The sequence below is a fragment of the Lycorma delicatula genome, chromosome 3 (assembly GCF_047948215.1).
Source record: "Lycorma delicatula isolate Av1 chromosome 3, ASM4794821v1, whole genome shotgun sequence".
Classification (NCBI taxonomy): Eukaryota; Metazoa; Arthropoda; class Insecta; order Hemiptera; family Fulgoridae; genus Lycorma; species Lycorma delicatula.
In genome coordinates this window covers 8,316,116-8,388,204 of record NC_134457.1, presented here as the reverse complement: position 1 = coordinate 8,388,204, position 72,089 = coordinate 8,316,116, and positions in this window count along the sequence as shown.

Genomic DNA, 72,089 nt, shown 5'->3' with positions numbered 1-72,089 from the left:
TATTTCAATCCGAATAAAATCAACCTTTATTGAGATTTGATTCTGAGATCTCTCGAATTCAAATCAGCTGATTTAATAAGACGAGTTTACCACTAGACCAAACCTCTGGTTTAAAAAAAAATAATATAATTAATTTTCATTAATATTTACAAATATAATTAATTTAATTAAAGCAAACCAACAAAGGTATAAAGTATTTTTATACCTTCAAAATTTAAAGAATTGATAGTTTTTATTTCTCACGGACTGTTCATTAAAAGCTAAAAATTTATTTTTTTAAATCTTTGTTTAACCTTCGTTAGTCTCTAGAGAAAGTTTATCGATATAAACCATTTCCTTCAATAAACATTTTCTCATCGAATAATAACAATGATAAAAAAATAAAAATAATTAACACAAAAAGTGTAGAGTTGTTATTAACTAATAAAACAAAATTCTCCAGTATTTTTTGTATAGGTAAATTAAATGTAACAAGTAATTTTAAACTAAATTTTTCTTTTAATGAAATTAAAATACACAAACTGAAAACACCTTTGAAAGTGGACAAATAAAGTCAATTTATTATCATTAATGGTTGCAGGACGTGCCTACGGCACGCATCATCCGCAATTATACCCTTCGGGCATAATTACGGATGGCGTGCCCAATTGCCGAATTGCTCGTGAACGGCGTTTCGGAATGGGGTGATTAGGTGTCAAAAATTGATTACCTCTTGCGTAAAAATATTTTTTTTGAATGCTGAAAATTGATATAACGAAAGATAAATTACAAGTTTATCTCTAGAAATTGATACATACGAATCGGGATTCTCCGCTAGTGGTCGGTATATTCCGGTGCCTACATTTTAGTTATTATTTTATGAGAAAACCATACACAAATAAATAAAAAATTAATAAAAAACATTTTTAAAACACCAACTTAAATTAAACGCAGTAAAATGTAAAAAAATATTTTGAGGACGGTATCTCACAATGGGTTTCAGAACAAGCTTTGATGGTGATATGTAAGATTATGTGGAAGTCATAGCTTCAAATTAAAATTTTGATGTTTCCCTATTTATTTCATATGCGTGATGAATGGCCTAAAAATTTGGTCCTGAAAATATTGACAAAAACATCAGATCTTTCATTTCAAGCTATGACTTTCCCATATTCTTTCACATCACCATCAAAGGTTGTTATCAAATCCATTCTGAGATACTATCATAAAATTATTTTTTACCTTTTATTGCATTTAATTTAATAGTGCTGTTTTAAAAATTTTTGACATATTTTTTATTTTCTACGTTTTAGTTCATTAAATATAACAGTGGTTTTTAAAAAGTTATTTTTTCATATTCAACTTTTTAATTTTCATACGTTTATATTTTACAGCTGCACTGGCGCACAGGTTTCAGCGTATTTAGCGAAAGAACGGATCGGTAAGTTTTACGGTGGTGAGTACAATCAAAACATATGGCTAAAAATTTAATTTCCGGATAACCAAATTCCGGTCGATCAAGAGTGTACCCGATGCGTTAATCAGTTAACGATCGAACTGCTGATACATATGCCGTTTGAATCGTGAAAATCGTACCAGCGGTTGCCGAGATATTACAGTGGAAACCCATCGCATCCCTTCCCAAGTTTCTGAACGGCGCCCCAGGAACACATGAAAATATTATCATCGGATGGGCGGATGTGGTATCGTCGTGGGGGGTCAAACATTTTTTTCAGAGCGAGCGATGATTTTTCAAAGATTTGCGATTCCGGTTCCGGTTAAAAGTACTAAATTTCTCCTAAACTTCGATATATATTTCGCATATATATCGATATATAGTAATATAACAAGTATACATTTGACTACCACGAGACATGCAATAACGAATCGGGATTTTCCGCTAGTGATCGGTGAATTCCGGTGCTAAGCTATGGGGGCGCACACATAGACACACATACAGATGGCGTTTAGTAGGGTAGGACTGTTACTGTCAAAAATATTTTGGAAGATTTTCCATGAAGATTTATATAATTCCATAAAAATTCAAAATCATACTACTTTATTACTAGAAAATCAATGACCACTAATTTAAAGATACCGTAGCTAGTAATAGAAGAGAGAACACCTTTGATAGAATCTTTACATCTATGAATTAATGAAATTTAAGCTACTTCCCTCTGATGAATATTTCGTAACTTCTGGTATTCCCCAAGGATTAAATTTATAGCCTCTTCTTTTTATTTTATTAGAACAACTGTAGTAGAATTAGTTCAAAATATTCTAATAAGATTTGGTTACATGGCGTTATTATTAATGGCTGACGAAAATAACTTGCCGCTTAACGTACAAAAGAACGTTTTTCTTCAAAAATATCATTCTTAAAAAAGATAATTTAGAAAAGAAAGTTAGAATATGATTTAATACTATGCATTGGCAGAGTATATAGAAGTAATCTGACCGAGTTCTTAAATACACAGTATTTAAGAACACTAACATCTGGAAAATTTCCATCCGGATTTTTTGGGTTTCTTAGGTATAAAAACATCAATATTCGATGAAAACCGCATATGCCCAAACTGGAGTGATTACAATACTTTCCCTTCTAGAACTAAAAAAATTGCTATAGCGCTATGTAAACGGGAAAATAAAATGTGGAACCAAATTGAATATTTTATTCAGATCGAAAAATTCAAAATGGAATATTTTTGTTATCTACGGAATTAAAAATATTTTAATAAGCTAATCGGAAATTATTAATTTGCATATCCCAATGGTTATTAAAATATTAATATTAGAAAACATATAACTTTAAGTATTTGTTTTTAAAGAAAAATTAAAAATGCATTTATTTTGCACGGTGTAAACTAGATAAACCGGTGGTTATAAACCAGATGTTAGAAACAGAAATTTTTCGTACGGAAGCTTTTAGTGGAACGTTTTATTCATGTCAGTTCCAAAGATTGAGTGTAGGACATTATAATTTTTGAACCCGTAAAAGATAGAGATATAATTTTTTTTTTTACCTCTACCACATCAGAAAATCAAAACGGTCGTTAAAAAAAAATCATAAAAAATTTTCAAATGTTTTAAAAGTTTGCAGAAAAACTAATAGAAGTTAACAGTAACATTGTTTGGTAGTACGTTACCATTGTGATTGCAATTTATAAAAAATCATAGCTGGAGGAAAATTATGATTCATCTTATGCTTACGAAACTGAAAAACTTGTTGTTCAGTAATTTTTGAACAAATATTTTCCATGAGAATTAAATTACTATTGTTTATTACCATTTCAAATTTCTTATTATTTTCGTATTTGCTTACAAATATAAAATATATAACTAAATTTTACTGTGATCACAAGTAAACATAAACAAATGTAATTATTAAAGAAAATCGTATTTAATTTTTTTTTTTTTTTTTTTTATGAAACAGCGGTTATCAACAAGCTATGATCATTCTTTCAGTTAAAATTGATAGCATATAAAAATATGTCCGGGATTCGAACTCGGACCTCCGCAAAAAATGCTACGACACTGTTGTACCTATTCAGCAACAAAGAACGGCAAATTTCGGTAGTTAATTTATTTTAAAAAAATTAAAGAACGTAATATAATCATAAAAAAATGTTACCTTACTCATTTAATTAGATCTCAATTTATAAGTGGATAAATTATTAATAAATACTTATACAGAAGGTTATTTTGTTTAGATGGTAAATAAATGCAAGGAATGAGATGTAATTAAACTGTTATCAGTGAAATATGAATCAACATTTTATGGTAAAGGTTGGTTTTTTTTGTTCTTGTTTACACGTACGTTCGAACAGGTGAATTGGATACACACACACACACACACACACACACACACTATTGAGATTAAAAATTACGTATAAGGAAAAGAATTAAATTATTTCGTTAAGTTATTTAAATTCCTCCTGAGGATAATTTTTTTTGTTGAAAATTTATGGCAATTAAGTAAATTATATTTACAAATTTTATTGTAAGCTGATTTCATTGAAACCATTGAGTATTTTAATATTATTAAACATAAAACGTAATCTGTTACACAGAAGTAATAAAAAAATGGGACACGGACAAGGTTTTACCTTAATACCTACTCGTATCTGTTTGATGTTCGTTTCGTTTCAATATCAATGAAACACGTAAAGCGATGCCTTGGCACAATTCATATATGTATGGCCTAAGGATGTCTCATAATTTTATTAAAGCGTGGAGAAATCTTGCACTCGGTATTTTTAGGGCGTTGTATAGTTATTCTCTTTTATCTGTATTAATTAAATTTATTTTAGTATTTACACTAGCTGCAGGGCGTGCCTACGGCATGCCTCCGCAGTTAGGGCCTCCGGGCGGGCGTCGTCTCGGAATGGGATTATTAGGTTTCCAAAATTGATTACCTCTTGTGTAAAAATTGATATAACGAAAGGTAAATTAGAAATTGATACTAACAAATCGGATTTTCCGCTAGTGATCAGAACATTCGTGCCTACTTTTTGGTTGTAATTAATTATTTTATGAAGAAAAACAATGACATAAATAAATAAAAAAAATATGTAAAAAAATGTAAAACATTAATCTTAAATTAAACGCACTAAAATGTAAAAAATAATTTTAGGACGGTATCTCAATGGATTAGACAACAAGTTTTGATGGTGATATGTAAAAATATGTGAAAGTCATAACTTCCAATTAATAATTTGATATTTTTGCCAATTTTTTCTTATGCGTGCTTGCACCCCACTCTTTCAGCCATTCATCACTCATAAGAAAAAATTGGCAAATACATCAAATTTTCAATTTGAAGCATTGTTTTTCACATAATCTTACATATCACCATCAAAGCTTGTTGTCAAATCCATTTTGAGATATCCTCTTAAAATTACTTTTTACTGTTTAGTGCTTTTAATTTAAGAGTGGTGTTTTAAAAGTTTTTTTTTTTATATATTTTTTTATTTTCTACTTTTTAGTCTTCATAAATTTATACTTTACAGCTCCGCTAGCACACAGGTTTCAGCGTATTTAGCGAAAAGATCGGATCGGTACCTTTTACGGTGGATGAGTGCATTCAAAATATAGGGCTAAACGACTTAATTTTCGGATAACCAAAATCAGATCGATCAAGAGTGTACCCAATGCGTTAAACAATTAGCGCTCAAACTGCTGATACATACGCCGTTTGAATCGCGAAATTCAGACGCGCGGTTACCGAGATATTATGGTGGCATAACATCGCATCCCCTCCCCCAATTTCTGAACGGCGCCCCTGGGGCACTTGAAAATATTATCATCCGACGGGTATCACTGGGAGCTGATAGGATATCGTTGAGGGGGTCGAAAAAATGTTCAGGGCGCTAAGACAGACCGTTTTCGAGGTATTTACGATTTTCTTCCGAAAATTTGGATCAGGTCAAAAAGCACTAAATTTTCCCAAAACTTCTGTATATACACGGTATATCGATGTATAATAATTCAAAAAGTATACACCTAACCGCTAAGAAATATGTACTAATGAATCGGGATTTTCCGCTAGTGATCGATACATTCCGTTGCTAAGCTCAGGGGGACGCGCGCGCACACACACACACACACACACACACACACACACATACAAATGCCGTTTAATAGGGTAGGATATATAATGTATACTAAGCATATATGAACAAAAAGATTAAATAGAAAACATAAATAAGAAATACATGCGTAAATGTTAGTTTAATAATTATTTCTTTAATTAATATTTTCATTAATTGTCGTAACAAATAAATTTTATTTGTCCTAGTTAATAATCAAGCTAATTCGCAATATTTTATTTTCTTTTTCAATCAAAATTTGTTCTAGTTCTATTTTAATGGGAATTTTATTTTTTCTTTGTTAATTTTTATTTCCTTTAATATTATTTAGTTATATTTTTACTTTCTCCTTAAAATTAAATAAATATTAAAAAATAAATTATTGTAATCGTGGGAATTTTCAAAATTTATTTCATTATTATTTGTCTTAATTTTTATTGAGGCCTACTTGTTTTAGAGACCTTGAAGCTATTTTTATTTTTTTGATTGTATATGTAAACTGTCACTGTATATCTATTAGAATATAGTTGGAAGTTTGATCTTGTGTAATTACGAAATAATAGAAAACACATTAAAAACTTAACGTGATTTCATAAATCTAATATTGAAACGATGCGTATTATCTGACGCATATAGTTAAGTTGATTTTATTTATTTACTGTTATAATTATTCAGATCTATAGTTATGCAGGATATCTAATTTGAAAACAATACAATAAAGAACGTATAATATATTGCAAAACAAGATTTTATTTTTTTCACTGTTGACATCTAACCGATTGAAAATCCCGTTTACGCTACATCCATTCCTGATTCCTGTTTTTCCTGATTTGCGATGAATTTTAAGATGCTTCTCTGGTTAGAAGCATAGGGCTCTATGTAAAACAAGTCTACATAGATAAACATGATTTAGAAGGCAAAATGTCTATCGTTATACTCACAAGGCTGGGTACAATTGAAGGGATCGGTATACAACTGGAGTTGCTCTTCACGATAAGTTTCAACCTCCTCTCGGTTATACGTAGATAAAGCTTATTATTTCTGTAAGAGTACCGTTAACTAAACTTTAAAAATACATTAAATTTAATGAAATACATTAACCGATCAACAAAATACCATGTGTTTCAAAACGAATATCAGGATTTTAAAGTTATGTACTATTTAATAAATTTTATTTGTATTAATAAATTATATATGAAATGAAAGAATAACTCAAAGAGTTTTTTCTACAATTATTCAATGTGACCATTATTTTCACGCTGCACAGGTTCAGCCGAAAAAAGAGTTCATCACATATTTTAATCAGTAAGTCTGGAATAATTAATGCGACAGATATTTCAATCCTGTATCCCAAGTCGAGTAGGTCAGCCGGTAACAATGGTACATACACGTGATTCTTTATAGACCCCGAAAGAAAAAAATCCTACGAGATCAGGCGAACGTGGAGGTCACGGCAAACAAGCCCTATCATCTGGTACGCGATGACCAATTCAGCGGTCGGGGGAAAATTTCATTCAACCGATCACACACAGGGTTTTGCCAGCGAGGAGACGTACCGTCTTGTTGCCAAATAAAGTTCGGTTCGTATTGCAGTTAAAGAAAGAGCTGTAGTTGTAGTATATCTAGATAGTTCATTCCAGACACACAAAAAAAAAAACCGCCGTAAACTTGCCGTCAGGATACGGCGCAAAACACATTCAGTTTTGGGGAGTCTCGTTTACGTTACATTATTTCGTAAGGATTTTCTGATCCTAGATGCATACATTATGAGTGTTTATTTTTTCATTAATATGAAATGTTAATTCGTCACTGGAATACGACAAGATAAAGAAAGTCTATGTCACGGTGCATCATTTCATTTGCAAAGCTTGCACGCAAACCATGATCTATAGACTTTAGAACTTGCGCCCAGATAAAACTGTTTAAGTTATTCTTTGATTTCACGTATAATTAATTAATCTACGAGAAACATGAGAAATATTACATAGCTTTAAAACTTAGATATTCATTTTGAAACACACGGCACTCAATTAAACTGTACATTTAAATTAAAAAAATGTAAGTATATAAATATTACAAAATTTTTATAAACTTGCTTTATACTTTTTGTCATAGTTTAATCAAATTATTATCATACAATGCATGACTTTAATTAGTAGGTTAATTTGGATTTTCAAATCCCCGCATAGCCATTTTGCAGATTTGCAATTTTTTACACCCGCATCCTTAATTTCCACCCTTAATTTACGCCCGTACGGGTGGATGTTTAAAAAAGTAATGGCGGAATATTGTATTGTCCCCCGATCTTAGTAACTGTACAACAACATCTCATCAATAGGCAATGTCAGGAAGTATGTTAAATTAAGGATGCAAGATTTGAGGATAAACATGAAAGAAAAAATTGAAGAAAAACATTGTTAGTTAAAATAAGGCAAGCAAAAAAATGGTGGTATCTACTTAATTAATTGATTTCTTTTATTTAAAGGGACTTACAGAGAAATGATTCTATGTCAGAATTAACTATCACGAGTCTAATGCAGAGATGTAACTTAAATAATTTATTATAACGAAATGCGCAATTATGACAATTATTACTATACCAAAATAAACATTTTTCGTTATTTTTTTCAGAATAATGTCAAAAAAAAAAAATTTATGTCCACAAGTAATTAAAAAATTTTTATTAATTTTTTATGTTTATGTTGGTAATAAAGTACATAATAATATAATCCAAATCCAGGTAATAGCACTATCTCAGGAATAATAGACCTTATTTAGAAAGACCAATTACCGAAATATTAATAATAATATTAAATATGGGTAATTTTCTTTATGTTAGTTTACAAAATTATTATTTTTATGAAGATACTGATTTATTACTACCAGATAAGTTTTTTTATGATATCTAAAAATAAGGGCTTTTAAAATTTTATTAACACAGTTTTATAACAATACCAAAAGCAAAAGCCCTATAACAGCTCACTAGGGATAATAATGAATTTTTATATCACGTAAAAAAAATGTCTCACGCTTGATCGGGATTCGAACCCAGAATGCACGATAGGCAGAGATGTTCACCTCCATTACGGATTAAAGAATGTAAACTTACGGTTGTGAATCGTTTATAAGAATATTTTTATAAACGTGTTTTGTTTAATAACAATTATTCTTGTATTCATATGTAAATGCTCATACTACCTATATTTTATCGCCACGATGCGGAGAATTACAAACCGTATCCGAGATAGTGGGGACGGAGGCGCACAGACTGTTTGGGAGAGCGGCCGTGTCCGAACACGGCCATCTCCGGGACATCTGCCGAGAGGACCCTACTCCACAGGGTCTAAGAAAACAGCCTCATGCCGTATTAGAGGAACCACCGCGAAGAGGCGGTACGGGAGTCGAAAAATGACAAACCAGGCTTAGGAGCCTCTATATCGCATAACCTATAAATGGAAACCGCACTAAAAATTTCGGCTGCGAAAGTGACCGTTTTCACAATTAAATTTTGTCAAAACTATAAAAACCTATACAACACTCCACACAGTCCTAAGAAGAGGCCACAAACGGTATTTATATATATATATAAAAGAAAAGTTTTTTTCTTATATATTTGTATATATAATTTTTTTTTTTTTTTTAGTGGACTTCAGCGGATGGACTGAAGGGGAATCACGCTGGGAGTACGAAGCCCAAAGATTAGTCTCCCACAGTCAGACCCAGTAAATAAATTTCATGCTGTTTCATACGGATAGGAACGCAAATCACCAAATCCGTCCATAAATAAAACTTAAAATTTATAACCGCCACTAAATAACCCATGAAACCCGACCCCGATAATAGGAAGATGCAGCAGCAAGGAACATTGTCCAGGCTCTGCGATTTTAGGGAAAAATATTGAAACTCCCGTCATTCTTGGGTTTCGTTCCGTTATATTTTACTTTTATTAAAGCTCAATTAAAGGTGTTGTTGCTTCACGTAAAACTGAAATAAAAATAGTAAGTAACAAGAAAAAAAAACAATTAAGACCGTTGTTAAAAATAAATATAGCAAATTGATTAAATATATAGCCTAAAACGAAAAAAATTTGAAAAATATTAATCACAATTCGTAGTTTGGAAGAAATGTATGCGCTAGGTTCATCATATACTTTTATTCTTCTAAAAAATTAAATTTATATGGTAAGAGTAATTTATAAGTTAATGAATGGTACACAATAGTATATTAAATACTTTTTCACAAAGAAGCAACTATGTAAGATCCAAAATTGCAATTTATTGAGCTAAATTTAAACATAATCAAGGATTTAAAACTTTATTATGTACTTCATCAGCTTTTAATCCTTCTCTACTAAACCACGCAACAGAACTATTTTCTTGTTATTCAACGTGTAATGATTTCATTATCATGTGTAATAAATGATTAAATCATTTAACAAATTTTCACATCAACTTTTTTAAAATGAAATTAAAAAATATTCTTTTACGGAAACAATAATACTCTGCCGATAATTTTTTAGGTAATACATATTAATTAAAAAATTGAATATTTTGTATGTCTTTCTACGGATATTTAATAATTTTTTCAATTAATTTCAATGAACGCCTTTGAATGGTTTATTTATTTTGCAGTCATTCGTTATATTTATGCATTTGGCTTAATATTATATCATGATTTTATATTAATTTCCTGTATAGAGAGGTATAGCTCTAGAAGGGAAAATATTGTAGTAATCGATCCAGTTTGGGAATACGCGGTTTTCACCGAGTCTTGACATCTAACGAACCCAAAAAACCGGATAGAAATTTTCCGGATGTTAAGGTTCGTATGCAAGAACTATCGCATGAAAATAAACAAGAACAAAACAAAAGCAATGAAATGTAGTAGAAATAACAAAGATGGACCACTGAATGTGAAAATAGGAGGAGAAAAGATTATGGAGGTAGAAGAATTTTGTTATTTGTGAAGTAGAATTACTAAAGATGGACGAAGCAGGAGCGATATAAAATGCCGAATAGCACAAGCTAAACGAGCCTTCAGTAGGAAATATAATTTGTTTACATAAAAAATTAATTTACATGTCAGGAAAAGATTTTTGAAAGTATATGTTTGGAGTGTCGCATTATATGGAAGTGAAACTTGGACGTTCGGAATACCTGAGAAGAAAAGATTAGAAGCTTTTGAAATGTGGTGCTATAGGAGAATGTTAAAAATCAGATGGCTGAATAAAGTGACAAATGAAGAGGTATTGCGGCAAACAGATGAAGGAGGAAGCATTTGGAAAAATATAGTTAAAAGAAGAAACAGACTTATAGGCCACATACTAAGGCATCCTGGAATAGTCGGGTTAATATTGGAAGGACAGGTAGAAGGAAAAAATTGTGTAGGCAAGCCACGTTTGGAATATGTAAAACAAATTGTTAGGGATGTAGGATGTAGAGGGTATACTGAAATGAAACGACTAGCACTAGATAAGGAATCTTGGAGAGCTGCATCAAACCAATCAAATGACTGAAGACAAAAAAGAAAAAAATGTTTGTATGTACTTTGTGTGTGTGTGCGTGCGTTTGTTTGTGTTCGGTGTTAGCCTTTAAATCACCTTATATCTCCAAAACTACTGGACCGATTATGACCAAACTTGGTCATATGAGACTGTAGATCAAGGTTACCCTCAGCATCTAGAGATATCACCTACTTAAATTCATATTTTTCTTAGGGACATTTGGTAACGATTAAAAAATAACAATATTTGCAAAAAAATGTTTTGCAAAGTCGCATACCTACCTCAAAAAAATGCTGTTATACTCGTCTATTATGTTGTGACGTCAAGGTGAGCGGTAGAATCAAATAAATGAATAATATTTAAAGTGTAAATAAGTAATTCGGTCTAACTGGGTCTTGAATTCGATCTCCCGGCCAATTAGGTATCTGGTGCGTTAAGCCTTGCGTCTAAACCTGTCTGCCGACCGTACAAGCGAAATTTATTCTTTGTAAGTTGTGAACGCGTGCGTGCTTTCGAAAAAAAAAATTATATTTAAATAAAATAATAGATATTTTTAATTAAGTTGTGCGTGTATCCGTGCATCAGAAACAATCCACAGTTGTATGTACGTGACTAAAGTCGCGTTCCGAGAAAGTCCTGCAACAATGTTGTCTGCTTTTACGAGTATAAATACACACACGCGCACTCACACACATACACACATATATATATATATATATATATATATATATATATATATATATATATATATATATATATTTATCTACTCATTCCTGACGTGATCTATACAGTACTAGTATATATTATTATGTACTGATTAGAATAAAAGATTTATTAATTTATTCGAAGCATGTAAATATGTAAGCCTACATATTTTCATAATTAAAGCTAAAAGAATTTCTGTTGCCCTAAAGCAAATATTTTCTATGTTATTTATTAATGAGACTCTTTCTAATGCTAATATTTTTCCAATATATTCAACTGTACTCTGATACGAATATCTTTGCTGACTTGAGCAAATTAAAAAGAAAAAAATCTGGTTTTCCGGTAACTTATAACTATTTATTACGATAAGTTAAGAACTTCCTGTTTAAGCTGATACTACTTTTAATGCTTCTGTCTCATTTATTTTAGTTAAATTTATATTACATACATATTAATTAAACTTATTTCTTATGTATTCTTCTATCCGTAGATTTCTTAAATTAATGATCCTGTTATTAAAATATCGTTTAATAAAAAAATGTATTCTATACAATTGTTTCTGTCTTGTTTTAAATTTCTATATAAACATCTGAATTAATAGTAATATCTTATGTATATCTGTACTTCTACCTGATTGCTTACTTTAGATATAAATAGCTCTCGATGAAATTCCTTGTTTTCATTCATTCATAATATTTTGCTATTAGAACACGTCCTGTTACGGCTACTGTTCTCCACCTTGTTCTATCCTTTGCTAACCACTTTTTTCAGCAAATTTTCCCTTTTCCATAATCCCATCCATAATTTGAAATCTCTTCCTTCCTTTTCCTTTCATTCAAATCACCAAACCTTCTATCGCAACCGCTAATAAATATCTTCTTCTCATACAATCTCCTAGCCTATTCCTTTTCCTACATTCAATCACGTTTAGAATTTTCCTGTTCTTTTCGATTCTTTTTAATACTTCATTTGTTACATGGTTTTGCCATCTGACATTTATCATTCTTTACCACAACCACATCTCAAAAGTCTCAACTCATTTTCCCTCTGACTTTCTCATCGTCCACGTTTCAGCTCCATAGAGCATCACACTCAAAGGAAAAACATTTCATTAATTTCTTCTTTATCGCTAAGATTAACTTTCCATACAGCAGTCTTCCCTTCTTAATAAATGCCTGCTTACTTCTTAATATTCTTGCTATAATTTCTACTATGCAAGTCAGGCCATCAGTTATATAGCTCGCAAGTACTGAAATTTCTTCAGTACTTTGATTTCACCCTTACTATTGATTGAATCGATTTAAAATAAGGTTATATCTGAGCCGATTATTTTGAAGCTTAATAATTCTGCTTCATAATGAAGGTGAAACATCTTGCATGAGCTTATTTTTATTCCCAAATAACCATTTTTTAATGCTGAAATCTAATTTTACAACTGAAAAATAAAATAATTAAAAATTAAACAAATATATTTCTTTCTGATATGTCTGTTTAACATAAAACCATTTTACTTTTTCACGAGAATAAAATTTGTACGAAATAAGTAATCATTGTTCTCGGCCAATTTGGGCGTTTATCGATCCACAATTTTCCAGTTAACAGGAATGTACACTAATAGCCATTTCAGTTAGTAATAATTATTTACAAAAATATAACAAAAAATAAATTTTTTTATGAGTTTACGTGCTTAACTGGTATGGTTAATAGCCGAAATGAAAATTTGAAGCGTATGAAAAATGCAATGTCTAAGTAAGATTCGAACCCCGTGCCTCCGGGTGAAAGTCCGAGACGCTACCATTCGGCCATTTTTGAAATAAGAAATAAGAGAATGTTCAGAGTGATTGAAATAAACCTTTTTATTACAGATCGAAGAGAGGAATTATTTGAAAAAACTTGATTTAAACTAACTACTATTACAGAAGGAAAAAAGCTGACAACACATAGTAGGAATTTCCCGTCGAGGGTTGTTTCTGGTGCACAGCTTATACACACTCAACTTAATTTATCATTTTATTTAGATATAATAGTTTTTTGTTTATTTAATTCATTGATTCTAACAAAGCGCGCGCGCATACCGTATTTAATTCGCGTGGGTGCGGCGGTACTAACGGCGACTGTTGGTACTAACTAAACCAATGTAATTTCACAACTTACATGCAAACAAATATCGGCAGACTGGTGTAGCCGTGAGGCTTAACACAACAGGTACCGAGCAATCGAGTTCGACACCCAGCCAGACCGAGTTACTATTTTACACTTAAAATATTATTAATTTATTTAATTCTACTGCTTACTTGTGACGTCACAACATATCATATGAATACAAAAGCACTTTTTTGGGTGGAGGTTTCATTTTGCAAAAATCCTTTTTTGTAAATATTGTTATTTTTTAATTGTTAACAAATGCGCCTAAGAAAAATTTGACCTTAATTAGGTGAAATCTCGAGGTACTGAGGGTGACCTTGCTCTACAGCATCGCCTCCTTGACTTTTTAGTTAAAAATTTAATGGCATCAATGCCTCGTACATAGAAGTAATCTGACCGAGTTTGGTCAAAATCGATCTATCGGTTCTGGAGATATAAGGAGATTTTGAGGCCAACGCCGATATAAGAAATTTAACACCCGGAAAAATTCCATCCGGTTTTTTGGTTTCCTTAGGTGTTAATACGTCAAGATCTGGTAAAATGCCCAAATTGTTCCGAATACAATACTTTCTCTTCTAGAGCTATAACTTTGCTATAGCACTATATAGACGGAAAAGTAAAAGTAACATCACATTATCAATCAATCACATTATAACAGACTTTTTGAGCTACGTTATATATATTTGTATAACAAATTTTGTAGGCAAATTATTTTCTTATGACAATTACTATATACCATTCAAAGACGATCGATATATTAATCGAATTTTTATTTACACATAATAATGGTTATTTCTCAAAATTAAATATAATTTTATTCATCTTATCAAATCGTATCATTTTTTTAAATTTAAAGAAAAAATCTGGTAATCTGGTAATCTGGTACGGCTTCCTTGTACTCCTATTAAATTACATATTTACATTTTTAACAGTACGTAAAATTTTATTTCACTAATAAGTTTTGATTTTTTTTTAAATTGTTTCTTTTATTTTTATTACTGAATTATTATTTATTGTAAAGTATTTTTTTTTTTTTTTTTTTTTTTTTTTACAATAAACCAATATATTTAAAATAAAAAAAAAAAAGTTAAAACATAAAAATGTATATGAAGTCGGATTCGAACCGAGATGTACCTTCCCCTTCCAATATCCAAATATTTAATTAATTAAAATTTTATTTGGCTATAACTCTGGAACCAATAAAATTAAGTACCACTTATAATACATCGTTGAAAAGTTCTCAACGAGGGCTTATTACTATTTTTTTTTAAAAGTCCAAAATCTACAGGTTTTATTTGGATTTTGGGCTTTTTTGGGACACTTTTTGTTCATTGCAATTAAAAGGGAAGGTGTACAATTAGATTTTACAACAGTCCTAAATCCAAAATTTCAACATCCTACGGTTAATAGATTTGTTATGTGAGCTACATACGTACGTACAGACGTCTCGCCGAATTGGTAAAAATGGATATTTCCGTTGAAATCGGGAAAACAACATTTTTCGCGATACTTCCTTTACTTCGTACAGGGAAGTAATAAACTAACCATTTCAGATTGAAATAGACCGAAAATTTTTCATCAATGGAATCCAGCCGGATAAAAAAACAAACAAATTTGTTGTGGAAAGTGAGAAAAAGTTTATTATTAAACAATTAATAAAATTTAGTTTTTACGAATTTCACAAGAATGAAAGTAAAGTTTTGTTAAAATATTAAAAAGAAAATCGATTTCATCATTATCTTAAGTTTTTTGAAGGAAAACTATTTTTAAATGTAATACTATAGGAGTGACTATAAAATAAAATGAAAAAATATGTTATTGTAAAGCGAGTTAGTAACCTTCAAAATCATTGGTAAAAATACGATGCTATGGAGAATACAGATATTTTTACTTTATTCAACACATAATCGTAACGTAAACGTAAAATTATAACCAAGTAAAACGTATTTAATATTCAACTTATAAACGCAGCGATCCCATAAATATTTTTAAGAAAAAATTAATAAATTCAGTTACTAAATAAAGAAAATTCAACATTCTGTTCTTAAGGTAAGGTCTCATTCGAGGCTATTATCAAAAGAAACCGGCCGAGTCATTAGCCGAAGAGTGACAAGTAATGCATTAAGAAAAAAATAGCTATCTAATCGACAGAAAATGGGCAAAAGAAACGGTCAGCATAGTGCGTTTGCTTGCATATCTAACAAGTAATTAAAATATTGATCAGACGCGGATGAGAAATAACGGTTCGATGAACTCTATATTATTTCAAGATAGAAAATGTTTTTTGGTCGTTTATAAAAAGCAGTTTATTCAACCTCTGCCCTACCCTTCTCAGCTTTGACTTTGTAAATATCTGTAAAAAAATGTGCAGACCGGAGCTGATTATTTCCTGCAGTAGAAACTGGAATTCTGTATTATACCCAAAGAAAATAATTGGCTATCAATTAAGTCAGAACGGGACGACTTGCGCTGCAAAAGCGGAATACTTTCATTTATCATTTTTTGTTTAATTCCTGTCAAGAATCTCGCTGTCGTCGACGACATCGTCATCATCGTCTTCGTTTAAGCAGTCAACAGCGGCTCACTGAAGTATAGCTTCATAATTATTTTAATAGTTACTTTAAACTATATCGTGACCTACATAAGCAATTATGTTCAATTATACGACGTTCTGACATCGCTTCTTTTGTTATATCGTTCTAAAAAGAATAAAGATCTCTTAAAACAAAGAATAATAAATATATACGGAATAAAAATACAAAAAAAAAAATTCCTATACAATTGTTATCTACATTTTATGAAAATAATAAATTCAGCAAAAATGAAAAAAGAGTATTTCAAAATGGAAGTGATCCCGGTTTTTTTTTCAAAATATAAAAAAAAAATTACGTAATATTCCGATCACATATATTTTTAATTTTAAAAGATATGTTGAAAGCAATTTTATCTCTATTGATGAAGATTTTTGTAAAATTTCAAGAATTTCTGTGTAATAATTTTTCATTTGAAATTACTTCATGCTAGTTTTCAATTCAAGTAAATAAACATTGTTTTGAAAAATGCGATTTTAAATATACTTAAACGAAAAAATCTTTTGGTATAAAATATAATAAGTTTTAATGACATGATCTGTTTAATGTATTAACATTTATTGATCAGAGTAAAAGATCGATTTATTTATGAAATCCTGTTAACGTTAAGTCTCTTAAGACCCAAAATTCATAACGGTATCACCAAATGCGTTAAGTAGGTTATAACTCTAAGCCGAATTAATTTTCTTACGGTTTACCGAATATACCATGGTTTTAGTTTTCTAAAATTTTTCTTTCATTGATAAAACAACTCGTTTTAGTTTTGTTGTAAAAATGATGTTAACGAACCCTAACGATATCGCATTGATGTTAACAGGACTAGAGTTAAATTAATTATACATATGGGTGAGCGAGAATTCCCTATTGAAAATTGTTTATAACTTTTTTTAATATTTAACCAATTTTCATGGAACAAAAAGCATTTTTTCCTTTATAATGGTAGAATTTATTACATGATATCTCATTTAAGTCATTGCAGGTATCAGTACCGTATCATGGCGCAACGTCTAACCTTGCATGAGCGGGCTTAGCTGGAATCTCGGTACGAAGTATGGCGGTCAGTCGTATAAGTACAAAGATGATGGGGAAGCGTGAAAGGACCTAGTTCCTCGGAAGATGCAAAAACTATAAGGAATTGCCAGTCAAAGCTAATGGACTTGGATTCTGTATCAGATGGTAGGAGACGCGGTCGCCCCTCGACATCCAGGACGGAAGAAAATGTGCAAGCGGTTCAGGAAATGTTCACAAAGTCATCGGAAAACACAAAGACAAGCATCTCGCGAAAGCGGTTTAACCCGACACACAATCCGAACTGTTCTGAAGAAAGAGTTGAATTTTCGTCCGTGGAAACCACATTACTACCACAAATTATCGCCCGAAGGCTGTGATCATCGGTTGGAATATGGGGAGGTGATGCTTGCTTGTTATGAAGACCGGTCCGTTATTTTCGGTAATATCCTGCAGTCAGATGAAACCGTGTTTCATATTGGCGGGAGGGTTTGTTAACCGGCACAATTGTTATTAATGGACAACAGAGGATCTGAGTGAGATTATTGAAAAAAGGCAACATCGCCCAAAGTCACAGAGTATGGTGCGGCATGATATCCACGAAAGTTGTGTGTCCATATCTCAATTGAAACATAATTAATGCAGAACGGTACCTCGATATACTTGAAGATTATGTTCACGATATTATATCCACATGGGACAATTACAATGACCTATTTCTTTTATGCAAGATGGGGCCCCACCTCACTTCGCAAGTCATGTTCGTGCGTGGCTCGACACCCATTTTCCAGGACGCTGGAACGTCGTGGCTCCTTTGAATGGGCAGCAAGGAGTTCAGACCTAATGCCTGCGACTTCTTCCTCTGTGGGTGGGCGAAAGAGGAAGTTTATCGCACAAAACCAAAAACTCTTCATGAATTGGAGGAGCGAATTAGTCAGGTTCTTGGAATGTACCGCTGGATTATCTGCAGGCTGTCGCAAACATCTTTATCCGTTTACGAAAACTGGCGGATAATGGTGGTCCTTATGAGGAATTTTCGCAATTCATAACAATCCTACCATATTAAGGAACAAAATATTTTTAGTTTCATGAAAATTAGTTAAGTATTAAAAAAGTTATAAACAATTTTCAATAGGGAGTTAAATCCCGCCCACTCTGTACGATATACTGAAAGTTGTAAGATCGTTACGATCTCACGATTCTTAAGATCGTAAAGATCGTAAGAACATAATTTGTTAGAAAAAGCTACTGATTTGAAGGGGACAAATGGTGGCGCCGATATTCGATAAAATTACCAAAAAGTCTACAAGTAACTATTTTATAAGTAATACTTTATTTACAATATTTGTTTTTTGTTTTGGGTTTTTTTTCTGTATGATTATTTACAGGTATATTGTTTTACATATTCCACGTTTGGAATATGTAAAACAAATATTTAGGGATGTAGGATGTAGTGGGTATACTGAAATGAAACGACTAGCACTAGATAGGGAATCTTGGAGAGCTGCATCAAACCAGTCAAATGACAAAAGACAAAAAATTAAAAATTACAGGTAATTTTAAGTCTACATAAGATCATATTTTCTATCCTATTGATTTGTAAGAACGCATAATTCTTCAACAATTGAGATTAAATAATATCTCTACTTAATATCGCTTAAAAAATTCAATTTTATTATAAATTTTCATTCATTATTAATGACCGATTAAGAATGAATTCAATTAAAAGCTAATTGTCAAGAAATTACAACCTCTTAAGGTTTCTTGATATTCACTCGCTCGATCTTATAGACTAGTTAGTTTGTTATTTCTTATTTCATTTGTAATTCATTTTCCAGTACCCCCCTCCAACTACTATAATATTAACGACACATTGTGTTAGGCGTAGCGAGTCGAGGCATTCTGATTGGCAGCACAACCTCCAGCCTTAATGACGTTTCCTTAATTGAAAGCAATCCCTCTCCTCAATGCATCCAGCCATGTCCTATGTTACAATAGAAAGGGATAGAAGATTAAGAATATGAGAGATGGCTGAAGGGGAGAAATAAAGAAAACATTATTCGTACTTTATTATACTATCTTCGTCATTGTCATTGTTACATGTTATGAATTCAAATTAGAATAAATTACACAACACGCGCGCATTTATAGACTGCACTTATACCTCCATGAATATATTAAGAATTCATTTTAAAAAAAAAACAAAAAAAACACCATATTCTTCATTACGTAACTTTATTTGAGTACCTTTATTTAAACGAACAAAACAGCACAATGTCAATAAAATAAAAATTACCATAAATTAAGATGCCCAATATCGATATGCATACCAAAATTCTATATTTTTATCATCATATAAAGTTGAATTAAAAAATAGTTCTTCTTTACTCTATAATATTAAGATTTACAATTACAAACATGCAAACATGTAAAAAAAAATTAAGTAATTTTTAATTTTGGTAATCTACTTGAAAAATTAATAAGTGCATAGATGTACTGCCCATTTATAATCTATTAAACACAGCTATATATGGAGATATAATATTTAGATATTTTTTTTAGTCCATTCTGAATGAGTTAGTCTATTTGAAACCAGTTTGATTAGCTTGTAAAAAGGACCTTTAAAATTCAAATTTTAACACATCTGTTCGTATTATTCAAGTTGTACCACCTGACGACAACTTTCCTAATATCTAAATTTATTTGTAAAAGTATATATATATATAGTGTCCCTCGAAGAAAGTTTCTCCAACTTTCAGGACATGTTCAACTGGTCAAAATAATGAAAATATTCATATAAACACAGGTCTAGAAACGCTTTGCTTTCGAGTTATTGCTAGCGAAAGATTTCAGTACTTCTAATAAAAAGAAGCCCTATTCTAATTTTTGGGATCCAAATTAACAAGTAAAGATTGTGCTTTCTTATGCAATTTGAGCTGGGAAATAAGAAAAAATACCGACCAGAACTTGTAGCTCAAGTATTTTGTAAGATATCTGACGTAAAACACAAAATTCGGTGTTGAAAACCAAGTTTTTTTTTGTTTTTTTTTTTAAGTTCTGTAAGTTAGATCCACCGGGTTGATCTAGTTGTAAACGCGTCTTCCTAAATCAACTGATTTGGAAGTCGAGCGTTCCAGCGTTCAAGTTCTAATAAAGTCAGTTATTTTTACACGGATTTGAATACTAGATCGTGGATACCGGTGTTCTTTGGTGGTTGGGTTTCAATTAACCATACATCTCAAGAATGATCGAAATAAGACTGTGCAAGACTACACTTCATTTACAATCATACATATCATCCTCTGAAGTATTATCTGAACGGTAATTACCGGAGGCTAAACAGGAAAAAGGAAAGAGGTCTGAAAAACAATAGTTTTGTTAAATGACTATTAAATGATGAAGATTTAGTATCAAAACTAACGTAAATAAAAAATAAATAAAAACTTTTAAAAATATCTACGCTAAACAAATAGAAAGATATTATCAATGGCAAAATATGTATTGTTATACGTTACTGAAGATATTTCAAGCGCATGGATTATTGATTTATCAAATTATGAAGTAATTCCCATCACAGCTATTTCTGCTTAAAACAGTGCAGTAGTAAAGATTATTTAATATCTTCTACAGATTCTATTTCAAAGAGTTTACAGTTTTTTCCTCGAAAAAAGTTTACGGTTTTCATTTAATGACAAAACAAATATATTCTTAAAACTATGATTGCCTATAAATTCTAATCCTGAACAATAGAAATGTCTTATTGTGTCTAATATATTTGAAGTGTCAGAGTGATGACAGCTCTAAGAGTATTTACCATTAATAACGTAAGAGATATTTGATTGATGGAAAGAATTTGCATGTGCACTCTCCGCATACATAAAACATCCAATCACAGCAAGCACATCTATTCTTTGTTAATACGTATCCGTACTGCTCATCTGTATTATTTTACTGTTCTGTTTATTCAGTAATCAATCACAAAACTACAATCTTAGCAATTTATAATCTTTTAATAATAATGTGTGTATAATGTATGAAATTGTAAGAAGCTGAAAAAAGTCGAATTCAACAACATACAATTTTAAAGAATTTTACGAAGAGATAATTATAAGAATATTATTTTAAAACAAAATTGAAAGCAAAATATAAGTTTAATTATTATGCTTTAGATCATTGATTCTTAAACTTTTACGCCTACCACCCTCAATGACAATAAAAAATTTTCTAGTACCTCCTAAATTTTAAAACTTACCATCTGTTAAAAATAATAATTGCAATTGTTTCATACATATATCAATATTTATTTGTATCAATACGTTACCTAGATCGGGAGTTATGCAGTATTAAAGACAAAAGTGGCATTTTCTCTTTAAAGTGGAATATTTCGGTTCAGAAAAATCGTAGAAAGACATACAAAAAGAAATAAATTAAAGCTAAACTCTTGATTTTAAACGATTTTAATGCAGTTTACTGAAAACAATGCACTCGATCAAACAGGAAGAAAAACTTTCAAATTTTTAAAACTTTTCTTTTCCCTGATTTTTTTTTTATTTTGATAATTTTTGAAATCTGAAATATACTCTCAAAACGTAGAGTATTCAAGTTTTTATTTTTTTTTTATTCGTCTTTCTAAGCCTCTTGGTTGCAAAGTTAATGTACTTTGAATACAATAATTTTTTATCATAAAACATAGGTGTCCCTTTAATTTTTTTTACTAGTGTAACAAATATTTAATTTTAGTTTAAAATATTAGAAAAACATAATTTTTACCTTTTTTTTCTAATCAGTCATCTTTTTCTAGACCTCCTGAACGCACCCAATCTTTTGTGTGCCTTCTACCACCCTCCTGAAGGTCTCTAGCGCCCAAAAGGTGGCGTTATCGCCCTTTTTGAGAACGAATGGTTTAGATCTTTGAAAATATGGTACGGTCTTATTTCATTATACTGAAATAATGGATGTATTATATTTTAGAACGGGTCTTAATAAAAAAAAGATAGTGTAATTAAATTCAATTTCTGAAAATTTTATTGTCCATATTTTTATAATCCAATCAACATGTTCCTATTGCTAAATTTGAATGAAGGAATTAAATAAATTTTGTATTATATTTGACAAATTATATTAAGAAAATAATAAAATGTGCAATATAATTCTGTACGAATTGTATTTCAATTAAATAAATAAAAATAATTTCAATGTTCTAGGACATACGATGGTTTTGGAGATTCCTATACATAACAAACAGTTCATGCCAGGCTAACAAATATATGAAACTAATAACATTAAAACACTCCCGGACAAATAAAAATAAATTGTGAAGTTTTCAGCGAAATCGTTTGAGCAGTTTTTAAGTTATTGGGGCACACACAAAACAAAGATTGTCTTTTATTTATACAGATTCAGTAATTATTATATTGCTTCGTATTGCTCTATTCTTGATGCAGCAGCATCGCTATAAAGAAAAAAATATAGTGGTTGGCCATAAGTTTTCGTATAGGAGCTTTTGCAAACGTCAAATTTTTAAAATCCATCAACTCAAAAACGCAAAAAAAGTTATAGAAATTTTTGGAAGATACGTATGTGTTAGACAGTATTTTCATTAACATATCTAGAGACGGATTCAACATATATTCCTTAAAAATTGATGAAAACATTTCTGTACGTATTACATTAACGGCAATAAATTCTAAACAAAATAAAAAAAGGGGAGAGGCATTTTTCTCAAAAAGAGGGGAAAAATCATAACCTTTAAATCCGAAAATTCTTTATTTTGTCACTTAACTACTCAGAAACTACAGCACAGATTTCGATGAATCTTTATCTAATTTCTTTATTTTTTTGTAGATAAACATTTAGGCTACAAAAAAACCGATATCACAGGTTAATTTTTCGAAAGATGAAAAATTAGGCGTTTTGAAAAAGAGTAAATTTCTTCATTTAGCTAGCATTACTGACTGCATCGATTTCAATGGATCTTTTTTATATTCTTTCTTTGTTTACAAATAAGTTAATAAGCTATAAAAAAAAACCACGAGCCGAACTTCAAGCAACGTTCAGAGCTGTCGAAATTAAAGAAAAACCAAATGAGCGTCGAAGGGCTTAAGTTAAACGTTAAAATCTCGTATTTACTTAGGAAGATAGCCACTAATATATTATAAAATCTTTAAAAAACAGCAGAAATAACCAGAAAGGATTATGATGAAACTGCCGCCGCGTAGAAAAGTTTCAAAAAAATGACCGATTACAATAATCCGCTATAAATAGAACAATTATAATCTACAATAATACAATATAATGTATGATTGCAAATGAAATTATATCAATAATCTAGCCTTAATTGGGTTTTAGGGCTTTAGGTTACAAATAAACAATAAGTTTTAGCTGCCATAACCCTTCCAAAAGTTGAAAAACTATTTAAACACTTTTAATTTCATGTTATTTTATTAAAAAAGTAATTAATAGAAAAAGAAAAGTGTCGTTATTATTTTCATAAAATTAGTAAAAAAACGTAATCGCTACGGATTTTATTTTGTATGTACAACTTTAAAGCTGTGTCATTAAAAAAGTCCCGAACAAATATTTTGCCAACATATTAAGAAAATGAACTTTGCAGATATCAAATTTTAAACCTATATATGGTAATATAGGTTAATTTTAAACCGTAGGTCTACATATATATATATGGAGAAACAGTGAGATACAGAGAGAGAGGGAAGGAGAATGAGAGAGTATTAATAAACTACGGTAACCCTTTTATAGCTCTTTAATAGTTAAACAGAGAGAAATGAAATTTAGTAAATGCATCTACCTAGAAATGATTTATTTTTCTGAATGAAATCAACACAATCCAGAATACCAGGATATCTATATGAAAGAAACCTAAAAATTAAAATAAGAATTGAGGATTGTGTCATTATTTTAAAGAACATTTTTAAAAATAAATATTTTTTTAATAAAGTTGTTGTTTTTACCAGTTAAAAAAAATTTTTGATATACTTTGGTCTACGACAATCCTAAACGGCGGTGTTTTTTACTTCCTTGTTCAAAGTAAAGGAATATTGTGATCACGAAAAATTTCGGTTTTCAGATTTCAACGGAAATATCTATTTTGATCATCTCTGAACCCATTTTGATTAGTTTCGACGTGACGTCTGTACATATGTACGTATCTCGCATAACTCAAAAATGATTAGCCATCGAATGTTGAAATTTTGTATTTAGGACTGCTGTAATATCTAGTTTTGAACCTCTCTTTTTGATTCGAATCGACTACACCAAAAGCGTCCAAAAAAGTCCAAAATTCAAAAACATTTGGATTTTGCATTTTTTATTAACTGCAGTAATAAGCCTTCTGAGAGCTTTTCAACGATACATCATAAATGGTACTTATTATCATTAGTTCCAGAGTTATAGCCAAATAAAATATCAATTAATGAAATATTTAGATTCTCTTTTGTTTTAATTTAAATATATTGATTTATTAATCATTTTTAATCTCCGATTGCAAAAATAGTTTACAATAAATTGTAATTCAATATAGCAATAAAAAAAAATATGAAAAAATATCAGAAGTTTTTAATGAAATAAAATTTGACCTTCTTTTCATTTTATAAAAATGAATATAAGTAATTTAATAAGAGTACAAGAAGTCATGTGGTGTCCACATCAGATTGTTTAATATCATGTTTTAAAGTGGGGTAAAAAAGAACCTCAGAAGTGAAAAATTAAAAAGATTATATTAATCAAATGTTCCAACCTCAAAATGGTTTACTTTTTAGTCTTATACTACCAAACATTCGAGCCTCCATTTAGGTTTTGGGTGGGGGGGAGAATTCAACAATCATTAGGGTTGTAACAAATCATTTTAAAGCGCATTGAAAAAAAAATGTTTTCATTGATGTCCATTTAATATTTTCATAATTAGTTTCAAAGGTACTTCTGTCTCCTAAGTTTAAATCTTATAAAAAGAATTCCTCTCTAACAATTATTTTAAAAAGAGTTTTCACAGACATGCAACCAAGTTGACTCTGCGGTAGTCTGGATATCCCCCGATAATATGAAAGGGATATATTGAAATTTAGTTATGGAAAATTACAAATGTTTAATAATGTGTAAAACAAATAATTAAACATTATGAGCTGCAGCGGTTCGAATGTAAAATTAGTGGGAATGCTGCTCGACAAAATGTTTTTCTGGGCCTTTCCAAGGCCATGGTTAAAGTTTTCTGTAAAATAAAGGAACCGAAAAAAATATATGTATTTTATATACTTTTTTATATATGTACTAACAGACCCGGCAATGCTTCGCTATTGCTATATATATATATATATATATATATATATATATATATATATATATAGAGAGAGAGAGAGAGAGAGAGAGAGAGAGAGAGTGAGTGAGAGAAACAGAGAGAGTTTAAATGAACACAATTAAACATTTAATAAAAATATTAAAAAACTGAACTTCACAAATTTTACCTTTCACTTATTCTCCTTCCCCTTTTCCCTTTCCAACTTCTCCCTTTCGCCCATCTCCCTCGTCCCTCTTCCAGTTTCCTTTACCCTTTCCCGTTTTCCCTTTTTCCCCGTTTTCAATTTTCTCCTTTTTCCTTTAGCCCGCGCGTAAATTGGTCCATTAGTTTTTGGGTGTTTAGCGGACACACATAAGAACATGCCTTTTATATATATATATATATATATATATATATATATATATATATATATAGAATAAAAAAGTCTGTTTGTAAATTTGTTTATTTGTTTCGTAAATATCTCGACACTGGCCCCACCTAGCGGGTATAGTTTTTGCAAAAATATTTCTTTTCACTAATATTAACAAATATTCATATTCTGAATATGAACAAAATCTGCCCATAAATATAATTTTTCTAAATATCTCAACACCTGCACCATCTAGAGGGTTCATTTTTTGCAGAGATAATTCTTTCCATGTAAGTAACATGTATTCTAAATATGAGGCAAATCGGACCATAAATAAAATTTTTCGAAATATCTCGACGCCAGCGCCACCTAGCGGGTCCAAACTAATTCAGAAACCTTCCCTGGCATGCGTCCAACTGTTCCCCAAAGTTTCATCGCTATCGGATGAACAGTTTAGGAAGACAGACAGACAAACATTATTTATATATATATATAGAGATTTTGTGTGGGTTGGTGGGGGGGCAAGGCCCCCGTCATAGTTGGAATGAGGATATTACTGAGTGCTACATTAAGGTTACAAAAATTAATTTAAATGTCAGGAAAAGATTTTTGAAAGATTTTTGAAAGTGTATGTTTGGAGTGTCGCTTTATATGGAAGTGAAACTTGGACAATCGGAGTATCTGAGAAGAAAAGGTTAGAAGCTTTTGAAATGTGGTGCTATAGGAGAATGTTAAAAATCAGATGGGTGGATAAAGTGACAAATGAGGAGGTATTGCGGCAAATAGATGAAGAAAGAAGCATTTGGAAAAATATAGTTAAAAGAAGAGACAGACTTATACGCCACATACTAAGGCATCCTGGAATAGTCGCTTTAATTTTGGAAGGACAGGTAGAAGGGAAAAATTGTGTAGGCAGGCCACGTTTGGAATATGTAAAACAAATTGTTAGGGATGTAGGATGTAGAGGGTATACTGAAATGAAACGACTAGCACTAGATAGGGAATCTTGGAGAGCTGCATCAAACCAGTCAAATGACTGAAGACAAAAAAAAACAAAAAAACATTAAGGTTATGTATGTATTTCTTAGCAAGTACAGAGTAGCATTGTTTTGTAGTATTGGTACATGGTATCTTGGTATTATCCTGTACGGCATTGTCGTGATTATTATGTATCGTGTAATACTGTAGTAGCGTAATATTGTGTACAAAATCGTTTTACGTACGGGTTTGGTGGAGGCATGGCCTCAAAATGACGGGAAAGGCAAGGGATAAAAACGCCGTATTTTATAGGTCGTATATATAAGGGAGAAAAAAAAATAGGGGATACGAAAAGTGATGATTCAGAGCCAGGAAGGCAGCCTCTATATCTCGGGTTGGCTTGCTCACATGTAAGAGTGGGTGGGTCGGAGTTTCCCGATGATGACATGGGGGACCTTCAGGGTGTGTACAGGGGGCGCGGTTCGCCCCCTGCATATGCCACATGCCATATGCATATGGCATGTCTGGAGTGTGTAGGTTAGTGCCGGGGAGGACGCATCGGCTGTCCGGAAGAGGAGGTCGGCGTGTCCCTATGAGGTTCGGAAGTCCTTGTTGAGAAAACCCTCTGGTGGGCGTAAGATAAGGAGGGCAGCGTCTGCTGCTGCCACGGCACTTTGAGGCGACCGAGTATTGTCTAAACGGGAGGAGCCAGTTGTCTTAGGGATGTAATTTAAAAAAAAAGTGAGAAAAATTTGAACAGTTCAACGTATCATGTGTCAGAATAGTTTTTTCAAACAAAATATAAATTAAGGAATCAAATAAAGAAATATGCTTTTTTTTATTTCTTGGAATATATGTTTTCACGGATGTACTATTTAAGGAAATTTAATTATAATATATTGTAAAATAATTTCGACATATTTGCATCCTTTTTAATTTAGTAAAGACGATAATTTAATCAGCTGCTGTCTATAATTTGTCAAAGCACACAGAGCGTTGTAATTATTTATAAATAGTTTTTACATAAAACAAAAGACAGAACGGCTAGACGATTAATGTTTTATAAATACACAGATCGCATAATAAAATTTAAAAAAGGCAACAAAAACCAATTTTGTCCTTATAGCAAATAAATAGAAAGGAACTTATCATACTGTTTGAGTCTTGTAATTGTATCAGATATAGTTAAGACTAAGTACTTTTATTCTTTTAATAAACATGGGTTTGTTCCAAATTAGGCATATTTCCCGTTTAAACTGTTTGTCACGCATCTTTTACTCCGTTGAATCGAACATGGAGTAAAACAAATAGAAGATAAATAAAAGAAGTAATGAAAGGAAATAGATTCATTTAAGACCGATGGTGAATTCTAAATGTATACTTTATCTTCTTTTAAAATAACAAAACAATTCAGGAAAAATATCAACATGCAACTTTATTTTTCATCTTAACATGTATAAATAAATTTTAAGACGCTTAAGTAAATATCATTCTGATAGATTTTTACAAAATAAGAGACCAATAATTCACGCAAAAATAAAAATAGTTGCCTAATAGGACATTTCTTGGATTTAAATTAACATTATATACATGCGACAATTATTGTTAAAGAAAAAGAAAAAAGTAAAAGATAAATATTAGTAAAAATTAATGGGGTAACTTAATTTAGTATACTTTAACACACGTACACAAACTTAACTGATTGTCTGTCACTTCTTTCTCTTTTTGTTTATGTGCGGGTTATTTTCTCAATTTTGAGTTCGATTTTCATAAACTCATCAAGAGAAATACCATAGTTTAAGATAAGTTTCAATGTAATAAAATGTTTCTTTTTCTTTTAATTTTTGTGGTGTACGAAGTGTGTGAGAAAAGTAATGAGATTGATAACACTGCGAGCTATCTGTCAACGTTGTGTCTACTGGTCTGTGCTAGACCGGTTTGTTCATCTCTTTTACATGCTCAGTACGAGTTTCAACTCCGTTCAGCCAACAGTATTTTTGACAGCACCATCAGTAAAGTTGTGTTTTTGTTGTGTGTTACGAAAATGGAGCGTCGGAATTTAGAGCGACGTTGTGCAATCAAGTTTTGTTTTGAACTTGGGGAATCCGCGAATGTGACCTTTGAAAAGTTGAAACAGGACTATGGGAACATTACTTATCAAGAGCGCGTTTATCGCCCTCACAAATCATTTTGGAAGGCCGAGAACACGTTGAAGATCAACCTCGCTCAGGGAGACCTTCAACTTCAAAATCTGATGAAAACATTGAGCGTGTGAGGGTTCTTGTGACATCAGACCGTCGTTCAAAAATAAGGATGATAAGTGATCAGTTAAATTAAAACACTTTACCCGTAAATCAAATTTTGACAGACGATTTGGACATACGAAAGGTTTGTGCGAAATTGGTGCCGAAAAACCTCACAACGGAGTACACATTTGAGTGCGATCTTGAAACAAAGCGGTAAAGCGAACTCCATCATCTCCTCGACCGAAAAAATGTCGAATGAGCAAATCAAAGTCAAAACCATGCTGATTTGCTTTTTTGGCAGTAGGGGTATCGTGCATAAAGAATTTGTTACTCCAGGACAAACTGTCAACCAAGTGTTTTACAAAGGTGTCCTTGAAAGGAAAAGAGTGATTTGCGTGAGACCAGACATTGCAGAAAAGTGGATGCTTCATCATGACAATGCCCCGTGTCACACAGCCATTTTCATCAGGGAGTTTTTGACCTCAAAACGCACTCCTACGGTTCCACAACCCTCCCTATTCACCTAATTTGAGTCTTGTGAAGTTTTCCTTTTCCCGAAATTTAAACATGTTTTAAAAGGACGTAATTTTGGAACTCTGGAGAACATTCAAAAGATTGTAACCGACCAGATTGTAACCTATTTAAAAGCCCTACCAGTTGAAGCCTTCCAGCGCTGCTAACAGGAGTGAAAACAATGACTCCACCGGTGTATACCTGCCCAAGGGAACTACTTTGAAGGGGATAATATTGTCGTTTGAAAAAAATTAAAACTTTGGTAGGTGAAAAGTCAGTCTCATTACTTTTCTCACACACCTCGTAATCCAGCAATGTGAAAAAAATGTGAAACTTTTACCACTTGTATGGATGATAAAAAAATAAATTTGATGTGCTTCTCATTTCTGATAACATTTAAAAAACATATTTTGGATCATAATAGAAAAATGGTAAGGTTTTAGTAATTCAAATCAACGAATTGACCTACCGGGTTAATCTAATGGTGAACTCATCATCGCAAATCATCTGATTTCGAAGTCGAGAGCTGTAAGGTTTAAATCGTAGTAAAAGCAGTAATTACTTTATAAGGATTTGAATAGTAGATCGCGGATACCGGTGTTCTTTGGTTCACCACACGTCTCCGAAACGGTCGACCTGAGACTGCAAAAGACTACACGTCATTCACATTCATTCATATCATCCTCATTCATTCTCTGAAGTAATCCCTTACGGTAGATCCGGAGGCTAAACAGACAAAGAAAGATGATCGAATTTGGGAAATTTTGATAAATTATGTTGGTAGCGCTGAAAGCCACAACCGGAAAACTTTGTCTTATAGCTTTTTTAACCATCTCTGTATTGTATCTGAGATGTTTTTTTCTTATTTTATTACATTTTCTGTTCAATTGGCGAACTGAAATCAATGATTTTAATTAACGTACATTTCGACGTGTACATGAAATGAATATACCCCATAAAAATATTATATGATGCTCAGATGGTTCAAAAAAAGGATCTCTTCTCAAATAGAAATCAACTGGTAGTCTGATACATAAGAATAAATCATATTCGCTGTTGAGATTTATGTAAATTTTTGAAAATGAGATTTTTGAAAATTTGGAAAACCATTGATTTTTATATTATAAAATTTTTACAGTTTAATCTACTTTTCAATTTAATGGATGTATGAATAAAGATGATTTACAAATGTAGGATTCTGAAAATAAAAATTTTAAAAATCACTTCACAACCTTAAATTCTAAAATCTAAATTGTAATGTTTGGTGGGGTTTAATAAAAAAATATTATAATTGGGCCTTTTTTTTGTCGAAAAAAATATTAATGGGGATTTATTTTCTTATATTTTAAATAACTATTTCTTTTTTAATCCGACAACAAGGTTTGTTTAACATGTTAAAGGAATTTGAAGTAGACAATGAAGTGTTGAATCAAGTACAAAATTGTTCTTCCGTAATATAAAAAAATGTTTTTTAAGTTACAGGCAATAATGAGATGCCTCTAGAGTTAATTACTTCATTTATATAACCTTTTATGAAGAGCACTTTATAAGTAATAAGTGTATAAGAGTGTAAGTAGTAAGAGTGTATAAGAACACTTTCAAAAAACTTATTTGTTATTACCAGCTGCAGGGCGTGCCTACGGTACGTCTCCGTCCGACTCCGGACGGAAGGGCGGCGTCTCGAAATGGGATTATTAGGTGTCCAAAATTGATTACCTCTATGTGTAAAAATTTTTTTGTTTTGATTGATGAAAATTGATATAACGAAAGTTAAATTAGAAATGTAACTCTAATCTAATTAAAATTGATCTAATTAGAATTTATACTAACGAATCGGGATTTTCCGCTAGTGAACGGCCCATTCCATAAGTTCATTATTTTATGAAGAAAAACAATTACATAAATAAATAAAAAATATGTAAAAAAAAAATTTTAAACATCCCTCTTAAACGCACTAAAAGGTAAAAAATAATTCTAAGACGGTATCTCAGAATGGCTTTCAGAACAAGCTTTGATGGTGATATGTAAGATTATGTGAAAGTCATTGCTTCAAATTAAAAATTTAATGTTTTCGCCAATTTTTTCTTCATGCGTGATGAATGGCCTAAAGAGCGGTTTGTTGGAGCACCTCTCTAGAACACATAATCTTACTTGATCACCATCAAAGCTTGTTGTCAAATCCATTCTGAGATACCGTCCTAAAATTATTTTTTAGCTTTTAGTGCGTTTAATTTAATAATGGTATTTTAAAAATTCTTTTTACATATTTTTTTAATTTTCTAATTTTTAGTGCTTTTAATATAAGAGTGGTTTTAAAAAAGTTTTTTTTTTAATATTTTTTTTATTTTATACTTTTTAGCCTTCATAAATTTATACTTTACCGCTGCACTAGCGCACAGGTTTTGGCGTATTTAGTGAAAGATCGGATCGGTACGTTTTACGGTGGGTGAGTGCAATCAAACCTTAGAGCTAAAAAACATAATTCCGGATAACCAAGATCCGCTCGACCAAGAGTGTACCAGATGCGTTAAACAGTTAGCGCTCGACCTTCTGATACAAACGCTGTTTAAATTGCGAAAATCGTACGCCCGGTTGCCGAGATATTACGGGTAGACCCCATCCCACCCCTTCAACAATTTCCGCACGGCGCCCCGGGACACTTGAAAATATTATCATCCGACGGGTATCACTGGGAGCGAATGAGGTTGTTTACCAGGGGGTCGAAAAAATTATCAGAACGGTAGGTCCGAACGTTTTAGATATTTGCGATTATCGTCTAAAAATTTGGATCCGGTCAAAAAGTAATAAATTTCCCCAAAACTTCGATATATAGATATCGAAGATAGATTCGGTATATAGATATATAATGATATAACTAGTATACACCTAACCACCAAGAGACATGTACTAACGAATCCGGATTTTCCGCTACTGATCGGCACATTCCGGTGCTAAGCTAAAGAGTACGCACACACAAAAACACCTACAAATGCCGTTTAGTAGAGTAGAATTAATATTATTTACAATGTTTTTTTAATTATAAATAGATTTTACTACTTATTAACTTAATTTTAATGCAATATAAATTTTGTTCTAAAATTCTAAAATTTTGTTGAAAGTTGGAAACAGCGCCGAGAAATTTTTCTCATTCTAAATTATATCGTTGATTTTTTTTTTAACTAATAGAATAAATTATTTTTTTCTAATTGATACTATGACAAACGAATGGGTTATATTTCAATTATGTCGTACTCTGAAAATTGAAACCGAACATTAAAAGAGAAAAAAGATAAATTCATCTTTCTATTACATAAATAGGAAACCTTTTTTTGTGGCATTAGCAAAAATCTCAAGAAATGCAAAACTAATCTCTACCAAATTTTAACAGTACCTTCATTCTTAAAAATTATTTATTAAAAGGAATATTTATTCCTTTTAATTGGTTGCATTTTTCATTCAGACCGCTAGGTGGCGAACCACTAAATTTCCATTCTCCTTTTTTAGGTCGTGCCGCTCACAAGATACTTTCCAATAGAGGTCTTATTGAAATTTAAAACAAAGTTTTATGTCATGGTGAAAAGCATTTATGTGATTTCGGTTTACCAACACCAATTTGTGTTAAACACGATAATGAAAACCTTATATTCCTAAATTTTTTTAATATCAATGAACTTTAACAGTACATAAATATTTACTTTTCTAAATTACTACCAGACTAGCCCAAAACATAATATAATTCCATCACTTATAACATCCTCAGTGACAAAAAAAAAATTTTTAGATGCTCCTGAAAGGCTTGAGAAAAACCTTTTTCATTAATCTACCTCTCATGTATGTTTTATCTACAGGTTGCTTGGCCCTCGGTGTAGCATCCTACGGTATCGCTGCGACGCTCCTGGTTGGCGGTAAAATTGCTCATTCAACTTTTTAGATTGCCGTTAAATGTACCATGCGGACACGAGTCAGTTTGCTCTATGCGGAAAAATGGTCCTCTAGGTAAAATTTTTCAAAATAAAAAAACGTATTGTACGGGAAGAATGCACCGTGATTCATCGAGCTCATGTTGAAGCGATCGACTTATTTCAGAGGTTTTAGGTTATGTGATGATAAGTTGATGAAAGTCATAACTTTTGTCTTTGCTGGAAATTTTCGGAAAAATTTGCTAGTGCGGCAAAGCCGAGACGAGTGTGACAGTATTATATAATATGTTAAACTATAGCGTCGATATGTGGTTGGGTTTCAATTAACCACACATCTCAGGAATGATCGACCGAGATAGCACAAGAAAACACTTCATTTACATTCATACATATCATCCTCTGAAGGAATACGTTACGGTGGTTTCGGAGGCTAAACAGAAAAGAAAGAGACTGCATTTAATTTAAATTAATCTAAATTTTATTTCATTATATTTAAAATTTACTACGTAAAAAAGTTTTTCTTTATTCACTTTAATATTTCAATTACTTCAGTTTTTCATTTATCTTCTTTTAGTCAATTTAGTTTTCATACTTATGCGTTGGTAAAGAATTAAAATATTCTCAATTAAATGAAAATATACTAAGATAAAAAAAAAAATATATAAAAGTAAAGAAATAAATGAACTGTGTATCTTTTCATATACTGACTTAATGCTTCTTATAAATTCTACGGGGAGAACCTAATCGAGAATCACGCAATCATACACTTATTACACATTTATTTTATTCATTCAATAAAAAGAAAAAAAAATTCATTCTATACATGTATAGGATATTTTTATTTACATATGCTTTCAGTAACAAGAAAACATTCATTTAAATATTTTATATACAATTTTGTATAATATATTTTTATAGTAAAAAAAAAGAAATGAAGATTAACGTCCATTTTGTATACCTGCTGCATTACTACTATATATGATTGAATCGTTAATTCAAGGTAATTATTGTTAACGCCTACATGGTGTGTGTATTTATACATGTAATTTATAGAACATGTTTACAGTGTTACTGAAAGATTTTTCCTAATAGAATGTAAATGATTTTTACTTAGCCTGTACATTCACTTTTGTATTTCTTTTTAAATTAATCATTTCGTTTGATTTTTACTTCCACGTACGAAATAAAAATAAGTTTTGTAATTGCGAAAAATTTCAGTTTTCAGTTTTCAACGTAAATATCCACTTTGACCTTCTCTGAATCCATTTTGAATAGTTTCGGCGTAACGTCTGTACGTATATATCTTGCATAACTCAAAAACAATTAGCCGTACAATGTTGAAATTTTGTATTTGAATTGTTGTAATATCTAGTTGTGCACCTTCCCTTTTGATTGCAATCGACTGGACCAAAAGCCCAAAATCCAAAAAAAAGCATTTTAGATCTTTTCTTAACTGCAGTAATAAGCCATTATTGAGAGCTTTTCAACGATATATTATAAGTGGTACTTATTTTCATTGGTTCCAGAGTTATAGCCAAATGAAATTTTAATTAATGAAATATTTGGATCTTACAAGGAGAAGGAACATCGGTTCGAATCCTACTTCATATACACATATTTTTTTTTAATCTTTTTTTTTAAATTTAAATATATTGATTTATTAATAATTATTAACTATCTTTACAATTGTAAAATTGTCTTTTTGTAAAAAAATCTTTACAATAAATAATAATTCAATAATATAATTTGAAAATATAATATAATATATATGAGAAAAATAGAAGTTATTAATAGGATAAAATTTTATGTACTTTCAAAAACGTGTATATGTAATTTAATAGGCATAGAAGAAGTCATGTAGTGTCCACATCAGATTTTTCGTTTTTTCCTACATTTCATTATCTTATGCTAATCTTTTAATTTTGCAAGTGGTCTGCACAAAAGATTTGCTGTTCTATTCATTCAATAGGAATGTCTTATGGAATTTTTTCCGCGGATTTTATATCTACAACATAAAAGTGAATGAAAGCAGGTTTTTTTTAGTAACGGTTTAAAAAAAAACTGTTATTTTTTAAGGCCTTACATAACCTATTTTTAAGTCATATAATCTAATATCTGTTTTTCCTTACTTTTCTCCTATTTAGGCATTATAGCACAATTGTAAGATCAGTTATCTTGTACGGTATGGAAACTACAAATATAACTGGAGAAGACAATTTACTCAAGATAGAAAGAACTTTAAGAAAGATTTATGATAAAAGAACAACACCAAAATGCCACAGTCTGAGATAAAATAAAATTGAAGACTTGGAGGTAACACTATGATAAAAATTCTACGGATACATGGTCCAACTGAACCAATCAAGGCTAAACAAACACATTTTCAATAAACTCTGGTATTATTAAGGTCAAAATGGCTGTGTTAAACAGATGAAAGAGGAGTTCAAAAAGTTCAACTATACAGAAAAAGAATACTGAAAGAAAATTTTTCAAGTAAAGGTTCCTGTAGGTGAAAAGAAAAACTCAACAGAGGAGAATGGGCTGAAGAAAGAAGAGCTAAACAGTGCGAAAGAACGAAAAACGTCTGATTGAAACGGTTAGAAACAACATGAAATGATATTTGCATGACCTATCCGCTGAGATAAAAAATTAATGTAATTAATTTTTTAAATTTTATTTCAAATTAAAATTATAAAGTGGTATCTGCTAAATTACTTGTAAATAATTTTCGAACAGTATATTTCTGGCAATGTATAAATAAAAATAATATTATCTATTATATAATCAGTTTAATAGAAGCAGTAGCCTGTAAACGGTGACATTGTATATTTATAAAGTAACAAAGATTTGTAACGTAATACTACCTACCGTATTTAATTCTAGATTTGTGTAGTTACATTAAAACTTATATTAACTTCTAGTAATAACGATAAAAACATAATTGAATTACAATAACAAATAGAATGCAAATAAGATTATGCAAAGAAATAAGAGAAATAGAAAAACAAGGAAAGGTGAAGTTAGAAAATTAATGATGTTTTTACGTCTATCTTCTTGTACTTAATGCGTTGTATAAGCCAATAAATGGTAGTATATACTGTGAAATGCAACTATATATTTATTAATTAATTATGTTTATATATTTAAACTATACTGAACATTTATATTTTTCAAAAAATTATGTATACTTTTGCGATGCAAATTAAAGATTAGGTAAAAACCAAACAGTCTCTATGCAAAATTTTTATTAATTTCATTAATCTAATAAAAAAGAAAGGAAATAAAAAATTTATGCACTTCAACATAATGCGGTAGTTTATTATACTCTTATATAAGTAGCTTAATATATTAGGTATTCTACGTTACAGGAAACAGTGCCGATTGCAATATTAACAAAAATTATCAATTAAAATGAATACGAACAAAATCTAACATTCATTTTAAGTTGTTGGAAAGGAAATAAATTAAATATTATAAAGAAAAAGAGAAACTATTAGTTATGTTAAAATAATTAAACCGATCGGTTATGTTAATGACAGAAAAAATGGGTGGTCGTGCAAAACGGAAGAACGTAAGATAGGGTGTATGTAGGCTTTATATTTTAAAAAATAAAACGAGTAGGCGATCTGCATATCAAGCACGCATTACATATTTACAAACAACAAACACACATACACACACGCGCAAACACACAAACACACTTATTGAGATTCGTTAGATAATGAATTCTAGGGAGGACAGCTTTATCTAGACTAACACGCTGGTTAAGTGGCCTTTTCTAATAATAACTCGCTCTTTCGTTCGCTCACCTCCCATTTTGAATTTGTTGTGCGCTTAGCAATCACCGAATGATGAATAGCTTCGCAAGAGCAGGTGCAAACGCATATATAACAATACACCACGCAGACTATACTTTAACATATCTAATGTATTTTGTATTCCTAACGTGCATTAATGAGCTGTACATATTTATGTATATATATATATATATACACATATATATATGTATCATATAATCGTGTGAACATACACGCACACCAATATTGTACAGATCTAAATGTAAAATAATTATAATGGTGAAAACAATTTATAAACTAAATAGTAGGCGATATAATTCTACATAAAATATTTACCACACAAATCTCGTTTATTTCATTTGAAATATATACCGGATGACATTTAAGTATGGAAACAGTTTTAGACTGCATATCTGAGAGGTATTTTGAGGCAGAAAGAAATGGGGTTTTATATAGTTAAAAAAAATTTGCATTATGAAATGTTTTTGAATTTTTGTCCACCATCATGGATCCACCATATTGAATCAAATTTAATTTTTTTTTTAACAGGAAGTTATACGACACATGATTTTGATTTAAAATTTTACAAGTAAAACTAGGTGAAATCCGTTTTTCTGTTAATGCCTTCGTTATCGAGTAAAAAGCATTCAAAGTTACAATTACGGAAAACACGAGTTAACAATAAAATAGTAGGTAAAACGCGCTGAATGACCCATTTTTGTTGCATTTTATATTCATAATGCATACAATAAACTACTTGTCTAATAGTGAACTCTTCATCGCAAATCAGCTGATTTTGAAGTCCAGAGTTCTAAGGTTCAAATCTTAGTAAAGAGAGTTTTTTTGTTCGGATTTTAATACTTCTTTCTTTTTCCTGTTTAGCTTCCGGGAATTACCGTCAGGTATAACTTTAGAGGAGTGTAAATGAAGTATAGAATTGTACAGTGTTAGTTCGATCATTCCTGAGATGTGTGGTTAATTGAAACCCAACCACCAAAGAACACCGGTACCTATGATGTAGTATTCAATTCCGTATAAAAGTAACTGCCTTTACTAGGTCTTGAACGCTGGAACTCTCGATTTCAAAATCAGCTGATATGGACGCATTCACCACTAGACCAACCCGGTTGGTTGGATTTGAATACTAGATCGTGGATTTTGGTGTTTTTTGGCGGTTGGATTTAAATTAACCACACATCTCAGGAACGGTCGAACTGAGACTGTACAAGACTACACTTCATTTACACTCATACATATCATTCTCATTCATCTTCTGAAGTAATACCTTAAGGTGGTTCCGGAGGCTAATCAGAAAAAAGAAAAACCTTCGTTGAAGAATCTCATTAATCGATTCGTAAAGTTGTTGTGCAACAAGACATCGGTTATTTTAATTATTTTAATTCATTAATATTTACCGATGGAACAACGTTTAAATTAAATGGCCCTGCGAATAAGAAAAATTATCGATATTTGAGCGATAATAATCCCAGATTGATATTGGAAGCTCATATACACAGCACCCTCAAAAAGGAAATCGGAACCACCTTTGAGCGGGAATCGTAGGTCACTCTGTACTGTAGACTTTTATTTTAGATGTCAATCTTACAGGAACTTATTAGCATGTTACTGCAACTTATTAGCCGATAGAATTTTACGAAATATACAGAAAATATTGGACAAGAATTAAATATTAACGTGTGATTTCAGCAAGATGCGGTACCATCTCATTTTTATCTAAAGAGACGAAAAATTTTTAATCAATTTCCAAATCGCTGGGTAGGTTGCAGAGGACCCGTAGAATGGCCTGCCTGGTCTACAGACCTGTTTTTTTCGTATTACCTTTTTTGGGGGTACCTGTAACATAATGTTTACAAAACAAAACCTACAGATATTGAGGAATTGAAAAATAGAATAATTGATGAATCTGATCGTGTATCATCATGATACAAGTTACAATTAAGGAAGAGAAAGAAACACATTTTCCTATAAACAACATTCGAAGGTTAATAAAGAGCAATAAACCATAGTGAGCCAAGTCTGATGTGTAAGAAGTCTTCTAAAGTAGTTCGAACGCGTGTTTTTCCAAACGTCTCTAGATTAAATAGTGATACAGGGACTGGAGCGTTTTCTTGATAAATTTTCCAATTGCTACTTTCCCAATGCTGTTGTCTCTTGAATCGAACAGCATTTCTTAGCCAAAGAAGAACCATTATTTAATATTCTTTATTGACAGTTTGTTCTTGAGAAACATAATGATGATGAACTATGTCTTGATTATAAAAAAAAATTGTAAGAGAAATTTTCACACAGGTTTGTGATTGCTGAGGTTTCTTTTGCTACGAATTTCTTGAAATTTTTTGACTGGATGACTCAGCCTTTCTCTCAGCGTCATAGTCACAGATCCATGTTTTATCTCCGGTTATTACTACTTCCTTGTACGAAGTAAAGTAAATACTGTGATCGCGAAAAATATTAGTTTTCAGATTTCAACAGAAATATACCTTTTGACCATCTCTGAATCCATTTTTACTAGTTTCAGCGTGACGTCTGTACGAACGTATGTATCTCGTATAAGTCAAAAACAATTAGACGTAGGATGTTGAAATTTTGGATTTAGGACTTTTGTTGTTGTAATCAACAACAACGTAACATCTAGTTGTAGACCTCACTTTTTGATTGCAATCGACTGAACCATAAGTGTCAAAAAAAAAACCAAAATAAAAAAACATTTCGATTTTTTTCTTCTGCAATAAATCCCTCACTGAGAGCTTTTCAACCATTTATTATAAATTGTGCTTATTTTCATTGGTTCCAGAGTTATAGCCAAATGAAATTTTAATTAATGAAATATTTGGATCTTACAATGGGGAGGCACATAGGTTCAAATCCGACTTTATCTCCTTTTTTTAATATTAATATATTTATTTATTAATAATTATTAACCTGTGATTGTAAAAAAAAATTACAATAAACAATAATTCAATAATAAAATTAAAAAAAAAAAATTGTGTGTATGTAATGTATATGTAATTTAATAGGCGTAAAAAGGAAGTCCTGTGGTATCCACATCGGGTTTTTTTCCATAAAATCAGGATTAACACATTCCTGAATGTATTGTGTAATATGCAGTCGGTTTTCTTTTTGTTCATCAGTGAGAAGTTTAGAATCAAGTATTGCTATATTACACCTCATCTCGAGAATTTTGGTTAAAATTGATTGCACGAGCCAAATGAAATTCCTACTTCATCTTCAAGCTCTCTAATTGTTATTCTACGATCATTAATCACCATACATTGAACTGCTCGAATTTATCGAAATTTTTGTGGTAAAAGATCTACCAGAGCGTTCATTATTTTTGAAAAACTCGGCTATTTTGGAAACGGCGATATCACTCTTTAATTTGCATAACACCCAATTCTTGATTACCAAAATTCTTTTGAAACTTCATAATTGTCGCAATTTGTGTGTTACTATATTTCTTGCAAAATTTAATGCAGTTTCTCTGCTCAATCTGTTCAGCCATTATAAACTTCAACGAAAAATCGACAAGCATTACTCACACGTTTTATTTTCACGATTAATTAGCAGTAACTGGCTGCATCGGTAGGAAACCAGTGAATCATATAAAACCAATACGAATCAAGGTGACTTTTCACACCGGTATCCCTACCACGGTAAAACTGGTTATCGCAATAGAAAATGAGATCGGATACTTTTTGATCACATCTCATATATTTATAAACAGTAATTGCCCTTTAATGAAATCATTTATAATTTTACCACTTTCTTCAATACTCGATAGGATGTATACCAATAGCGAAAAAATATTCAGTTTTTCAGCATCATCCTTCTATTATCATTTTTGCTTCCGGTATAAAATGATAAGGTATAATTGTAGAAGAATACTCGATAAAAATGTAATCATTGCTTATGATAAAAAACGAGTCCGAAGAGTAAATGGTGTTTAATGAACATGTAACTATGTCTGGCCGTGATTATAAAGGATTAGTTTTTCAACTTACAGAAATTAATGATGACGACGATTTTTACGATACCGGAGACGTTTGTAAGGTAAGAATCAAAAAAGTACAGTTATTTTTGTATAATTTTGAATAATTACTGTTTATTTCATATTGTATAATTGTACCGTTTTAGTATGTAGTTTTAATTTATTTTTTGAGGAATTTTTACTGTAATTTCTAAATTATCTTAATATTTATGTGTCTTGATGTTATGTCAAACCCGCATTCAATACACAGATATGTTATTAAACGTAGAAATTCAAAATTTTTTCCTATAACCCATCGTTTGATTAATTTGCAATATTTCTCCATTCCTATTTACACTGAGTGAATCTCTAACTTCTGACATACCGACCGTAACAAACCGACTTGCGAGAGGTTATTTCTAGACAAATGACCATATCATTGTAATAAAAATTAATCCTGAATACTTTATAAATGTCTTTTATATCTCTTAAAGTACATACCCAATACTACTTTTCTATATAATCGCCACACGAATTAACAAATTTATCGTAGCAAAACACTACCTTCAATACACCCTCGTCGTATTCTTCTACCGCCAGTTCATTTAGCCATTGGTCCTCATATCTCCGAAGCCATAACGGAGAAACGACGACTGAGGAGGAGATATCGAATCACCCTGTCCCCCTGATAAGCGGGCCTTTTATAATCAAACGGACAGGGTAAAACAACTGCTGACAAGCCATCGAGAGGATTCGTGGAACGAATACCTCGCCTCGGTCTCTGACGACATCTCCTCGGTGTTCAGGTTGAACAGGAGACTGCGAGAAGGGAAGAAGCCTCGCCATCCGGTTGTGGGGCAGCGAGGTTTTCTTGCATACCGGAGGCGGAGAGGGCCGAGGTATTCGCCGATACCTTGGAGGAGCAGTTCACTCCAAACCCCCCTCCCTCCCCGAACGACGAGCACACAACCGAGGTGGAATCCTTTCTTGTAGATTATTTCTCACAGGTGGAGGACGCCCCTCTAGAGATTGACCAAGTCACTGAAGCGGAAGTTTCCGCAGCCATTAAGGCCACAAGCCCCGACAAGGCCCCGGGTGTCGACGGGATCAGCGCCCGTGCATTCCGGAACATACCGGCCTCCGTGATTACAGCAATTTCGGTGATATTCACGTCCATTTTGTACGTTGGATATTTCCCGAATTGTTGGAAAACGGCCAAAGTCGTATGTTTACCCAAACCGGGGAAAAGTTTACTTTTCCCACGGAATTATAGGCCAATCTCCCTGTTACCGGTATTGTCTAAGTTGTTCGAGAGGATTTTTCTCGAAAAACTGAGGCGATACATGGAGGGAGAAGTGCGGCCCGAGCAATTTGGGTTCAGGGAGGGTCACTCAACCACCCTCCAACTGGTAAAAATAATAGACGACCTTGTCGGAGGCCTGAACAGGAAACGGGTGACTGCAGCCGTTTTTCTGGATGTGGCCAAGGCCTTTGACAAAGTTTGGCATAGCGGGCTGCTTTATAAGCTAGCGCGATCGGCGATCCCGTACCGCTATGTCAGACTGATGCGGTCATATCTGCTAGACCGACATTTTGTCGTGCGCGTAGGGGAAACGATTTCCTCTACCAGAGAAATAGCCGCTGGGGTTCCCCAAGGAGCAGTACTTTCCCCGTTCTTGTACACTTTGTACGTGAACGATATGCCGCTGTCGGAAGGGGTCAAAACGGCCCTTTACGCAGACGACACGGCATATTTCTACGAATCCGCAAATGTGGATTACGCGGTCCGGAGGCTCCAAAGGCAGCTGGACTTAGTGGAACCGTGGCTCGACATGTGGAGAATCAGGGTCAACGGTGAAAAATCGGTGGCCGTGATGTTCACATGCAAGACACGTAAACCGACCAGAGAGCTGGAAATCTCAGGGGAGAAAATCCCTTTTGAGAAAACAGTTAAGTACCTGGGGGTGGTGTTGGACAGGCGGCTTACCTTCGGCGAACATGTAAATTATGCGACCCGGAGGGCTAAGGCCGCCAGAGCCTCGCTATACCCAGTGCTGAACAGTGCCAGCCCGTACCCACTGGCAACTAAGCTCCTCATTTTTCGGCTGTACGTACTGCCGATTCTAACATATGCTTACCCGGCATGGGGGGCAGTGTTGAGCTCCTCGCTTCAAAAGAAGATCGAGGCCGTCCAAAACATCGCGTTGCGGACGATCTTTGGAGCTCCGTGGTTCGTCAGGAACGCCACTCTCCGATCTGATGCGAGATTTCAATCCGTGTCCGAGGTGGGGGTGGCGCAGGCGCGCAGACTGTTCGGGAGAGCGGCTGTGTCCGAACACAGTCATCTTCGGGACATCTGCCGAGAGGACCCAACTCCGACAGTTGTAAGGAAGCGGCCTCACGCCGTACTGGACGAACCACCGTGATGGTGCGGTGCGGTAGCCGAAAATCGACAAACCAGGCTTAGGGGCCTCCATATCGCATGAGCCATAAACGGAATAGTGCGTCAGACGCGTTTCCGGGGTCGCGAGTGAAAAGTTTTCGCGAGTTATATAGTTTGAAGACGTCAAACACGGTAAGTCGCGCATAAAACAAAAACGCGGTCTAAATTTAAAAAAAAAAAACTTACAGTAAGACAAAATATCCCAGCAATTGCGACTCCTCCGGAAAAGGGGACGCATTGCTCGCTCCTTATAGCTAGTGCCCCGTTGTGGCGTATTCCTGCTAGCCTATTAAAGAGTTAGCACCGAAAGGACTTCAGTGGACGGTCTGAAGGGGAATTACGTCGGGAGGACAGGCTTTATAAGCCTAGCCTTCCGCGGTCGGCCCATGAAATGGGTTCGATAACGCTGGTTTAACAACGGATTGGAATGCAATTAAATCCGTCTTAAATTCACTAAAATAATAATAGACAAAACTTGAAAAATTAGATCCGAGATTAAAAAATAACCCTTTTAAAAACAAGCCCGATTAGAATGATCCAGCAGCAAGGGACTCTGTCCAGGTTCTGCGATAAAGTAGGGAGTAATAGACTCCTGCCAACTTTGCATTCCATAGCCATTGATTAATAACATTTTTAAGTTCATCGTCACCCGCGCATTACTTACCACTCAAATATTCTTTCAATTTCCCAAACGAATGGTAATCAGATGAAGCTATGTTCGGACTATATGGTGAGCGATCGTAAATTTCCCATTCAAATGTTCTCCGTAAATCACGTGTCGGACCCGCAACATATGGACGTTGTCATTATTATTCATCATTATTTTCTGTGTAGCGCATCAAAAATTCAAAAGAAAATCCCATTGGTATGTTTTTATGACGTTCCGTTAAGACGTGTGGAACCCAACGTGCACAACAAACCTTTCTGAAGCCTAAATGGTCATGAACAATGCGACCGACAACAGCTCTTGAAATATCAGGAAAAAGAAGAGCCACGTCGAAAATCTTTGAGCAACGATTTATTCTGATTTTATCATCGACGCGTTTCAACAAGTCCTCGGTGATTATCGAGGGCCTCCCCGAACGTTCTTCATCGTGCAAATGATTTCTGTTATTTCTAAACCTTTCACACCATTTTAGGATGTTTTTTCATTCATTACATTATCACCGTACACAGCAATCAACTACCTATGAATTTCAGCCGGTTTACCGTTTTGATGGTTTAAAAACCCGTATGAGTCCTCGAATTTCACAGCCGGCGGCAACATCGATCCTACTAACCTTATTACGTAATAACTCATACGTCATCAAAGATACTACAACGCGAAAACTTACAGACAACAATGCAGTTTGTAACATTACTGGCATGGCCATGAACGACACAGGTTTCTCAACCTTAACTAGAGGAATTTCCCAGCGGACATTACTTAAGAGATATCCCTCGTAATTTTCTTTTTATACGTTTCAAAATGTATCTTCTCTTTTGATTTTATAATCTTTAATCCTTTTACTTCTCCGTCTAGATGGCGCTAAATCAGAGCAATAGCCCTAGAAGGAAAAGCACTGTTATCAGTCTAATTTGGGCATATACGGTTTTCACCGCATTTTGACATTTGACACCTAAGGAACTCAAAAAACCGGACGGAAACTTTCCGGATGTCAATGTTTGTATATACGTGTGTTTGTTCGTTCTTGCACTCCTTATATCTCCAGAACTAAGGAATCTATTTTGACCAAACTTGGTCAGATTACTTCTATGTATTGATACCATTAAATCTTCAACTTAAAAGGTCAAGGGGGTGAGGCTGTAGAGCAAGGTCACCCTTAGTATCTCGAGATTTCACCTAATTAAGATCATATTTTTCTTATGTACGTTTGTTAATGAATAAAATTAACAATATTACCTAAAAAAATCTTTACTAAATCGCACGCCTATCTCGAAAAATTCTCTTGTATTCGTTTGCTGTATTGTGACATCATAGGTGAGCGGTAGAATTAAATAAATTATTAATATTTAAAAAGTAAAAAAAAAGTACCTCGGTCTGGTTGGGTCTCGAACTCAATCGCTCGCTCGACTCGCTACCTGGTGCGTTAAACTTCGCGACTACACCAGTCTGCTGATCGTACAAGGGAAATTTGTTCAGTGTAAGTTGTGAAATTATATCAGTTTAGTTAGTTCCGATCGTCGCCGCTAGTACCGCCTTACCAGCGCGAATTAAATACGGTATGCGTGCGAGCTTTATTTAAAATCATTGAGTTAAATAAACGAAAAAATATATTATAAAAATATTATAGCTGCGTGACAGAAAAGTACTACAATTGTGTTGTCAGATTTGGTATGTTAAAGATTGTAGAATAACTGAAATCCAGCGGATTGTTCTAGTGGTGTACGCGTCTTCCCAAATCAGCTGATTTAGTAATTGAGAGTTCCCGCGTTCAAGTCCTAGTAAAGCTAGTTATTTTTACACGGATTTTTTTTTTTTGGCGGGGGCGAAAAAAGTCTGTGCGTTATCATCGTTCAAAATTTTTTTTTAATAAAATGTTAAAATAACACTAAAATAATAAAATTAAATAAGGCTTAAAACTAATATAAATTATATAATAAAAAATTCAAAACCAAGTTAAAACAAGAGTTATAAAAGTGAAATAAAACTCAAAACTAATATCACAGATGGAGTCTTTAAAATATAAAAGCTAAAATAATAGAAAAGGAAACTATATAAAATTTAACTAATTTCGATAGGGAGTGCAAAAGACTCCCTACTCGGATAATAAAATAAAAGACATAGAACCAAAAAAATCAGAATTGAAAGTAAGGGAAAAAAATTATCAAAAACTCTTCTAGCATAAAAAATATATATGAAAATATTAAATTTTTTGCAGTAATCTAGCACTACGCAAAAACAGAAACATCCGGTTCAAAATTTCATTATCATTGTACAAAATATCACGGATGTTTCTGGGTTAATTAAATTTACTACGCAACGTTTACACGGATTTGAATACTAGATCGTTGATACCGGTGTTCTTTGGTAGTTGGGTTTCAATTAACCACACATCTCAGGAATGGTCGAAATGAGAATGTACAAGACTACACTTCATTTACACTCATACTTATCATCCATCCTCTGAAGTATTATTTGAACGGTAGTTACCGGAGGTTAAACGGGAAAAAGAAATATAATAACTGATTATTGTACATTACTTTTGTCGTTTCAAAGCGGTAATAGGGACCACGCTATTATCATTTCTTTTTTGTTTCTTTTCTATATTTTCCTCATCATCTCGGAGTGTACCCGTTTTTCTTCTTCAATCCATTTTCTTGTAGTGTTCCTTCTTTCTTCATCCGCAAGAACCTTTGTATTATATCTTATTTCTCAAATTTCATTCTATCTAAACACTTCTCCTCTTTTATCCTTAGTTATGAAGTTCCTATTTAATCTATTTTATTTAACTTTATATTTTCCAAAGTTTTACTGAAAATTTATCTGTTTAATCTTTCCGAATTCATTCGGATCATATGTCCAAGGAATTTTAATCTTCTCTTTCTTACTGCAATATCCAGATCTTCTTGGTTTATAATAATTATTTCCTTACTTGATATTAATCTGTACTCTTCTTCAATTTTTCTAAGGCTCTCTCTCACCTTAGGATATTCGTTTACATTTTTAGAAGATTTTCTAGAACAATATTCTTTATTTATTCATTTTATATTTATTAGTAACTAGCAGACCCGGTAATGCTTCGCTATTGCGAAGCATTATATATATATATATATATAGAGAGAGAGAGAGAGAGAGAGAGAGAAAGAGAGAGAGAGAGTGTGTGAGGGGGGGGTTTATATGAACACAATTAAAAATTTGATTAAAAAATTAAAAAACTGAACTTCACAAATTTTACCTTTCACTTATTCTCCTTCCCCTTTTCCCTTTCCAACTTCTCCCTTTCACCCTTTTCCTTCACCCCTCTCCCTGTTTCCTTTTTACCCTTTCCCGTTTTCCACTTTTCTCTTTCCACCTTTTCCCCTTTTGCCCGCACGTAAATCGGTCCATTATTTTTTTGGCGGAACACATAAGAACATGCCTTTTATATATATATATATATATAAAAGTCTAAAAAGAATAAAAAAGTCTGTTTGTATATTTGTTTCGTTGTTTCGGAAATATCTCGAATCAAGCAGGTACACTTTTTGCTAAAATATTTCTTTTCACGTAACTAATATTCATATTCTGAATATGAATAAAATCGGTTCATAAATATAATTTTTCTAAATATCTCAACCCCAGCACCATCTACCGGGTTCATATTTTGCAAGATAATTCTTTCCATGTAAGTAACATATATTCTGAATATGAGGCAAATCGGACCATAAATACAATTTTTCGAAATATCTCGACGCCAGCGCCACATAGCGGGTCCAAACTAATTCAGAAGCCTTCCCCGGCATGCGTCCAACCATTCCTCAAAGTTTCATCGCTATTTAGGAAGGCACATGCTGAAGACAAAAATTTATTTTTATTTATATAGATAAGGAAAAGTATAGGGACAAGGTAAGCAATTTTAGGCCTCAGATTAATAGTAGAAGAAAGATTAAAGAAAATCAAACCAACATACTTGGCGTTTATAGACCTATAAAGGGATAACGTAGACTAGAATAAAATGTTCAGCATTTTAAAAAAAATTAGGGGTCAAATACAGAGATAGAAGAACAATTGCTAACATGTACAGGAACCAAACAGCAACAGTAATAATCGAAGAACATAAGAAAGAAGCCGTAATAAGAAAGGGAGTCTGACAAGGATGTTCCCTATCCCCGTTACTTTTTAATCTTTACATGGAACTAGCAGTTAATGATGTTAAAGAACAATTTAGATTCGGAGTAACAGTACAAGGTGAAAAGATAAAGATGCTACGATTTGCTGATGATATAGTAATTCTAGCCGAGAGTAAAAAGGATTTAGAAGAAACAATGAATGGCATAGATGAAGTCCTACGCAACACCTATCGCGTGAAAATAAACAAGAACAAAACAAAAGTAATGAAATGTAGTAGAAATAACAAAGATGGACCAATAAATATGAAAATAGGAGGAGAAAAGATTATGGAGGTAGAAGAATTTTGTTATTTGGGAAGTAGAATTACTAAAGATGGACGAACCAGGAGCGATATAAAATGCCGAATAGCACAAGCGAAACGAGGCTTCAGTAAGAAATATGATTTGTTAACATCAAAAATTAATTTAAATGTCAGGAAAAAATGTTTGAAAGTATATGTTTGGAGTGTCGCTTTATATGGAAGTGAAACTTGGACGATCTGAGTATCTGAGAAGAAAAGATTAGAAGCTTTTGAAATGCGGTGCTATAGGAGAATGTTAAAAATCAGACGGGTGGATAAAGTGACAAACGAAGAGGTATTGCGGCAAATAGATGAAGAAAAAAGCATTTGGAAAAATATAGTTAAAAGAAGAGACAGACTTATAGGCCACATACTAAGGCATCCCGGAATAGTCGCTTTAATATTGGAAGGACAGGTAGAAGGAAAAAATTGTGTAGGCAGGCCACGTTTGGAATATGTAAAAAAAATTGTTAGGGATGTAGGATGTAGAGGGTATACTGAAATGAAACGACTAGCACTAGATAGGGAATCTTGGAGAGCTGCATCAAACCAGTCAAATGACTGAAGACAAAAAAAAAATAGGTACGTTAAAATTTGTTGTAATTATTTCAATTATTCACTTCGTGTTCCTTTCTTTCTTCTCCTTTATAATTTTTACCAAAAAAAAACTTATTTACTAAATTAAATACTTTAATGAATTACTTAAATTAATATTTTCTTAAGTTTTAACAATCGATAGTATATTTTACGACAAAATACAGAGGAATCGATTATTCATTTGGTATTGATTGGATGAATACGATTTAGTAAAGATAAAAACTTTTCAAGTAATTAAAAGAATACAATGATAATCAAAATGGGAAAAAATTATAAAGTATAAATACGTTCAACTACAGATAAATAACATTAAATAGATTAAATCTTTAGTATTGACAGTATTTTCTTAATAGATAAAATTAAAAAAGCAAAATCTTACATTTCTGACCATAATTATTTTAATAAAATAATAGTAAAAATAAATTATATAGTAGATAAAAATTAAAAAATCATTTTTATGTCGGTCATGATTTGTCATAGTTCGTCGAATGCAACGATAAACGTGACAATTATGATGAACAGTATCATCATTGGAGCAGTTATACTCTAATCAATAAAAAGATCAATTTAACTTATTAACCAATGAGAGATCGATGATCACTATAGTTGTTAAATAACCATAATAATAAACCAGGATTGAATTAAAAATTTTTAATTAAATTATTTATATAAAAATTAAATCTTATTTTTAATATATAATATCAAGATTATTATCCAATATGAAATCCACTTCTAGGAAAAATCATCCTTATTTACTATAAAATTGAGTTTTTTTTATATCACAAACAAAAATGGTAACTTGGTAAATCAAACGATCGTTAATAAAAAAAAACATATAGACTATTTTTTTAGCAATGATGAAAATTAATATTAATAAGTGTATTGTTTATTCATTTCTAATTGCTACAGAATATTTAAAATATATTCTAGCAGTGGAAATTTTTTTTTCGTTCGACCACTACGGATAACGTTTACAATGTGTTGACTTCTTTTTCTTTCTCTCTAGAAACTTAGATTTTCGAATCTCTTTTCTAAATTTATCTCTGTCATCACACAGATCCTTAAAAATGTTTAATGGTTTTAGATATGTTACTATTTCTTTAAACCGTTTGGTCGTTGTGGCTAAATTGTCAATCTTTGGTTGTACATTCTGCATAAGTTTCCATAAAACTGTAATCTTTGTTTCCGAATTAGTCCCCTATTCTTTCTATGTGTTCATAAATTTCTTTTTCACTTTTCAATTTATAAATTCCATCTTCATATTTTAGTCCGTAAATTTTTGTTAAAATTATTTTTTCTGTTTTTGCTATTTCTTGTTCTGAAAAAAAATGCAGACATTCTGCCCCACACAGATCTTCTGGTAGGAATAAAGTTTTACAGTACCTCAATTTGGAGTTATATAACAGGAAGTTTCTATTGTAAATGTCATGAGATGATAGGCGGTTTTCAATTTTTGTACTCTATTCTTCATCACATTTCTTCAGTTATATTCGGTGTTATAATTTCTCCCAAATATTAAAATTTTTGTGTTCTACTTATGTCTTTTTTGCAGGTAATTTTAAGTGGTTTTTGAGTTCTTTTCTCTTTGTCATCGGAAAACCAGTTAGGTTTTCATGAGAAATTTGAACACCAATTTTGGTTGCGCATTCGCTTACTTTTTGAATTTTGAGTTTAGTCTCGTCCATATCTCTTGCGAAAATTGCAGTATCGTCTACGAAGACCAGAATGTTTGTATTTATGAATTTAATTTTAGTACTCATTTCTATTTTTTTCAGTGAAAGAACTTTTTAAGTTCGTTTTCCAATTCTCTTATAACTTTTAAGAGGATCTGAGACGGTCCATCTCTTTGCCTTACATTATATTTAATTTCTAACGGTTCTGAAACCGTTAGAAATCCCCTCATTTTATTTTTTAAAAACGGTTAACAATTAGTCGAGTTATGGCAAAAAATTGATGTAATTTTGTGTCTGTTTTCATGTCCTCCACTTTACGTTCAATTCGATTAAATATTTATCGTTTTTATATATTGTTAATTCTACTATTGTAAATTAATATCAAGCTGAGTAATAATATTCTCACAATAATAGACCTAACAATTATAACACAAAATTACAACATCAATTTTCTCCCAAAACTCGGCTCTTTGTTAACTAATTTAAAAAAATTAAATGTCATTTTGTACAAAATAAAAGGATTAATATTTTAGCAAAACATACACTTATATAAAACTAATATTTATGGAGATATAACAGATTGAAAAATAAACATGGTAGCCATTTTTTAATTTGCCGAAATATTTAAGTCCTGATTTTTTGCTAATTCCAAACATTTATTACCAAGACGCTTACCAAATTTTAATGTGATTCATCAATCCGAATTTTAGATATAAATTTTTATATAAAAATAACAAAATGGCGGACAGCAAGAGAACGAAGTAGAAATTGCCATTTTTCCTAAGGATATGTTTTGTTTAGTTTTGCAAGTTAAATCCGAAAAAGTATAGCCAGTCCAACATTTTACAAACTCTCTCTCTCTCTCTGTATGTATAAAATAATGAAACAAAGCTTAAATAAAATAAGCATAAAATAAAGCTTAATTAAAATAAGCATAAAATAAAGCTTAATTTCGATAAATTTAACTTAATTGCAAATGAGGAAAAAATGAAGCATTCGCTGAAGTCGTTCCAATAAAATTGCACTACTTACTAAACAGGAAAAAGAGCAATTCAAAAGAAAGAACAAAAAGAAAAAGAAAAAACAAGAGTTAAATCGTAATAATTATTCTACAAAAAAAAGAAGAAATATCGATAACACATTTCATTAGATCGTTATATGATATTAATTAGAAAAGGAAAATTAACGAAATACATAGATACATCGTAATGAAGAAATGATAGATAAGCAACTAGTAATTAAGGTTTCCTTGATAAGGTAAATGTATTTTTATATACTACATTCAAAGTACCGTTACGTAGTCCAGTACTCAGAATGTCCACTGTAATGAATTATGTTAAACAAAGATTAGGAATTTAATTTAATAATAAATTATTACGTATTTAAATGTCGTTAATAAAATTATTTGCATAGGAATTAATTAATTAAAACTTATAATTTGTAATTTAATGTCAAAAAAAAAGAAATTTCTGATAATTAAATAAAAATTTGTTGAAAGTTATGATTATTTCTACAGAATTTATTTTATGGTTTTAGATAATGAAAAATTTTGACGTCAATTTTATAAGGAAATTCTAAAAAGCAATATTTACAAAGTTTTATAAACATAGTTGATGAACATCTGGAAAAAAAATTTTCACTAGCTAGATATTTATGAAAATATATTAAGTTGATAAATTTATTTTTTTCTCCGAAAGTATAACTGTATAAACCAAAACAGAACAACGATATGTTATATGCAGAAATAAAAAGAATTTATACTACGAATCGAATGCAGAATTTTTGTTTTAAAAGTCGCAAAGTATACTGACTTATCGGGTAAAACTGCCAATATTCAAATTAAATTTAAATAATAATAATTTTTTTTCACCTTTTAGGGTCTTGTTTAAAAATACAGGGTTTTTTCTATTCAAATCTTTTTGTATTATAAATCTTTAAGGAACCTAATTTTTTTATAAAATGAACTAATAGTCAATCATCTTTGGATTAGATTATAGAATCAAAGCGTATTCTTTAAGATGTTTCTTATCTAAAACTTACATTAGGTAATTGCTACTAAAATTGTTAAATTTTTAATTTATCGTAAAATAATGAAAGAATTCCTCTAAACCTAAATAAGGAAAATTCTTATGAAATTGAATGAGTAACCTTCAAGTCGATGCGCGAATATAACAAAAAAATGACAAATCACAGTAAGATAATAAACTAACTTATAAGTTAGCGGTTAACATATCCCATTTAAAATCTTTGAGTCGTCCTGGCCCCCGCCCCTCTTTCCTGAAGCCCGAATATTATAAACTGGGGCTTACTGAGTTAGTCTTCCTTATCGGAAAAAATCTTCAAATAGATAATAATCGGGATACGTTAAATAACAAAAAAAAAAAAAAAAAAAAAAATGAGAGCGAAACATACAACCACAGTTTTAACTATTTCAAACACTTTGTTGGCAACCATTTTAGAATGAGAAATCAGAATTTAATTTTAATTGTACCATTTTTCTCGTCTCATCAAGCTCTTTAAAATAATCTATCAAACGACCGCATTCACTATATACTGATAACGAAAGATGAATAAAAATACTTTTATAAAAAAAATTAAAAGGGCAAACCATCTGACCATTTATTTGTATCGTTGTCGTTCAACCATGCAGTTAACATATTCTGTATATCCTAATTGACCCTTTCAAATTATAAATTGCTGAAAATTTGACTAAATCTTTTTATAAATACGGTGAATTTGATTAATCGCCTCCAATGTTAGAGAATAACATACATAATTTGTATATTTAACGTTAAACAGTCGAGGTACGAAGCAAAGCGAGCGTAGGTTATATTTGGCTTAAATTTAAACTTCCTTTTTTTACGAGGGTTCTCATAATCTATTTGCCTTAGATAATGGAATTCGGTGATTTTTTTTTTTTAATTTTTAGTTATCATTTCGACCCCCACCTTATATGTGTTTGTCGACATACACTGGCGAAGGTCCGAATAAGCAAATATTTTGGTCTTCCACTAATGTAATTCGTATGTGTCGACCTTTACCGGAGAATATCAGCATTTGCCAGATATCGGCTTCTCACGGTAAAATATATACTATGAGATCCGGAAAATCACATGTTTCTATAACCCCTATTTAAAAAAAAATATTTGATGTAGATACCAAATGATTTCCTTGTACTCCTATTAAATTACATAAATACATTTTTTTTAATGAAAAGTACAAAGAATTTTATTTCATTAATAACTTCTGATATTTTTTCATATACTTTTTTTTTTTTTATTGAATCTTTTTATTATTATTAATTTTTTTACAATCAGTGGTTAATAATTATTAATAAATCAAATCTAAATTAAAAAAAAAAGTTAAAAAAAGGAGATGAAGTCGGATTTGAACCGATGTGCTTTCCCCTTAAAAGATCCAAATATTTCAATAATTAAAATTTTATTTGGCTATAACTCTGGAACCAAAGAAAATAAGTACCATTTACATATCGTTGAAAAACTCTCAATGAGGGATTATTACTGCAGTTAACAAAAATTCAAAATCCAATTTTTTTTTTTGGATTTTGGGCTTTTTTGTACACCTTTGGTTCATTCGATTTCTATAAAAAAGGGAGGTGCACAACTAGATGTTACAGAAGTCTTATATCCAAAATTTCACCATCGTACTGCTAATCGTTTTTGAGTTATTCAGACGTTACGCCGAAACTAGTCAAAATGGATTTAAGGTTGGCCAAAATGGATATTTCCGTTAAAATCAACAAACCGAAATCTTTCATGATCTCAATTCCTTTATTTCGTACAAGGAAGTAAATGTTACAGATTTTATTTCCTGTCGTCTAAATAATCCGTTTACATTTAAAATTAATTTAAAAATAATAGTTATACAACTCTACATTACTTTTACGTTAAGCATTTGTATACTCTGAGCATATTTTGTCCAAACAATTCTGATGGAAGCGAAAATGTACGTCTAAACTAAAAATTTATTGACCTTTTAATTCCATTATTTCTTTGAAAGAAGCTCATTATCACCGAGTAGCTGTATAAGTTTATTTTACAGCGCTGGAAAACTACCTGTCTATTTCCCTATAAGGGAATTTAGAAGATCAATTAGCATTACAAGATTTGTTGTGTTAGAATCAAATGTGTGTTGCATGTGCGTTCGTACGGGGGGTAGATATATCTTAGAATAATGGTAAATAAATTATCTTTGACAGTAAACTAAAAGCTAATAGAATAGTCAAACAGAGAAAATAAATAGACAGGATATTCTAAGAAAACAGTAAATTCAAACAAAGTACGACACTAGTTACAACTTGTGGTAATTTGTATGCGGTAAATAAAAAATTCTTAACGTATAAATACATCTCTAACACAAAATAGGACATCGATATTCTTACAATAAATGTACATAAAATCGTTAACTGACTTTAATATGAATTAGAAATTTATAAAAATATGTGATCGGTTTTTTTAAATAAGTTCGCTACATAATATACAATTAATTCCGGTGCCAGTTTCTATACAGGTTTGGTACATGTTATGTAATTAATACAAAAATTTAATTAATAAAATTTGTGAATTTTTGTGTTAAACTTAATCGTTTTGAATCCCTCTTGATTTTTCCTATTTGTTTAATACAAAGTGTGACGACTTTTAAATAACTTTACAACAGTTAAACACAATAAAGTTAAATTTATCAAAATTTTTCTTCATGAAAATTATGTATTCTTTTTTTCGGTATATAAGATCACTACACTTCAAGAACCCAACTCATAAATGGTCAATGGAAAGGGCAGAATTTAAAACATTAAGGGATATTATTAATTAATTATTTAGGGATAATTAATTAGGGACATATTAACATATAATATTAATTAAAACTTTAATTTTAAATCATAAGGGAGAATTTAAAACATTAAGAAAGTAAATTTAACATTATACATCTTTAGATAAAAAACACTAATCAAGATGGCGGCTATTTAAAAATTGTCCCACTTAGTTTCAAAATTGGTTTAAACTACGTTTTAATAACTGCTTAATAGTGTAATATTAAAATTTTGCAAATATTCTTACTTCAGTGTGATCTATTTTTTTTTGTATTAGACCACGACTCTACTGGGTATATGACATACAGTATTTGAACAGGACAATAGCCCATTTTGGAAACCTGCTAAAAATATTATATAAGTTGTTGTAACTAGAATTCATTAGTCTAAGTTTTCAATTTCAATGCCCATTAAAATAATGTGTTACAGTCCTACAATTTTCATTTCAAATTTTCTATTTCCCTCCCATGGGAGCTTTGGTATGAGGTGGTCTCAAATCGGAAAATAGATAGTTTTGAGGAGCGGTTAATCATCCCCTGTAACGGTTGACAGGTTATTTAAGGATTTCCATGCTTTGTTAATACCCGGAATATGAAATATTTTTGCAACAATTTTACAATTTAAACTGTAAATTAGATTCAAATCAAAATCAAACTAAAAAAAAGGATCTGCATAGTAATTATACTTTTAATTCGTATTATCGATAGAATATTGATTTGTAGTCGAGGTCATGATAGATGTGTTCGTTTTGATGGAATCCACACATACCTCAAAACACTGATCATATTTAATTAATACTTAAATAAAGTATTAATTAACTGATCCAAAACAAAATTTCTTAGGCTGAAAGTTAGTTCTATATTTCGTTCAGCCTTAGGATCGTAACTACTGATGAGAGCATATTTATGGGTATGGTGACCAAGAAAGCAATTTTTGTAAGAATTTAGGGACCTTTTTCGGTAAGCGGGTACCACTTTTGTTTTTTTCCCCAAAAATAACAATAAAAAAATTAATATTTATTTTTAATTAATCTAAAAGAGCAATAATTAAAATTATTGTATTTAATTTAAATATCATATTTGTTAATAATTAGTTGTATATAATTTGTTTATTTAACGTTAATTAGACAAGGTAAGCGAGCAAAGCGAGGGTAAGTTATGTTTGGCTAGGTTACATTGATGTAGCCGGCCTCTGTGGCGCGAGTGGTAGCGTCTCGGCCTTTCACCCGGAGTTCTCGGGTTCGAATCCCGGTCAGGCATGGCATTTTCACACACGCTACACATCATTCATCTCATCCTCTGAAGTAATGCTTAACTGTGGACTCGGAGGTTAAAAAAAAAAAAAAAAAAAAAAAAAAAAGGTTACATTGATGTAGGTTTATTTTTTTGCATTTGTTCATGTTTTTCCCTGTCGTTATCCTATGGGGTCTTAACGCCATCGTGACTGATCTGAGCTTTAGTCTGAGATGTCTAATACCCAGGGTGTAATTATCCGGATATGTAGATGGGCGTGTATGATAATTAAAAAAAGAGGACTGGAGAAAAAAATGTCGCCAAGGGTCGAATCGTGGACACGTATAGGGACAAGGGAGGTAGCCTCACTGCTGAGGGCGTTTCTAGTCCATCGACATACAAGAGTGGTTGGATTGGGGGACTCCGATGACGGATTAAGCACCCTCAAGGTATGTGAGGTGGGATCGCGATTCGGTGGGGTTATGCGTGGGGTGCATACCCGAATTCTGATTAGGATATAGGGACGAGAAGGGCAGCCCTTCTGAAGAGAAGCATCGGACAACTGGATACACTTTTCATGATGTTTCAATGAGCCAGGAGGGACTCCGATGGGCAGAGCAGCGATTTTAGCTGTATGCACTAGGGTGGGTTATTCTATAGCCAAGGCAGCGTCTTCTAGGCGATTACCGGTTGCCCCTGTGTGATTAAAAATGGTCAATAAAAAAATGGTATTATGTCGATAAATCAGTTATTTTTATACGGATTTGAATACTAGATCGTGGATACCGTTCTTTGGTGGTGTTCTTTGGTGGTTGGGTTTCAATTAACCACACATCTCAGGAATAGCCGAACTAAGAGTGTACAAGACTACACTTTATTTACACTCTTGCATATCATCCTCTGAAGTATTTTCTGAACGGTAATTACCAGAAACTAAACAGGAAAAAAGGTTATGTTGGTATAAGTGCGATTCGTCATTACACGAATTCAAAATAATCTAATCAAACATAACATACGTCTAATTAACGTTAAAATAAAAATTATATTCAATAACTTAATTTGATTATTTAAAAAAAAAAATATCGAGTTATTTGGAACTTTTTGAAAAAAATAACACAGTTATTTCCCTCTCAGAAGTAAAACAATGAATAATTCAATAATTTTTTTTTGTCGCAGTGTTTAGTTTACAATCGGTACCAATGTCTCGGAACTATAAGTAGATTTGAACACAAAAAAATGACATATATAAAGTGGTTTCCATGGAAATCTCTCAAAGAACTGTATGTTTATACATATTTAATACAAGATTCATAAATATATAATAAACATAAATAATTATATACAAAGAAGATGAGTCCAAGGAATATTGATAGTTCAAAACAAAAAGAGCAAAGAAAACACCAAAAAACAGTCTTATCATTCTCCCAAAAAATAATTTATCCAACAAAGAAACAATGAAACAAAAAAGAACTAACAAAAGTAAGTGGCCAAACGAAATTAAAAATTTTGAAGATGCACACACAATACCTTACGGTTGATGATTCACCTTAAATCTCGGAGAACTTAAAATTTAATGTAAGCAGTCGCTTTATGCAACATCCTCGCGGTTATCTAGGAGGTTAATTGCAAGGCATTTCACATGCTTGTTCAGTCATCTTGTACCAAATAGCTTTTTCTCCTCTCGAACGGTTGACAACTCTAGATAATCGTGTATTTCAGTATTTTTCGCAAACCACAGCGCTTTTGTCATATTTCTCAATAATATGATGTTCTAGAATCGCTGTACGACTAGATGTTACTCTCACTTGTCGCGCCCCTAGTGGATTCCGTTGGACCAAATCGGTTTCAGGATCGCTGAGTACAGCAATTATCCAATAACTAACAATAAAGATTAGACACCTTAAGTGGCAACACTTAAACATAATTATTTTAAATAAATCAAGTTCTCACTTAAAACACCAGGAAAAAACATATTACGCAGTCGGTTACCTAACTTGAATGGTAATTAATAAATGTAATCCGTTGTAGAATTCTAGTTATAAATAACTTACGTAGTTGTAAGTTTAGGAAATCAAAAAATTATTTAGATTTAACCTTTCCTTTTTCGTAGTAGGGCTTGCTGATATCAACACATAAGTTTGAAGTTTATGTATCTGATACAGAACTGGAATTTTGTAGCGTGTAAAAATTCCATGCCGATCTGGAATCGAACCCGGGACCTCCTGATGAAAACCCGAAACGCTATTACTCTGCTACAAAAAAAATCACTTTCTACTCAATCACCAGAGAATTAAAAAAAATTATCAGAGCTAAAGCTATTCAGTAACTGATTAGTCAGGTTTAATGTTAAGTTCGGAAACAGGTACAGATTTACCTATTCTTATTCGAAATTCCAATTTTAATCCTTGAAAATTTAAGGTTATTTATAAATATTTTATCGAATATCCTACTTAATTCCAACAATAGGAATTTATACTAATTTAAAAAAAATAATTAAAAAATTAAGCCTTTTTATTTTGAAGAACAAATTTTTGGATAATTTATCCCCCCGCAATTAACCATAACAATCTTTTATGTGTGGTTCAGTACTTAAATCTATATTAAAGAAAAATCCTTTGTAGAGTAAATTAAATATTATAAAATCAGAATCTGTTATACTTCAGCCGATTTCATTCATCCTTATTAAATGAATATTAGAAGTACAATTAAAAATATAAAGTATTAAAAAAACCTAAATTCTCTATAACCCCCGCCCGCCAAAAAAAAACATTGATATTGACTAATTTTACATTTTAAAAAATAATCTTTTTAAACCCCCCACGGAAAGATCAAGAAGATTAATTTTTTGTATCTATTTTGGTAGATATATCCATTAGATTATAATTTAGGCCGTACAGAAAAAGTAATCAGGATTTTAAAGCTACTTAATGACTTACATTGACATGAAACACAAAATAAAATTAAAGAGCAACTTTTGCAAGTTACAAGTTTTTTCCGTACAAGTGTTAAATGTCAGCACACTTTTTCTAGCGGTCCATATCCACTCGATAGGAGATTTCGTCCCACTTTTAATTCAGCATGTCTGGAGTAATGAAAACCACAGCTATTTCAATCCTGTGCCTCAAGTCGGATAGACAAACATGTAATGAAGACACCTATACAAAATTCTTTATAAAACCTTTATAAACTTTTGACGTGTCTGTCTTATGTTAAAATTAAATTTAGTACGCAGGGTTTCGTTTTTATTTCAATCCGATACTATAAAAGCCACTCGCTGGCATAAACACTGACCAATTTATCTGTAGAGTTGGCTAATTGAAGGAACTAAAGTTTTCCATTGGAGAAATCAGTTTTGTTAAAAAAAAATATGATAATGGCTCTCCCATTTAACTCTACAGATAAATTGGTCTGTCTATAGCTCGGAGGAACTTCATCCAAGGTCTGTAACTTTTCACGTAAAACCAACGTCCGTACGTCCCGACACAGCCCCACCCGATTTTTTCTCTTTTGATTTATATAAAACCCCAAGCTCGGTTATCGGGTCCTTGCCGACTGATCCAGCAGTCGGGGAAAAAGGTTTTCAACCTATTTCATTTAGTTACGCAGGTTGAAAAATAACTTTAATAATAATTATTTAGCAACTCATCCAGTTGCTAAATAAAGTTGTTTCGTTCATCTTGTAGTTCAGGGAAGAGCCATGTACACAGCATATCCCCCAATAAGCAACTCCTGTTGCGTTTGCTCCAGTAAATAGGAACGGCCTATAAACTTGTCACCTAGATATTACGCGGAAAACATTTAATTTTGTAGTGCCCTTTTCGGATTGTAAGTGTTGGGAATTTTCTGAACCAGATGTGGGAGGATAATACGTGTATTAAATTTTTCACTTAGATGAAACATTATTTCATCAAAAAACACAATATGATCAGGAAAGTCATCATCTTGATGCTGTTAATTTTAATCGGAAATTCGGCACGTATAATGTAGTCGGTAAACTTCAAAGCCTGTAGCAGCTACAAACGTTCCGGAATTATACGTAAGAGTTTCCTTAAAACATTTCGCACTATCGTAACCACAACAGTTAGTTCGCAACGGCCTAAGATATCTTTTTAGGATTAAATAGGAAACTCTTCCTGAAATTTTCAACATTTTCTCCAGATATCTTGGTCGTTTAAAACCGATCATGCCATCGACGAATGTTACTGTCCTCTGGAAAATAACAATTAAACTTTTTAAGGAATGCACGTTTAACTATGATTATAGATTCAAATTTAGCAAACTGAAAAACAAAGAAGTCTTCCGGGTCGCCATCTTTGCTACTAGCGCTATCAAATGAAAAGATGTACGGTCACCCGCGCTACTAGTTGTCCTTTTTGCTATTTGATTCAACACTGTTCACCTCATCAAAGAGATATATTATAACAAATTAAACCGCCTATTTTTTTTTTTATATACCCGTTATTATGAGAAATGGTGCTGAATTTTTATTTTGACACGGTTAAAAGACATAAGATCTGGTTTATTTATGTAGATTACGTATAGAAAATTTATGTTTCATTGCATTAAACTGAGTCGTGTTTCTTTTTAAGCTCTCATTTCATGGATTTCTTTTTCTGTTTTAAAATACTTTTGTAAATTGTTAACTGAAGTAGTTATAACAATCAAAATAAATTTATAACATTAAAAATATGAAGGCTAAAAACACTATCATAGTAATGCTGGGTGAAAACACTATATAAATTATAAAAAGAGATTTTAAAATGTAACATTCTGAGCAGATTTGTGTGTATATTTTATTAGTAATTTACACGAAAGTCTTAAATTACGAAAAAAAGACGATCGATCGTAGTGGAATATACTTCCTTGTTGCAGGTTATAACGGCAAGTTAAACTATTTTTGCCAAATAAGTAGATATTACCAATAAAGCTTCATTTGAGAAGTCTTATAAACTACTGCAAATAAAAACATAACATGCAAATACATGAAATAATGTTGTTTTTTCTTAATTTATTTTATCTTTATTTTAATCCGCAGTGATAAACATTATTCCTTGACATTTTAATTCTAAATTGCCCCAAGTTATGTTTTGAAAATACTTTGACATTATTTATAAAACAGGAATAAGAAAATTCTTCTAAAGATTAAACTTTAAAGAAATTAAAAGATAAAAAAGAGATAAATATTAAAAAACACGATGCAAAAAAAAAATTGCTCTTTAATATAGAATAATTAAAGAGCATACGGGTGATAATTTGTACATGGTATTATTCGGAATAAATTTTTTTTTTAATTTTTATAATTTATTTAAACATATGTATATGTAGCCTGCAAGTGCCCATGATGATGATGATGAGGTAGAGTGTGTGTACAAAGAAATTTACGAAGCAATTAAACACATAAAAGGGGATGAAAATTTAATAATAGTTGGAGATTGCAATGCAAGCATCGGAAAGGCAAGGAAGAAAATATTGTTAGCGAATAAGGGCTGGGCTAAAGGAATGAAAGGGACCGACTTACTGAGGTTTATTAGAAGTATAATTTACTAATTGCCAACACCCTGTTTAAAAATCATAATTGGAGAGTATACACGTAGAAAAAGCCAGGTGATACTGCAAGGTATCAGTTAGATTATATCATGGTTAAACAGAGATTTAGAAATCAGCTCGTCGACTGCAAAGCATATCCTGGAGCAGACATTGATAGCGACCATAATTTAGTGATAAAGAAATGTAGATTGGGGTTTAAAAACCTGAAGAAAAGGTGTCAGATGAATCGGTGGAATTTAGGGAAGCTTGAGGAAGAGGAGGTAAAGAAGACTTTTGATATGATGATATCGCAAGAGGTGTGAGTAAAAAAGAAAAGTTAGAAATTATAGAAGAAGAATGGGAGAATGTTAAAAATGAAATTCTTAAATCAGCAGAAGCGAACGTAGGCGGAACAAAGAGAACTGGTAGGAAACCTTGGATACCATAGGATATATTACAACTGATGGATGAACGTAGAAAGTATAAGGATGCTAGTGATGAAGAAGGTAAAGGGAACTATTGACAATTAGAAAATACTATAAACAAGAAGTTCAAGTTAGCGAAAGAAGAGTGGATTAAAGAAAGGCGTTCAGAAGTGGAAAGAGAAATGATCATTAATAAAATAAACGGAGGACAGAAAAGTTAAGGAGAATTTTCTGATATATAAGTTAAAATCTAATAATGTGTTAAATAAAGATGGTACACCGATTTATAATACGAAAGAAAAGATCGACAGGTGGATGGAATATATACGGAGGAAATGAATTAGAAGCTACTGTTACAGAGGAAGAAGAGGATGTCGAGGAGATGAAAAGGGACATACAATAATGAGATCTGAATTTAATAGAGGATTAAAAAATTTAAATGGCAGAAAGGTCATTTCCTATCCTGGCATGGACGGAATACCTGCAGAATTACTGCGCAGTGCAGGTGAGGAAGCGATAGATAGATAATACAAACTGGTGTGTAATATTTACGAAAAAAGGAGAAGTTCGTTCAGGCTTCAAAAAGAGTGTTATTGTCATGATACCAAAGAAAGCAGGAGCAAATAAATATGTAGAATACAGAACAATTAGCTTAACTTCTCACGCTTCAAAAATTTTAACTGGAATTCTGCGCAGAAGAATTGAGAGGAGAGTGGAAGAAGTGTTAAGAGAAAGAAAAGTATAGGGACAAGGGAAGCAATTTTAGCACTCAGATTAATATCAGAAGGTAGATTAAAGAGAAGCAAACCAACATACATGTAGATTTAGAAAAGGCATTTGATAACGTATACTGGAATAAAATGTTCAGTGTTTTAAAATATTTAGGGTTCAAGTGTATAGATAGAAAAGCAATTGCTAATATTTACAGAAACCACACTGAGACAGTAATAATCGAAGAGCATAAGAAAGAAGCCGTAATAAAAAAGGGAGTTCGACAACAATGTTCCTTAGCCCCGCTCCTTTCTAATTTTTACATACAACAAGCATGATGTTAAAGAACAATTTTAATCCGGAGTAAGAGTACAAGGTGAAAAGATGAAGATTCTACGATTTGCTGATAATATAGTAATTCTTTTTTAATTTTCTGGTGACCCCTTCCTTAGTAGTTCCCACCCGGAGATCCGAACGGGGGACTATTTTACCTCCGGAATATTTTACCAAGGAAGGCGCCTCCATTATTGCTATGTGAAAATGCAGAGAGCCACATTTTCTTGGAAAAAAAGCAGCTGTAGTTTTCCATTGCTTTCAGCTGCGCAGTACTCAGAGGACTGAGTGATGTTGATTCGGCCGTTTAAGTCGTCCTGACTCACGCCCCTAACAACTACTGAAAGAGCTGCTGCCCTCTTTCAGGAATCATTCCTTAGTCTGGCTCTCAACAGATACCTCTCCGATATGGTTGCACCTTCGGTCCAGTTACTCTGTATCCCTGAGCACTCAAGCCCCCTCACCAACGGCAAGGTCTCATGATTCATAGAGGAGGCTTCTTGTGTAGGCAGGCCACGTTTGGAGTATGTAAAACAAATTGTTGGGGATGTAGGATGTAGAGGGTATACTGAAATGAAACAACTAGCACTAGATAGGGAATCTTGGAGAGCTGCATCAAACCAGTCAAATGACTGAAGACAAAAAAAAAATAGTAATTCTAGATGAGAGTCTAGTGTCTGGTGTGCTGTTAAAGGATGTGCACTGGCAGCTGCCAGTGCGCATCCGTGGCTCATCCTTGAGGTCCTGAATAAGGCAATGGGGTGGGTAGCTTTCGTAGATTCTGATTCCAAAACCGGAACCTGCTGGCCATACCGTGAGTTACCAGCCGTTATGTTTGACTATTAGCTGGACTATTAGGAGACTATTAGCAGGAGGTTTTTCAAAACCCGGTACAGCTTTGTCAGGGGAAGGCGAGCGTTGATGCGCTCCGTAGGGTGGTGAAATGGATTGGATCGTGCAGGGCGGGCACCTGGAGGGCCAGAAAGATAACCTTGATGGTTCTCCTGTACGTACGCAATTCTTTTAATAGCGTACCCTGGTCGACACTGATGGAGGAGCTCAGGGAGAAAAACATCCGTTCTTACTTGATGGGACTTTCTCCAAGAACGAGAACTACTGACGATGACCGAGGAGGAGGAGGATGTCCGATTCCAAATGCAATGAGGTGTATGCCAGGGGTCGGTATTAGGTTCTCTTCTCTGGAAACTAGTCTTTGATCGCAGGCTGAAGTTTCCGGGATAGGTGTTCGTGGTCGCTTATCTCATGATTTGGCGTTGTTGGTAGCCGGCCGTTCGGAAGATGACATGGAACGGCTGGCGAATCAGCAGTACGACGGGTGAGCGCTTGGCTTCAGGTCAGGGCTTCGAGCTGGTGCCCCGGAAGACACAATTGCTTGCAGTGGTGGGTCACCGCAGAATCAGGGATGTCACTGTTCTGGTTGATGGCTTCCGAGTGGTTATGGCGCAACACGTACTTGGGTGAATGGTTTGAACGAACCAGCCTGTTCAACAGGCATATTGCGGAGGTATATAGCAGAGCAAAGAGAGCCATTCACCCTTGGCCGGATAATGGTGCCCGGGTGGGGGCCGCAGGCGGCCAATCGGAGGTTACTTCTATCGGTCACGACATCAATACTTTTATATGCTGTCCCAGCATGGTTCAAGACATTGAACAGAAAGAGGAATGTGAGGCGGCTGGCCCGCTTCAGCGTTGAATACTACGGCTACTTATAGGACTGTGTCTCCACATGGATGATGGGGTGTGTTGGTGGGTATCCCGACGATCCGTCTCCGGGCTCTGCAATTAAAGAGGATATATGAGGGGATACAGAATGCTGACTTTGCATCCCTTCTGCTCCAGGAGTGGCAAGAGAGCTGGGATATACGGGTGCTTGGACTCGGCGACTAATTCCTCATCTGGGACCGTGGCTGGGGAGGAGGAATGGGGACGTCGGTTACTACGTCTTCCAGTTTCTCTCTGGCCACGGAGAATTTGGGGCTTGTCTTTACTTGTTTGAGAGGCGTGCGTTCCCAAATTATGTCTAATCTTAAATATCCCTGAGCATACATTTTACTGTTGCCCTTGATGGGCAGAGTTGAAGGAGGGATCTCACTTGGGGTGGATCATGCCGGATACTACATGTTGTGAAGCGTGGGCGAATGGTGGGAGATTGAGAGGCTCGCGGCTCTGACATCTTGAAGCAGAAGGAGATCGACTACCGTGATTGGGGGAAGACTGAGATGCAGGCGGGGTCATGGTGGTGAGGGACAGCTCCCTGCGGAGCTACTGTTTGTTTGTTCTTGCACGGATGAGTAGTTTTGGTAAGGTACGGGGACTCCCGAATCCCCATGTGGAAAAAGACCGAGTCCCGGTGGGGGTATCCCTTCGGGGATGTCTCCATTTGAGGCATGGGCGTTAAGACCGAGTCCCTGCTTCTAAGGTGGGGCCGAGAAACGAAATAGTCGGGCCTGATTACCCCATTCCGGCGGCTTGAGGCAGTCAAAAAGATAAAATTCAACCGGTGGGCCGACCTTTTCATGCCGGACGTAATGCCGGTAGGCAGGCAGGCCTGTTAGAGTTTTATGGACACCCCCTTTTTTTTGTTTGTTTAACTCCGGGTCCGCATTCAAGGCAATTCTTTCCACATGGAAAGAATTGAACATGGAGGAGATGAGTGTTTTGTAGGGTGTGTAAAAAATGTCATGCCTGACCGGTATTCGAACCCAGGACCTCTGGGTGAGAGGCCGAGACGCTACCACTGGACACTCCCTGGGCTGAGTTATACTTTATTATCGGTCCGGCCCAGGGGAGTAGTGATAAAAAAAGGGAATTTAAAAATAATATCTTTGACATAAAAACATCGGATTAATACAATTTAACAAAACAAGAGATAAATATTAAAAAACACGACTGCCAACAAAACAATGCTCTTTAATATAGAATACTTAAAGAGCGTGCGGGTGACAATTTCATATATAGTATATGACAGTATCACTTTTTTTCTCTAATATTTTAAATCCGTTTAAAAATATTTATGTAGCCTGTGACACTCCCGGTAACATAAGGATTTCAACGCAGGATCATACGTCTAAATCGATTCAGCCGCTACGATGAAGGTGCTACGGTGGAACAAGCATTTATACAAATACCCTAAATACATTACATTCTTTCTTGGACTATCGTATAAAAATAAGCCAATTTTATAATTTTCACAAATAATTTCAAACATTGCAATTATTGGTCTCATATCGAACAATTTTTCCTTGTGAAGTAAGAGCATTTACTAAATTACATTTTTCTATGTTTAACTGTTAAACTAATGGTAAGATGTCTACAAATTTTTTCTTCACTTTTTCTTTTCTTGAAAACGTTTGGAAATACAGTAAAAAATTAATTTACTGTACTTCTGAAAATATTTCAATCTAAAATTATTTCTTCTTTAATATTTAATTCGTTTAGATGTTTCTCGATTTCTCAAACTAGTTATTTATAATTTTTATTTTAGAAAGATTATTAAAGATTTTGTTCTATTATCTCCCACATTTTTAAGTATCCGTAAAAGCATAATATTCCTTTCTCATTTTTCAAATTTTCGATGAATTTCTTCATTTAACATTAAGGTATTATATTTACATTTAGGTCCTAAAATCTTTCTTAAAACGTTCCTTTTCATTTTTGATTATTATTCTAGTATTGATTTTTTGACATTATTCATCGCTTCTGCACCACTGTATTTAGTAATTCTGTACCATCATAGAAATTTTGGTTGATTTTAAATAGTGGTATTACATTGTTTTTTTTTTCATAAGAAAACTATCATCCCGTTTTTTTTCTGCAATTTCTTTTAACTTTTTATTTTAATATTTGTTATTTAAAAAATATTTGCGGTTATTGCCATACTGACCGCAAAATAAAAAAAAACTCTTAGATTGTAATTTTTGTAATGTTCTTGTTTCCACGTCATTTAATTTTAATGTTTCCCTCAATTTTTTTATGATTACCGATCGGAGAAAATCCATCTCCGGTTAATAAATCAAAATAAGCCTATTTTGATTTTAAATGATTCCAACATATTAGATAGCGCTAAAGGTCTAGAATTGAAAGTATTGTAATCAGTCCAATTTAGGCATATGCAGTTTTCACCGGATCTTTACTTTTTGACATTTAAAGAACCTAAAAAAACCGGATGGAAAAATTTTCGAATGTACTTGTGTTCGGTGTAGGCCTATAAATCACCTTTTTTCTCCAGAGTTATTGGACAGATTTTCACCAAACTTGGACAGATTGATTTATGACCGGTTAACGGTTCGATAATCAATTTTAGTCTCAGACTCTTTTAGTTTAGATAATTTAAGATTTAAATTATGTTTATAAAACATTTCTACGTATATACTACTCACACTAGAGACTATATACCAGAATTAGGAGACTACCGCATTGCATTAACTATTCATTAACATCTAGCATTAAATGTAATTAGGCTCCTAATGTATTAGGTTGATAGATCCATGAAATGTACCCCAATTATCGTTATTATTATTATTTTTTTTACTACGTTAAAATTATTCAGAACATATTTTAATAATTATTGCTGCGCGAGAAATATTTTAGTATCTATCTATATTAGAAAACAAGAATGTCAACATATCGTTTCTTTGACGGTTTATTTTTGAAAAGTAGATTCCTGGCAAGAAAACGTCGTTTAGACATTTAAACCCTCATCTATGACGCAGTTACTTTAATTGACTGCAACTTAGTCTACATTCTAACTAGTTTTAATCGACATTTTACATACGAGTATATATTTATAAAATATACACATATCTTACAAACGCGTTTCAGTAATATCTCGTGTGCTATTATTGTCTAGATTTATAATAAATCAGACGTTTTTGCGTTTAAAGAATAAAATGTTGCTTATACTGTAAATAAAAATTTAAATGTGGATATTGGAATTTCTTGTTATAAAGGATTTGATTTTTAATCGAAAACATTTACTAATTAATCTACATATTAGTTTAATTTTTCAGTATATTTTTTAAATAAAATTCAAAATTATTTTGAAAATGAATATGACGTGGTTTATATAAATATCCCGTAATGATAAAAAGAAAAAAAACTTTAATAGTACAGATTTTGAAAATTATTTTTACTTTTCGGTCTAGGTAGCGCTGTAGCAATCGGTTCAATTTGGGCATATACGGTTTTCACCGGAACTTGACGTTTTGAAACCTAAGGAACCCAAAAACAGGATGGAAATTTTCGGGATGTTAATGTTCGTATGTACGTATATGTGTGTTCGGTGTTAGCCTCTAAATCAACTTACATTTCAAGAACTAGTAAACCAATTTTGATCAAACATGGCCAGATTACTTCTATATAGGGGGCATTGATGCCAATAAATTTTCAACTAAAAAGATCAAGGTGGTGAGGCTGAAGATCAAGGTCATCCTCAGTATCTCGAGATTTCGCCTAATTAAGGTCAAAATTTTCTTTGACACATTAGTTAAGAATTAAAAAAATAATATATGCGAAAAAGATTTATGAATAATAGTACACTTCCCCCAAAAAATATTTTTGCACTCGTCTGCAACATTGGACGTCACAGGTGAGCGGTAGAATTATATGAAAGAATTATATTTAAAGTGTAAAAAAGTTAAGTTATTTTTAATGTAAAAACATCGGTCTGGACGGGTCTCGAACTCGACTGCACGGTTGACTGAGTACTTGGTGCGTTAAGCCTCGTTGCTACACCAGTCAAGCGAAATTTATTCTATATAAGTTGTGAAATTACATTAGTTTAGTTAGTGATGATCGTCGCCGCTAGTACTACAACCCTCGCACGAATTAAATACGGTATGCGCGCGCGTTTTAGTTGTATCATTGAATTAAATAAACGTAAAAAATATTACATTTAAAAAAAAATTTATTTTAAATCGAGTGTGTATGTGTGTGTAAGCCTTTCATCAGACACAACCCACAGTTGAAGAACATTTTTACTTCCTTGAACGGAGTAAAGGTGTAATGTGATCACCAAAAATTTCGGTTTTCAGATTTCAACGGAAATATCTATTTTGACCATCCTTGAATCCATTTTGATTAGTTTAGGCTTATGTCTGTACGTACGTATGTATCTCATATAACTCAAAAACGATTAGCCGTAGGATATTGAAATTTTGGATTTAAGACTGCTGTAATATTAGTTGTGTACCATTATGATTGCAATCGACTGAACAAAAGTGTCCAAAAAAGCCCAAAATAAAAAAAATTTGAATTTTGGACTTTTTGTTAACTCCCGTAATAAGAGCTTTTCAACGTAAAGAAGTGATACTTATTTTCATAAGTTTCCAAAGTTACAGCCAAATAAAATTTTAATCAATGAAATATTTGGATCTTACAAGGGGAAAGCAAATCGGTTCGAATCAGACTTCATCTCTTATTTTTTAACTTTTTTTTTTAATTTAAATACTTTGTTTTATGAATAATTATTAACCTCTGATTCTAAAAAAAAAGTGTATATGTAATTCATTACGCGTACAAGGAAGTCATGTGGTTTCTACATCAGATTTTGTTATTACTATCGATCGGAGACAATCCGTCTTCTTTCCGTACGCTGATTTCGATTTTAAATGGTTCCAACATATTGTTTTATTTTTTGTAAAAAGCATTTGAACGAAAAAATGTAATATAAGAATTATTAAATCCAAGTATAAGAGGAGTAAATTACTTTTCCTTCACTCAACCCTTAAAAAAATATAACAATAGTAGAATAATAGCTAATTTTCTTAAGTCTGAAAGTGCTAAAAAAGTTATTGTCTGAATAATTGTCGTTAGAATTATGTATTTAAATATCATACAACTCCAATAAATATAATAATAACAAATAGAATAGTTCATAAATTTTATAAATATATTGTTATATTACACAAAAAAAAAAAAAATCAAAATTACTTTTTATACTGACTGTCTTAACTAAATCCCACGGTTACAAAATAGATTCAACCTACAATAGTAAAAATGTTGCAAGAAATGATGAACTACTACAACTTTATTTATTATGTACTATAATTTTTATAGGCTATAAGCCAAAGAAATTGTATTCAACGAACGTGTTATACAAATAATATTCTAAATAGCTACATGTAGACATGTAGGAAATTTTTTTTTAACAAGAATTTTCAAGGTCATTTTGCATAAATTTACATAAAATTGCAAGATTGTTATTATTATTATTTACATTTTATATTATTTATCATTTTCTAGGAATAAAAAAAAATGCAAAAATAGAAATAAAAGACTAGGATGATGATGATGATAATAATAATAATAATAGTAATAATAATAATAATAATAATAATAATGATAATAAATTTCTACATATTATATAACCTAAATGTAACCGCTCCAAAATTATTATCCTGAAAATAAATATTAATAATCATCACGAGAGCCGTCTGTAATTTGGTTTTCTATCTGTTTTTGAAGCAACAAAAATTTTTACATTTGGATCTGAAATTTGTCAAAACGTAAAATAAAAATTAGATAATTTTATTATAGTAATAAACAGAGAATATTTCAACATT